Genomic DNA, 72089 nt, shown 5'->3' with positions numbered 1-72089 from the left:
TACTACGACATATGGGGTATTGTCATACTCGGGAGAGATTGCGTTACAAATTTAGGGTGACTTATTTTCCTTTATCCCTTCTGAAAATGAAAAAAATGTTGATATTCATTTTCACGGCCTAATTCCACTAAATTCTACAAAAAAACTGTGTGGTATAAATGCTCACTATACCCCTAGAAAAATTCCTTGAGAGGTGTAGTTTCCCAAATGGGGTAACTTTTGGGAGGTTTCCACTGTTTTGGTCCCTCCAGGGTGTTGCAAACACGACACGGCACCGAAAACCAATCCAGCTAAATCTGCTCTACAAAAAGTCCTGATGTGGGTCCAAACAGCAGTTTATTACCACATATGGGGTATTTTCGTAATTATAGTATAATGCCCCATACAGTATAGTGCCCACATAGTTTCTACATGCAGTATAATGCCCCCGTACAGTATAAAGCCCCCATAGCTGTCACATACCGTATAATGCCCCCATACAGTATAATGCCCCCATAGCTGCCACATACAGTATAGTGCCCCCATAGCTGTCCCTTACAGTATAATACCCCCATACAGTATAATACCCCCATACAGTACAATGCCCTTTATAACTTCCCCATACAGCATAATGCCCCATAGCAGTCCCATACAGTATAACACCCCAATAAAGTATAATGCCCCATATAGCTGTCCCATACAGTATAATGCCCCATTACAGTATAATGCCCCCTAGCTGTCCTATACAGTATAATGCCCCCATACAGTATAATTCACCCTTAGCATTATGCCCCATAGTTGCCCCCACACAATATAATGCCCCTCATAGCTGCCCACACACAGTATAATGCCCCCCATAGCTTCCCCAACACAGTATAATGCCCCCCATAGCTGCCCCCACAGTATATTGCCACCATAGCTGCCCCATACAGTATAAAGCCCCCATACAGTATAATGCACCCCATACAATATAATGCCCCCATACAATATAATGCCCCCCATAGCTGCCACATACACTATAATGTCCCATACAGTATAATGCCCTTCATAGCTGCCACATACACTATAATGCCCCATACAGTATAAAGCCCCCATAGCTGTCCCATACAGTATAATGCCACCATATAGTATAAATCCCCCCCATAGCTGTCCTATACAGTATAATGCCCCCCATACAGTATAATGCCCCTACACAGAATATTGACCCCATAGCTGCCCCATACAGTTAAATGCCCTCATACAGTATAGTGCCCCATAGTTGCCATACACAGTATAATGCCCCCATACATTATAAAGCCCCCATAGCTGTCACATACAGTATAATGCCCCCATACAGTATAATGCCCCCATAGCTGCCACATACAGTATAGTGCCCCCATAGCTGTACCAAACAGTATAATACCCCCATACAGTATAATGCCTCCTATAGCTGCCCCATACAGTATAATGCCCCCATAGCAGTCCCATACAGTATTATACCCCATACAGTATAATGCCCTCCACTAGCTGTCCCGTAAAGTATAATGCCCCCTATAGCTGTCCCATACAGTATAATGCCCCCATACAGTATAATGCCCCCCTTAGCATTATGCCCCATATCTGCCCCCACACAGTATAATGCCCCTCATAGCTGCCCCCACACAGTATAATGCCCGCCATAGCTGCCCCCACTGTATATTGCCACCCATAGCTGCCCCATACAGTATAAAGCCCCGATACAGTATAATGCACCCCATACAATATAATACCCCATACAATATAATGCCCCCCATAGCTGCCACATACACTATAATGTCCCATACATTATAATGCCCCCCATAAAGTATAAATCCCCATAGCTGTCCCATACAGTGTAATGTCCCACACAGTATAATGCCCCCATAGCTGACCCATACAGTATAATTCCCCCCATACAGTATAATGCCTCCATACAGTATAGCGCCCACCATAGCTACCCCATACAGTATAATGCCCACAATAGCTGCCCCATACAGTATAATGGCCCCCATAGCAGTCCCATACAGTATAATACCCACATACAATATAATGCCCCCTCTAGCTGTCGCATAAAGTATAATGCCCCCTATAGCTGTCCCATACAGTATAATGCCCCGAAACAGTATAATGCCCCACCTAGCTGTTCTATACAGTATAATGCTCCCCATACAGTATAATGCCCCCCTTAGCTATCCTATACAGTATAATGCCCCGAAACAGTATAATGCCCCACCTAGCTGTCCTATACAGTATAATGCCTCCTCAGCTGTCAGTGACTCGGCGGAGACAGGCGCGATGACACAGTGCCTGCGGCACAGTGAATGTTGGAGCAAGGCTCCAGCATTGAACCGAACTGTATTTGTGTCCTGAGGATGCAAATACAGTTGGAAGCGCGGTCAGCACTGTGTGACAACGGGGGCCCGGTCGCAGCTGTGACTGTTGCAACCCCTATAGCTACGCCACTGGGTACTTGGCTGGATTCAAGACCTCAGTGCCAATAACTTGCTTAGTGGTTTATTATTTAAACAAAAGCGGTAGAGGAACCAAACTATAGGGAGGTCGGAGATATGGTTGATCCAATCAGCAAGAATAGTCTATAACACGTACCAAGATAATTACCCTTAGCAGGGTCCAGCAGATCAAGGTTCGGTATTGGGAATGTAGCAAAGCTGGGTGCATAGCACAGAAGCAGTAGTCATGAGGGTAATCAGGCAATCCAAGGTTCGTTAACTGGGATATAGCAGAGCCGTGGTAGCGGTACAGGGGATAGTCCAAGAGAATAAATGACACAAGGCTTAGGTTAAAACAATGGACCTTTGTAGAGGAGCTGCTGATGTAATAGGAATAAAATCAAAGTAGAAGTGTCGTATCCAAAAGTCATAGATTAATTGAGGCTACGCGTTTCGACGCTGAACTAACATTTTCATCAGGTCAAGATAACAAGGATAAAAGCGGCCATGTAGAGAATGTAGCATTATGTAAAAGCATTAGAAAAACGCTAAACATGGGTCAAAGCTCACCTCTGATAACATGTAGGGTCAGAGTGATGCAAGAAAAGAGCTAGAGTCAGACTTACAATTGATAATAAAGTCAGTCATAATCAATGCATATTAATCAATAACTACAAAATACAGATAGCGATCAGGGTCTCAAGTATAAAAAGAACAGATAGTACATAAATATGTGACAAATCAATAATCGGGGGGAAAAAACAAAAACAGACACCAGAAAGACGGTAAATTGTCATCGGGACTAAAGGCCTTATTACAGCGAGCGCCGATCAACGAGACATGGATTGGCGCTTGTTTACTCCTGTCACATGGAGCTATGGATGGGGACGAGCGGTCGTTACTCCGATCGCTCGTCCCCATACTGTCACGTTGGGTATGTGGACCCACTGGGCTGTACCGCCTTGACGGTATGGCAGCTGGCCAACAGGACACAGGTCACAGTCTATAGTTCGTATAATGTACCTGTGGTAGCTCAGACAGTAGCAAGACAGCCTCGGCTGAGACTAGGCAGCAGGCAGGTGCCAGCCGTGGCACAGCAGGACAGGCGTGGTACACAGCACAGCACGATTTCAGCTCAACCCGGCACTTGACCAGGATAGCAGGATACAGGTTACTGGTAGCGGGAACAGGGACCACTGGGAACTGGGAAACACTTAGGAGACCATTTTCATAGACATACTACGATAATGACAACAAGGCTCAGCCATTGCAGGGAACGGCACAGCCCTTCTTATAGTGCAGAGTTCTCTGGGAGCAATACGCTCAATCTCCCACCTGTGTGCGACCTGGCTCCTCGTCTGGACTGAGCTCGCGAGCGCACCCTGGTGGTCACTGTGGAACAGGACGGCTGCATGTGCAGAGATCTCTGGAGAGAAGGGCGTTGACCGGATCGAAGGAGTTACATTATTATCATGTCAGTAGCGCGTCTTACTGTTTACACAGGGAGATGTGTTGCTGACAACGATAATATTTAACTTTTTTAAAACGATACCATCAGCAGATGATCCAGAGTTTGCTCGTTCATCTGCTGATCACTGCCCTGTTTACACAAGGCAATTATCGCCAATGCTCGTCTGCACGAAAAACATCCAGGGTAAAACCCCCTTAACTGGTATGAGTGTCTGAGAGGAGAAATAAAAGATATGTTGATGCAATAAACATAGATAAGATATAGAAGTGAGAGCTCATCCCGAGGTAGATAGGCTCCGTGGTAGAGAAAACTATCAGCAGGAAGATACGGGACTGGGAACACGGGCTGACTTACGGACATCGTTCCTGGTATCACCGCATCTATGCACAGACTTTGGAAGCCAAAGGGGGTCAATCGTGGGAAACATAGCAAGCGCTACAACATCAGAGGACCCGAAGTGGAGATGGTTACATTTTAACAAAACAGTTACTGGAGATTGGAGATTGTAACAATTATAAAAAAAATTGGAATATAGCACATCATCAAATTAAGATGTAATAAAGATCATTGATGTGTGTAGGTTACATGGGGAAAAAAGATTAATAAAAATATACATACATGAGTTAGGGAATTGGAACTCAATAAATAGGGCGATAGACAAAATAATACCTTAATGAATATGAATAAATACATATATGAAGAGAGAACAAAATCAGACGAAACGACAACAAAAACGGAACACCATTATAATATACTTTAGAATATAGAACATTTAGAATATGCAAACTGTATAGTTATGTAGGATAGGGGGGCAAGTGGAGGGACAGGTTTAGGTGGTTGGCATCTAATCGAAGTTAATGATAGTAAATACATGGTGAAAACAGTATAAAAGAAAGCGTTCTAATAGATATAAATGATGTAAAGCAAAACTTTGGAAGAAGCACATAAAAGACTATAAATGCATAGAAATGAGCACTACTATCTATAGGTATATAAATATATGAACAAAAAAATGATAGGCAATTAAACTCTAATCCAAGGACGTTCCAGTAATATCATTGAGTCCACCAGGATGTAAGCATGCTAATTTGTAAATCCTAAAGTTCTCTCGCTGTTTCAAAGTAGAGAATCTATTGGCAATGCCAATAGGGATTTGTTCTATTGGTGTGATTGTTATATTATCAAATTTACATTCATGCGCTTGTCCAAATTGACGCGATACACTCTGTTTCAGGAAAGAAACCATTAGTCACATTGGAATGATATTTAATATTTCCACAGCATAACAGTTGTGTAGTTCTGCCAATATACTGTAGATTATATGGGCATTTCAATAGATAAATGACATATTCGGTCCCACAGTTTAAAAGGGTTTTGATGTTAAAACACTCTAAGGTGACGACAGAAGTGTATGTTTTAGTTCTATGTGATATATTCACACAACAGAAGCATCAAGGGCAGGGGTCTCAAACTCGGCCAGGTAAGTGGACCGCATATAGAAAAAATGGGAAGTTGAAGGGCCGCATTACTTTCAAATTTGATACAATACAAAATTATTGTTAATCAATTAGTTATTTGAACTACTATAACACTACATTACTATAATAATACCACTAGGTTTAAAATTTGAGAGACTTCTCCACATGCTTATTTCAACAATCCAGTTTAAGTGTCGCTAAATGCAGTCCGGCGGCTCAGTTAGCAGCGTTTGGCAGACACACATGTCAAGATTGGGCAGCCCCTTTTAAGATAGTACCACAGTGCCCTCTGTGGATGCTGCCGCTGTGCCCTCCGTGGATGCTGCCGCTGTGCCCTCCGTGGATGCTGCCGCTGTGCCCTCCGTGGATGCTGCCGCAGTGCCCTCCGTGGATGCTGCCGCAGAGCCCCCCATAGATGCTGCCGCAGAGTCCCCCGTAGATGCTGCCGCAGAGTCCTCCGTAGATGCTGCCACAGAGTCCTCTGTAGATAATGCAACACACCCCTAGATAATGCCACAGTGTCCTCTGTACATACTGCCACAGTGCCCTCTGTAGATGCTGCCACAGTGCCCTCTGTAGATGCTGCCACAGTGCCCTCTGTAGATGCTGCCACAGTGCCCTTTGTAGATGCTGCCACAGTGCCCTCTGTAGATGCTGCCACAGTGCCCTCTGTAGATGCTGCCACAGTGCCCTCTGTTGATGCTGCCACAGTGCCCTCTGTAGATGCTGCCACAGTGCCCTCTGTAGATGCTGCCACAGTGCCCTTCGCAGATGCTGCCACAGTGATGTCAGGGGCTTGCCTAGGGCTGGAGTCCCGGAGCAGAGCCGCTTCTAGCAATCTGCCTGGCATTCCAGCTCTGCTCCTGACATCACTGTCCATATATGGACATGGATGTCAGGGGTAACCCCAGAGCTGGAGTCCCGGGCAGAGCACTAGTAGTCTCTTCCTGAGACTCCAGCTGTGCTCCTGACATCACTGGGGCTCCTGCTCTGGGAAAGCCCCTGACATCATTGTCGATGTATGGAAAGCGATGTCAGAGGCTTCCCCAGAGTCCCAGAGCAGAGCCTATACTAGCGCTCTGCTGGGGACTCCAGCTCTGGGGAAGCCCCAGACGTCGTGTGTCCAAACATGGATAGCGATGTCAGCGAATTCCACAGAGTCCCGGAGCAGAGCCTATACTAGTGCTCTGCCGGGGACTACAGCTCTGGGGAAGCCCCAGACGTCGTGTGTCCAAACATGGATAGCGATGTCAGCGAATTCCACAGAGTCCCGGAGCAGAGCCGATACTAGTGCTCTGCACGGGACTCTGGCTCTGGGGAAGCCCCAGACATCGCTGTTCATATGTGGACAGCGATGTCAGGGAATTCCAGAGTCCCGGAGCAGAGCCTGTACTAGCGCTCTGCCCGGGACTCCGCTCTGGGGAAGACCCTGACACACTGTCCATATATGGACAGCGATGTCAGGGAATTCCACCAAGTCCCGGAGCAGAGACGATACTAGCGCTCTGACCGGGACCGCTCTGGGGAAGACCCTGACACACTGTCCATATATGGACAGCGATGTCAGGGAATTCCACAGAGTCCCGGAGCAGAGCCTATACTAGTGCTTTGCCTGGGACTCCGCTTAGGGGAAGACCCTGACATACTGTCCATATATGGACAGCGATGTCAGGGAATTCCACAGAGACCCGGAGCAGAGCCTGTACTAGCGCTCTGCACGGGACTCCGCTCTGGGGAAGCCCCAGACATCACTGTTCATATGTGGACAGCGATGTCAGGGAATTCCAGAGTCTCGGAGCAGAGCCGATACTAGCGGCTCTGTGTGCGTGGGCCGCAGATGACAGCCCCAGGGGCCGCATGCGGCCCGCCGGCCGCGTGCTTGAGACCCCTGATCTAGGGTGTCCACGACGGAAGGATCCGCATATTCTAGGAAACATCCTAGTGAAACTGGATTTTTGTAATTTGCTGGGTGCGAAAATATTTCTCAGGGTCTGAGATCTTCTATAAGTAATCTTAAGGATATGAGGCAGGATGCCTTTCAAATTGGGATCATTTTTTTTAATTTGCCAATGTTTACGTAAGATAGATGTGATGAGCTTACTCCCAGTATTAAAAGTAGTGATAAATTATATTTGGAATTATCAGTACCATCCCTTTTGGCCACCGACAGTATACAATCATCCTGGGTCAACACCATTGCTTTCATATGTGTCCCTTCAATCAGACTTTTGGGGAAATTTTTCTCTTTAAAACGTCTTTTTAAAATTTTACATTCACATTTAAAATGTTTGGAATTTGAGCAATTCTTCCTAAATTCTTCTAAATTGGCCGAAGGGTATATTTCTAAACCAGAGGGGTAATACTCTCTTTTTAAATTGAGGTAGCTATTAACATCGGCTGTCATAGTATAGTCAGAATAGTAGGGACTGAAACAGGTCAAAACAATTAAGTACAAGTTCAAGATATAGCTAAACGAGGTTAGGAAACAAAAGTGAATAACTGGCACTGAGGCAAGCGGGCACTGATTTAAATAGAGTACCCAGCACTCTGACTAGTCGGGTTGGCCTTGGTCATACCACCGGTGGCTGGCAGGGAGAGACGGTGCTAGACTGCGGCGAGGTGAGTGCATTACTGTGGTAATAATAGACTTTCATAACACACAATGGTACACAACATCATTCTCATGGAAATTTTCATTGAAATGAATGGTCAAGCGGTGGAAATTTTGTCATTTTGAATTTCTTTAAAAACCCTTTTGAACTAATGTTGTTAATGTCGGTTTGTATTAGTTTGTACACGTATGTGAATATTGAAGCTATATTATATTCTATATGATTGATACTAAATGTTTAGAATTAAATTGTCCTTTCCAACTAAAAGAAATCTGATGTAGCATTTTTTATTTTTATTATTTTTCCAAGAAATAAAAATACTTTGCTCAATCTGAGCAAAAATATACAGAATAGTGCCCATTGAGCAGGTAACTGGAATGTAATGTTCAGCTTCCTGTGGAAATAGTGCTAAACTTCTCTTAAAACTGATTTGATTATGGTACATTACAGACAACAACAACAACAACAACCGAAAGTGCACCAAGTCTTCCTCCTGAGCCCCACATTTAAGGCATCTTGTTGACCCCCCCCCATTCTCATTAATGCTTGTCTCTTAAGCGAGAGGTAACTTCTATTCAATAATTTAACTTGCATCTCCATGTACATGGCCACTTTAAGTGGATGTTCACACGGCTGATTTTCAGGCGTATTTCGGAGCATAAAATGCTTGAAATATGAAATTAAATGTGCATTTTGTGCAATTTGAAATACACTGTGTAGTTCATATGAGGCATATTTTTACACTGCTGAATAAAAAAAACGCATTGTAAAAATGTGGCATCTCACTTCTTGAGGCGTTTTCGGAGCTGATTTGCCATTGAGGCTGGATTCACACGACCACATTACGTCCGTAATGGACGGAACGTATTTCGGCCGGAAGACCCGGACCGAACACAGTGCAGGGAGCTGGGCTCCTAGCATCATAGTTATGTACGATGCTAGGAGTCCCTGCCTCGCTGCAGGACAACTGTCCCGTACTGTATCATGTTTTCAGTACGAGACAGTTGTCCGGCAGCGAGGCAGGGACTCCTAGCATCGTACATAAGTATGATGCTAGGAGCCCGGCTCCCTGCAGTGTGTTCGGTCCGGGTCTTCCGGCCGAAATACGTTCCGTCCATTACGGACGTAACATGGTCGTGTGAATCCAGCCTGACACTACAAAAAAGGTTTAGAGAAATACGCCTCAAAATATGCCTGGAAACACCAAAAACGTTTTGAAAATCGGCTCCAAACACGCCTGGATTCAGAGGCTGTTTTGTCTTGAAATCAGCCTCATATTGTTCTGCCTCAAACATATGCCATGTGAAAATACCCTTAGAGTTTTTATTGTATTTTCAAATTCTCTAACCCAAGTTGCAATTCTACCACTGTGATCACCTCCCAACTTCTTCCTAAGATATTATATAATAGAGTGGTAGAATATTTGTGCACTGTAAAACCCCAAAATATTATAGTTCACTTTTTGAATTTTTGTAGACCTACATTATAATGTTTTGGAACAAAATAGATACGAAAAATACTCACATCTAGGACAACCCTCCATAAATATCAGAATAGAATCATCGGCAAAAATTTGGACAGCCAGATGGATCAAAATTATCTATTTTTATTATCTTTTTGTAAATTTTGTTTCTTAAACTGGACTCTCAGAATAGCTGATAGACAAGACAGCATTATGCAAAATGAACAATACCCTAAGAAATGTTACTATTTGTAGACATTTATTTTTTTTGCTGATGTAACAAAGGTTTTTGCTTAATTCCTCATATGATTCTAGCAAGTCTCCTCCATTCAAAGGAATCCTGGGTCTCGAATTTATACTAGACTTAAAAGGGTTTTCCGGTTTCAGCAAATCAATGTTATATTTTTTAGAATTAAAATTTTCAATTTTCCAATATACTTTCTGTATTCATTTCTCATGGTATTCAAGATCTCTTCTTGTTGTTATTCGGTAGGAACATTCATTGTTTACTTCCATTGGATCCATTTCTGTCCATGGTCCACCCAAGCCCATTAATCACCTTTCTGATAGATGGGCCTATTTTCTGAATTGTGTCACTGGTTAAGTAAAGAACTTAGACAGATTTACCAAGAAAAGCAGTGAGTGTTATTGATTGTGCAACATATATGTCATTCTGAATTTCCATTATACAAGTAATTACGGTTAGAAAAACACAGCGGAGTATGTCAAAAGCTTTTAGAAGCAATTCTGTAGGAGAATTCTCTAAACAAGTGAAATAAATAGAATACAAACAACTCCATTTTATACATGTGGAATGACATTATACATTGTAAATATTAAAATATGTTGCGTGTGTATGTGTGTATATATATATATATATATATATATATATATATATACTGCCGTGTTCAAAAAATTTGCAGTGGGTTTATAAAAGCAAATAAAGCGCAAAGTCATTATAACTTTTATTTGCTTATCCTATTTGTTAATCTTTTACAGAAAGTAAAGAAAAAGGAATATTAGGCTGTTCAAAAAAATATGGAGTCTTTAAGTCAGGAAATAAAACAAATACTTTATTTAGCAAAATCTAAAAAGTGAATACATGAACTATTTAAAAATGAAACACCACAGATGACAGACAAAAAGATCACCAAAACATGAGGCAATTACTCATAAGAGTTCACATAACCATTATATATCCACATATACATTGGTGTACAGTATCATAAATAAAGTGCATAGTGCAACATGATTACTCGGACCATAGGAGGAAGGGGTTAACTGGACAAAGATTCGTTCCAGCTGAGCAGCTGTCTAGGAGGAAGGGGTTAACTGGACACAGGTGGTATAAATTAGTCAGCAGACCTCATTTTGAGCTTGCTCTTTCTGAGCTTGGTGGTTTAAGTGGCTTGTGAACTAAGTGGAGTTCTAAAACCGGAGTTGACAAGAGGAGTTGAAGCCCCAGTAAGTACTCTTCTTTTACTTTGACAATTGTTCGCTGTTTTGGTGTAACTTGGATAATGGATAGCAAGATTGGAGGTTTTCTTCAGTGCACAGTTTGCCATATGTATACACGACTGGAGCCGGAGTTCCAGGGTGAATATCTCTGTGGCAGATGTGAGCATGTTGGTCACCTGGAAGCTCGTATTAGAGATCTGGAGGAGCAGAATGCAACACTAAGGAGGATAGACAATCTTGAGCTGAGCTTGCTGCTCACGGAGCATGCAGTTAGTGGGTTAGAACTGGAGGGTGAAGATATGGGTGAGCAGGATCAGGTAAGTAGCTGGGTTAATGTAGTTAGGGGCAGTAGAAAGGGGTCAAAGACAAGGAAGGCCGATCCGGTTTCTGGCATTCCAAGCAAAATTGCCAGGTTGGGTGATGATGCGAGGGTGTCAGTCTCAGAAAAGGCAGCCCTAGTGGATACTGATCTCCCTAACAGCCGGGAGAACAGCCCAGCTAGTAGTCGGCGGGATGGTAATGCAGGTAAGCCAAGACAATTGATAGTTGTAGGGGATTCTATAATCAGGAAGACGGATAGAATAATTTGTTGCCAAGACCGCCTCAACCGAATGGTTTGCTGTCTCCCTGGTGCCAGGGTTCGGCATGTGGTGGAACGGGTGGACAAATTGCTGGGAGGGGCTGGTGATGATCCAGCTGTTGTGGTCCATGTCGGTACCAACGACATAATAAATGGTAGGTGGAGGAGCCTTAAGAATAATTTTAAAGAACTAGGCTACAAGCTGAAGGGAAGGACCTCCAAGGTTGTAATCTCAGGAATACTGCCTGTGCCATGCGCATCACAGGAAAGACAGCGGGAGCTCAGGGAGTTAAATGCATGGCTGAAGTCTTGGTGTAGAGGAGAAGGATTTGGGTTCCTAGAGCACTGGGCTGACTTTTCATTGGGGTACAAACTGTATTCTGCAGATGATTTGCACCTAAATGGAAGGGGGTCCGCTGTGCTGGGGGAGAGAATTCTAGCTGGGGTGGCGGAGTGTTTAAACTAGGGCTGAGGAGGGAGGCCAATGTACGAAATAAAGGGGTAGTTAGGTTAGAGAGGTGTCAGACTATATTGGAGAAACAGACGGTGGGGAGAGGACTAGGCAACAAGATAAGGAGATCCTTTCGTTACAAAACAGCAGTGAAAATAAAAAGGCCCAAATGTCAAATAATCACATTTCTGATAGTGAAAGTGAAACATTTAAAGGCAAGTTAAAGTGTATGTTCACAAATGCCAGAAGTCTAGCAAGCAAAATGGGGGAGCTGGAGGCCTTAATACTGGAAGAAGATATAGATATAGTTGGTGTTGCTGAAACATGGCTAGACTCTTCACATGACTGGGCTGTAAATCTACAGGGTTTTACACTGTTTCGGAAAGACAGGGCAAATAGGAAAGGTGGTGGTGTATGTCTGTATGTGAGAAGCGATATGAAGGTGAGTGTAAATGAGACATTAGAGGGTGAAGACTGTGAGGAGGTTGAAACCTTGTGGGTGGAATTACAAAGGGAAGTAAACACTGAAAAAATTACTTTTGGTGTAATCTATAGACCCCCCAATATAACTGAAGATATAGAAGGTCAAATATATAAACAAATGGAGCGGGCTGCACAGGCGGGTACTGTTGTGATAATGGGAGATTTTAATTATCGGGATATTAATTGGTGTCATGGTTCAGCTTCAACTGCAAAGGGGAGACATTTCCTCAACCTGTTGCAGGAAAATTTTATGTGCCAGTTTGTGGAAGACCCGACTAGAGGTGAAGCTCTGTTGGATCTGGTCATTTCTAATAATGCAGAGCTTGTTGGGAATGTCAATGTTCGTGAAAACCTTGGTAACAGTGATCATAATATAGTTATATTTTATCTATACTGTAAAAAAACAAACGCAGGCTGGGAGGGCAAAAACATTTAATTTTAAGAAAGCCAATTTCCCCAGGATGAGGGCGGCAATTCAGGATATAGACTGGGAAGAACTAATGTCAAATAATGGGACAAATGATAAATGGGAGATTTTCAAATCTACTTTGAGTTATTATAGTGCAAAATGTATTCCTACAGGTAATAAGTATAAACGACTAAAATTAAACCCCACATGGCTTACACCTTCTGTGAAAGGGTCAATACATGACAAAAAAAGGGCATTTAAAAAATACAAATCTGAGGGTACAGCTGCAGCCTTTGTAAAATATAAAGAGCTTATTAAAATCTGTAAAAATGTAATAAAATCAGCAAAAATACAAAATGAAAGGCAGGTGGCCAAGGATAGTAAAACAAATCCTAAAAAATTCTTCAAGCATATAAATGCAAAAAAGCCCAGGTCTGAACATGTAGGACCCTTAGATAGTGGTAATGGGGAGTTGGTCACAGGGGATCAAGAGAAGGCAGAGTTACTAAATGGGTTCTTCCGCTCTGTATATACAACAGAAGAAGGAGCAGCTGATGTAGCCGGTGCCAGTGCTGTTAATATATCAGTTGATATACTGAATTGGATGAATGTAGATATGGTCCAAGCTAAATTAAATAAAATAAATGTACACAAGGCCCCGGGACCAGATGGGTTACACCCTAGAGTTCTTAAAGAGCTTAGTTCAGTTATTTCTGTCCCCCTCTTCATAATATTTAGAGAGTCTCTCATGAGTGGTATAGTGCCAAGGGACTGGCGCAGGGCAAATGTGGTGCCTATTTTCAAAAAGGGCTCTAGGTCTTCGCCGGGTAATTATAGACCAGTAAGCTTAACATCAATTGTGGGGAAAATGTTTGAGGGACAATTGAGGGACTATATACAGAATTATGTGACAATAAATAGTATTATAAGTGACAGCCAGCATGGTTTTACAAAGGACAGAAGCTGTCAAACCAACCTGATTTGTTTTTATGAAGAGGTAAGCAGAAGCCTAGACAGAGGGGCCGCTGTGGATATAGTGTTTTTGGACTTTGCAAAGGCATTTGACACTGTCCCTCATAGACATCTAATGGGTAAATTAAGGACTATAGGTTTAGAAAGTATAGTTTGTAATTGGATTGAGAATTGGCTCAAGGACCGTATCCAGAGAGTTGTGGTCAATGATTCCTACTCTGAATGGTCCCCGGTAATAAGTGGTGTACCCCAGGGTTCAGTGCTGGGACCACTATTATTCAACTTATTTATTAATGATATAGAGGATGGGATTAATAGCACTATTTCTATTTTTGAAGATGACACCAAGCTATGCAATATAGTTCAGACTATGGAAGATGTTTGTGAATTGCAGGCAGATTTAAACAAACTAAGTGTTTGGGCGTCCACTTGGCAGATGAAGTTTAATGTAGATAAATGTAAAGTTATGCATCTGGGTACTAAAAACCTGCAAGCATCATATGTCCTAGGGGGAGCTACACTGGGGGAGTCAATTGTTGAGAAGGATCTGGGTGTACTTGTAAATCATAAACTAAATTTCAGCATGCAGTGTCAATCAGCTGCTTCAAAGGCCAGCAAAATATTGTCGTGTATCAAAAGAGGCATGGACTCGCGGGACAGGGATGTAATATTACCACTTTACAAAGCATTAGTGAGGCCTCATCTAGAATATGCAGTCCAGTTCTGGGCTCCAGTTCATAGAAAGGATGCCCTGGAGTTGGAAAAAATACAAAGAAGAGCAACGAAGCTAATAAGGGGCATGGAGAATCTAAGTTATGAGGAAAGATTAAAAGAACTAAACCTATTTAGCCTTGAGAAAAGACGACTAAGGGGGGACATGATTAACTTATATAAATATATGAATGGCGCATACAAAAAATATGGTGAAATCCTGTTCCATGTAAAACCCCCTCAAAAAACAAGGGGGCACTCCCTCCGTCTGGAGAAAAAAAGGTTCAACCTGCAGAGGCGACAAGCCTTCTTTACTGTGAGAACTGTGAATCTATGGAATAGCCTACCGCAGGAGCTGGTCGCAGCAGGGACAGTAGACGGCTTTAAAAAAGGCTTAGATAATTTCCTAGAACAAAAAAATATTAACTGCTATGTGTAGAAATTTTTTACTTCCCCTTTCCCATCCCACTTCCCCTTTCCCATCCCTTGGTTGAACTTGATGGACATGTGTCTTTTTTCAACCGTACAAACTATGTAACTATCTAACTATGTAATTGGTATATCTATTTCTATGGGTATGGAAAATATACTGTTACCAGCCTCAATACAAGGGCCAATAGGGACCCCCCTGCCACTATTCCATATGGTAAAGTACTAAATGCAAACAGTGAATAACCTGGAAAGAGGTGGACTACTAACCCATGATGCTGTGTCTCAAGAAATGGCCAGTCTAAACTTTTTTATAAATTTAAAAAAGTGCATTTTTTTTTTTTCTCATTTGTGATTTTCCGACAGAACCGCAGCATTTCCGCAACAGAGGAGCAGCGATTCCACAGAATAAATTGACATGTGGCTTAAAAAGCCAAAAGCCACACTGCAGGTCCATTTTGTTTGCAGCGTGTGGATGAGATTTGTTCAAATCTCCTCCACTCTGCTGCGACTGTAATACGCTGCGGATTGTCCACAATAAAATGTGTTGCATAAAATCTGCAGTGTTCATGCCTAGTGTGTTCCTACCCTAAGGCCGAGTGTGTGCTTTTTGCGCGCGCAAAAAACATGGCGTTTTGCGCATGCAAAAGGTCCATAACAGCTCCGTGTGTCAGCAGCGTATGATGCGCGGCTGCGTGAGTTTCGCGCAGCCGCCATCATTATGATACTCTGTTTGTATGTTTGTAGCAGGTGGTGCTTTTTCTGCTTTCATTCATAGTTTATACTGCTGCGGAAGTGCTGGGCATGATTTTCACGCACCCATTGACTTCAATGGGTGCGTGATGCGCGAACAACGCACAAATATAGGACATGTCGTGAGTTTTACGCAGCGGACACACGCTGCGTGAAAATCACTGACAGTCTGCACGGCCCCATAGACTAACATAGGTCCGTGCGAGGCGCGTGAAAATCACTGACAGTCTGCACGGCCCCATAGAGTAACATAGGTCAAAACATGGTTTTGGTGAAAAGAACAGGCCCCATTGCAGGGGCCTGTTTTTTTCTACCAAAGGCAAGTCGCGGCAGTTGCCGAGCCCCCCTTTCAATTAAGTTTGGCCGGGCCCCATACAGTAGTACCCCTAATACCCCCCTGATGGAGGCCCTGGCTATATCCACACTCCTCCGGTGTCGGTACAGCACTGGGTTGCCCAAGGAGACCCATAGAATGTAGACAGCCTGGTGAACCTTGTGGAAAGATATACCACAGCGGAGAATCTCCTCTCTGGGGGTGAGAATGCAAAGTCCTCTCTGAAGAACTACAAGGTACACGCTGAACTCTGTCAGAGATTATTTAAACCTCGGGGAGACAAAAAGCAGTGGACAAGAAAAAGGATTTGGAAAACCGTTAAAAAACTCAGCCCCACCAAATAATCTGTTGGAGGTGTCATAACCCTGGGCACATAGCAGCACATTGTCCTTTGGGGTCAGAGCCCATGGAATGTGATGTGGCTCCACAATGCTCATTGTTTGCATACTCTGCAGTACGGTGCCATACCGAACAGGGGGTCCCCAGATGTGCCAGATGACTGTCAATGGCAATGTGGTGACTGCACTCCTGGACTCAGGAAGCCTGGTAACTCTTCTTAGGGATAAACCTTCCCATGTGTTATGTACGCCTGGAAAAAGCATGGCGGTGATGTGTGTACATGGGGATGTTAAAGAGGCTCTGTCACCACATTATAAGTGCGCTATCTCCTACATAATGAGATGGGTGCTATAATGTAGGGGACAGCTGTGCTTTTTATTTAGAAAAACTATCTATTTTTACCACGTTATTAGCGATGTTAGCTTTATGCTAATTGCTTACTTTCTTAATGCCCAACTGGGCGTGTTTTTACTTTAGACCAAGTGGGCGTTGTACAGAGGAGTGTATGACGCTGACCAATCAGCGTCATACACTTCTCTCCATTCATTTACTCCGCGCGTAGTGACACTGCGTTGTTCACTATGTGCTGTCTTATACTGACACATTAACGTTACTGAAGTGTTTAGACAGTGAATAGACATTCCTTCCAGCCAGGATGGGATGTCTATTCACAATCCCTGCACTTCGTTAACGTTTCTGTGGTACTTACAGCAGAGCACGCGTAATCTCGCGAGATCTGTAAATGACAGGTTACAGCGAGATTACAGTTTGCTCTGCTGTAAGTACCACAGAAACGTTAACGAAGAGCAAGGATTGTGAATAGACATCCCGTCCTGGCTGGAAGGAATGTCTATTCACTGTCTAAACACTTCAGTAACGTTAATGTGTCCGTATAAGACCGCACATAGTGAATAACGCAGTGTCACTATGCGCTGACTAAATAAATGGAGAGAAGTGCATGACGCTGATTGGTCAGCGTCATAAACTCCTCCGTACAACGCCCACTTGGTCTAAAGTAAAAACACGCCCAGTTGGGCATGAAGAAAGTAATTAGCATAAAGCTAAAATCGCTAATAACGTGGTAAAAATAGGTCGTTTTTCTAAATAAAAATCACTGCTGTCACCTACATTATAGCGCCGATCTCCTTATGTAGGAGATAGGGCACTTATAATGTGGTGACAGAGCCTCTTTAAAGACTATCCCATTGCTCAAGTGACTATAGAGACTGAATGTGGTAATGTCTCCCACAAAGTGGGCATGGTAAAAGACTTAATGCATTCAGTCATAATAGGGCGTGATTTTCCTTTTTTCTGGGAGCTGTGGGGTAAATCTCCCAATGTTGATAATATAATGCACACTGAAATGGTAAAGGAAATCACAGATGTACCAGATTTTCCCCTAGCCATTCTAGTAGGAGATGAAACTGAGACCACAGAGTCTGAACCAGCCTTGCCAGACCTTGAGGTGTCTCGGGTTAATTTTTGGACTGCTCAGTTGCAAGATCTCACACTAAAAAATGCCTTAGAAAATGTGAGTTTTCTAAATGGTGTTCCCCAAGAGCCGGGAGCTGACAATCGGTATCCTTTTTTTGAAATGAACAACAATCTATTATATCGGATGACCAAAGCTAACAATTAAGTTGTGGAACAATTAGTGGTCCCAGGGGCCTATAGAAAAAGGGTGTTAGACATGGCTCATTCTCATGTGTTGGGGGGGTCATCTAGCTACAGATAAGACTAGGGAGCGTGTCTTTCAGAGGTTCTATTGGCCAGTTTGCTATAAAGACATTGAAACCTACTGTAGATCTTGCCCTACCTGCCAGTTAAATGCTCCTGTCTCTCACTTCAGAAGCCCTTCGGTGCCTCTTCCTGTAATCTTGGTGCCGTTTGAGCAGATTGCCATGGATATAGTGGGACCATTAGTTAATTCTGCTAGGGGACATCAGTACATTTTGGTAGTTCTAGATTAAGCTACCAGATACCCAGAGGCGATTCCTTTGAGAAACACTTCGGCTAAGTGTATTGCTTGTGAGTTGTTTTATATATCCACTAGGATGGGTCTTCCCAAAGAAATCTTGACAGACCAAGGTACACCATTTATGTCCAAAGTGATGAAAGAATTATGTAAAATCCTTAAGATCAAACCGTTAAGATCTTCTGTGTACCATCCGCAAACGGAAGGGCTGGTAGAAAGGTTTAATAAGACCTTGAAAGCAATGTTAAAAAAAGATGGTAAAGATTGGGATTGTCTTTTTTCCATATTTGTTATTCTCAAACAGGGAAGTTCCGCAGGCCTCTACAGGGTTTTCCCTATTTGAGTTGCCATATTGTAGGCACCCTCGTGGTCTGCATGATGTAGCTAAGGAGACAAGGGAGTCTGAAGCCACCCCATATAAAAGTGTAATTGATCATATTGCACAAATGCAGGAAAGAATTTCTAAGGTGATGCCAATAGTGAAGGAACACCTACAGAGCGCGCAAGAAGTTCAACAAAGTATATACAATCGCTCTGCTAGAATTAGAGGTTTCAAGCCAGGTGACCGGGTCCAGGGCCGCACCTACCATGAAGCAAGTTGAGCCTCTGGCTTCAGGCGGCACACTGCAGAGTCTCAGAGGGGGGGCGGCATTACTTAGCTGCTGGCTCACGTTTCCACCACTTTTCAGCAGCTGCAAGATGTGCTGCCTCCTTAAGAGAATATTTCTCCTGTGCCACCTTAATAGCCCCCAACCCTGACTTCCCCCCTGCGCTCCACTCTTCTGTCCCTATTGTAACATGATCCTGCTCAGTATCCGGACGGAGAGGGTGGCGCGCAGTGTGTCTGCACTGCACTGCTGCCGGCATGTAGAGGCTGAGGGGCAGGGGCGTAACTAGGAAAGACTGGGCCCCATAGCAAACTTTTGACTAGGGCCCCCCCTCTGCTGGGTATCACGCAACCCCCCCCCCTTTGTAGATAGTGCCTCCCTATAGATTCCACCACACAGCGCCCCCCTATAGATAGCACCATACACAGCCCCCTGCAGATAACGCCATACAGCCCCCCTGTAGATAACGCCATACAGACCCCCTCTGTAGATAACGCCATACAGCCCCCCTGTAGATAACGCCATACAGTCCCCCCTATAGAGAATGCCATACAGCCCCCCCTTTAGAAAATGCCATACAGAACCCCTCTGTAGATAACGCAATGTACCCCCCCCTCCAAAAAAAACGGCCTATAGTTTGTCCTACAAAAGACATGCATCCCCTATCCACAGGATAGGGGATACATGTGTGATCGCTGGCAGCGATAAGGAGAATGGGGGACCGAAAGTCCCCCGAAGTTCTCCATGACTAACCTCGGACTTCCGGCGTCTGCGCAGTTCAATAAAAATGAAAGGAGCGCTAGTCACGCATGCGCACAAGCGCGACCGGCGCTCCATTCATTTCTACGGAGCTGCCGACACAGACCCCGGAAGTCCGAGGTTTGTCATGGAGAACTTAGGGGGGACTTTCGGTCCCCCGTTCTCCTCATCGCTGCCAGCGATCACACATGTATCCCCTATCCTGTGATTAGGGGATACATGTCTTATGTAGGAACAACCCCTTCAGTGGCGTCGTGCTGTAGCAGCCATAGCGGCTGCTAGCGGAGCCTGCTGCCATGGGAGGGGGCCGTGCCGGCGGGTGGCACGGGCCCCCTCATGCTGCAGGCCCTGTAGAAGTCGCTACGGCTGCTATAGCGGTAGTTACGCCACTGCGTATAGGTTTGTACGGCGTAAAACTACAGCTCCCAGCATGGCCTGAACAATGATAAGGATATGCTGGGAGATGCGGTTTCACAAAAAAAATCCTATCACCATCATCTCGCTGCAGATCATACAGTGACTACATTACTGATTAGAGGCAGAATAAACATTTACATTAAGTGACTCACCGGTGACGTCTCAGATTCTAGTTCTTTTCTTCTCCCTCCGGTTCAGACATCTATGATGGATTTCTACCGGCCATGACCCATTTCTGCAGTTTTCCGTTCAGATGTCTTCAGCTTCTCACTTTTAAAACATTTCTGCACCTGTAAACAAAGTTAAAATTCTCAACACATCTAAATATAACTGTCACACACACACACACCGTGCCCCCTGTAGATAGTGACCTACATAGAAGCCCCTATAGATAGTGCCCACATATGGACTCCAGAGCTGCAAGGCAATAGTGCTAACCACTGAGCCACGGTGCTGCCCTACATATAGCTTCCCCTATAGTTCTTGCTCCACGTATAGCCCACCTCTGTACATAGTGTCTCACATATAGCTCCCCCTGTATATAGTGTCCCACATATAGCCCACCCCTGTAGACTGTGCACTACATATAGCCACCCTGTTGCTAGTGCCCCACAGGTAACCCACCCCTGTATATAGTGGCCCACATATAGACCCCCCTGTATATAGTGGCCCACATATAGACCCCCCCCTGTATATAGTGGCCCACATATAGAGCCCCCTGTATATAATGGCTCACATATAGAGCCCCCTGTATATAGTGGCCAACATATAGACCCCCCCTGTATATAGTGGCCCACATATAGAGCCCCCTGTATATAGTGGCCCACACCCCCACATATAGACCCCCCCTGTAGCTACTGCCCCACATATAGACCCCCCCTGTAGCTACTGCCCCACATATAGACCCCCCTGTAGCTACTGCCCCACATATAGAACCCTATATATAATAGCCCACATAAAGATGACCCCCCCCCCCCCCACCACTATAGATAATGCCATTCACATTTTTATGAGGGGGAAAAAACAAAAACTTGACATACTCACATTCTCCGGTTCCCACGCTGTTCACTGGCGATGCAGACATGCTCTCTTCTGAGCATGTCTGCAGGAGCTGAACGAGCGTCCTCCAATGACGCTGATTGGCGGGGCAGAATGACTTGCCCCGCCAATCAGCACCTTCTAAGCATGGAAGCGGCGCGATGATGTCATCGCGCCGCTAGCCAATCAGTGTCATTGTAAGGCACTGGATGGTCAGGCACGGAACATGCCCGGCCATTCAGTGCTAATACATGTGTTTGGCTGCCGCTAGCACTGGGGCCCCCTCCGGTGCTAGCGACACCTACAGGCATGAGAGGGCCTGTGTAAGTCTCGGCGTCGCGGGCCCCACAGTAGCGACGCTACCGCTGTAGTAGCCATAACGGCTGCTAGCGGCGCCACCGGGCCCCCTCAAGCCCCGGGCCCCGTAGCAGCCGCTACTGCTGCTACCGCGGTAGTTACGCCACTGCTGAGGGGAAATCCTGCCATGAACTCACCGATCCATATAAGCAGCAGCCTGCACAAAAGGTAAATGGTATGTGTAGTGTGTACTGTATGTGTAATGTATGTGTATGTGTGTATATATATATATATATATATATATGAGGATGTAATGTATGTACTGTATGTTTATGTCATGTTTGGATGTATGTACAGTATGGCCTCACGTACACAACCGTTTTTTCGCAGCCGTAATTTATCCGTATATTTGCGGATTAATTGCGGATCCATTCATTTCTATGGCCCTATGCAAACGACCGTAGTCTACACTGATCCGTGTGGGGGCCGCAAATCCGGACCGCAAAAACTCAAAACTAGGAATTTCACGGTCCGGATTCGCGGATTAACCAATAATGGTGAATTGTTGTGAATCCTAATGATACACGAATGCACAACTAGCCAGTGCAGTCGTGTGCATGAGGCCATAGCGTGTGTAATGTGTGTGTGTGTGTGCATATATATATTTATACACACACACACACACACACACACACACACACACAGACACACACACACACACACACACACAAAAGGCGATAAGAAACTAAGCGGCACAGCGCTCACCCAAGCACTTCTGCTGTTTCATTTTAGCGATCAGGGGGTGCTAAGTGCGGCAGCCATCTTTATTAGCACCTGTGTATATGTTTCTGCATGACACATACACAGGTACTATATGGCGCACCCAGGGCATAGTGTCGGCTCCCATCCCTACTTTCCTATCTCCTGCTGGAGCCGTTCTAGCTTTGAACTGTGCATGCTCTGCAGCATGTACGGTTCACAGGGACCCACAGCGAACCTCGCTTCTAGGGGGAAGACGGGCGCCATTTTATCTAAGAGTGACAGCCACTGCAGTCATCGCAGGAGTTGTCTGTCAATTTAAATGAATTGCCAGGCCCTGCCTGCTGTGAATGCAGGAGCACCTGTCAATTCATTTGAACTGCCACCTCTTCCTGCCCCACACCCTTTAGGACTTATTCACACGACAGTGAAAAATGGCCATGTGACGGCAGTTTTTTAACAGCCCGTGAATAATGGCCGTCAAAAAATAGGACATGTCCTATTTTTGGCCGTTTTAACGAGCTGATAGCCCCCATAGAAGTCAATGGATCAGTTTTTAACGGCTGTCAATACATGTAACAACCGTTAAAAACGGATCTGTGACATGGGGATTTGCAAAAGAACTACTAGTTCCATTGTCGGCTATCGGCAACGCGATGACATACTCACAGATGCAGACACTCACCGATGCAGCGATGTCTTCTTCTGGTGTGGTCGCTAGTCTCACTGGTTCTGCGAAGGTGACGCATCGACGTCAACACGCCGCCTTCGCAGATCCCATGAGACTAGCCACCACACGAGAAGGAGACAGCGCTGCATTGGTGATTGGCATCGCGCTGCCTTCACAGATCCCGTGAAGACGAGAGACCTTACCTGAAGAGGACAGCGCAGCATCGGTGAGTATGTACGGCATTCATGTCAGGCTGTGTAGCATATACAGGGGGTCTGTGGGACATCATATACAGGGAGGGTGCGTGGCACCATATACAGGGAGGTGCGTGGCATCATATACAGGGAGGCTGTAAATAGTGTCTGGGTGAACATGTGACCTTCTTTTGGGTGTTTTCAGGTGGTTGGGACAAAAAAAGCTTGACCAATGAAATTCATTAATTTTTTTAACAGCCATGAAAAACTGATGCAAAACGGCCATTAGAAACGGACAGACGGACTGGAAATGGATGTAAATTTGGAGACACTGATGCAAAACAGCCATGAAAAACTGACAGTTGATCAGTTTTTAATGGACTTTTGTTTTTCACTGTCGTGTGAATATAGCCTTATCTAACACTTCAATGTGACTGCTAGTAACCTTGGTCACGTAGCTAATACAGGGACTCTTCTGTCACTTTAGGAGTCCATGCATTAGCATTTTCTGGTGCACAGGACCTCCCAGATGCGTCAGAATTATTAATAACGATTAATATTTCTGCCGGATCTCTAGTTCCTGTGTGCCACAATAGGCTCTACAGTTCATTGACCTCTAGTTTCTATTGCAGCGCAGAGGAGAAGAAAGAAGACAGAAGCCTGCAGTAGGTGGGTATAAGTATTTTTCATACTGGTTGTTTTGTTTTGCAGGTTCCGCTGGACCATTTGGACAACGTCGTAGATTCGTTGGATTACTTCGATGATCTACATTTTTTTTTAAATAAAATGGTCAGAGGTTTATGTGAGGGAGTTTTTATTTCAATTCAAAAAATATTTTTTTATGTCTTTTTTTTTTTATACTTTATTACCATCTTCGTAATAGCCGCTGTCTGACAGCATCCATTACTAAGGCTGGGGCTTAGTGTTAGCCAGTAAAAAGGCTAGCACCAACCTTCCATTGTTACCCCAGTACCCACCCCTATCAGGGGTAACAGGAAGAGCCAGGTACGATCCAGGACCCGACCATCTGAAGGGATGACAATGCCCGGCCGTCACTTCAGATGTTCATGTATTGGATTGTACACAGCTCTTCCCGGTACCCCTGGCGGCATTTGGTACCGGGGTAATAATGGGAGGTTTAAAAAAATAAATAAAAAAGCATAGATCGTGAAAGTAGTCCAAACGGTCCATTGGAACAAACCGGAAAAAATATTTTTTAGGAAAAATAAAAAATTATACACTTTCCTTCTCCCCTGCAATGCACTAGAAACTAGAGGTCAAAGAAAAATAATTTCCCATCATGTAAGTCTGCTACCTGTCAACTGAAAAGTCATTCGCCAGAGGGAAAAATGTTTCCACATGGCAGAGTACCAGGTCCCAGGCCCAGGTGAAGCTTTCTTTTAAGACTCCACCATTGGGAAACTTTTTTTCCTCTGGTGGAAGATTTTTCCATTGACATGTAGCAGTTCTATAGGGGTGGTGTTAGGGAGGGCAAACTCAGCAATTGCACAGTGCCCCCAAAATGGGCCGCTACTCTTAGGCAAGTGCTGTGTGCTTGCCTCCAGGCTAAAATTTGCAAGCCACTCTGGGTCGTTGGCTCCCTGCCCCATCGTTTTCTCTCTTATGCCTGCGGTCTACAAAAGTCCAAGAACACTCTATTGACGTCAGTGGCCTAGCGCAATTATGTCACTGCATCATGCCATCCGCGCTGGGCCGATGAACTCAGCAGAAAGTCAGAACATTCGGCTGGGGTTACTTGGATAGATTTGGGGGTGTGCCTTTGCATAGTTCGCCTCAGGCAGCAAAGGGGCTAGGTTCACCTCTGACCGGGTCTTAATACTAGTGCCTACCATTGAGAGCAAGTTCTTGCCTAAGTGTCAGGGACCTTTTGAGATCCTGGAAAAAGATGGAGATGTCAATTATAGAGTGAATCAGCCATGAAAAAGGAAACCAGTGCAAATCTATCATGTAAACTTGATAAAACCTGGGAGAGAAAGGGAGTCACTGCCAGCTTGCTCTTCCCCTGGTCCTGACCCAGAATTCCATAAGGTCAAAATTCCTGATACTTTGTCTTGTTCTCAAAAATAGGAGAGTAAGGAATTTTTGCAACACAATAAAGACGTGCTTGCCGGGTTGCACTAATGTTATTGAACATGAAATCATTACTGAGCTACAGGTAATCGTAGAAGGTAAAACCTTACAGAATTCCAGAAGCCTCTAGAGGGGCTATCTCACAAGAAATCCAGAGAATCTTAACGTTACGGGTAATTGAAAAATCCAAAAGTGAATGTTCTAGCCCCATTGTATTAGTCCCTAAACCAAATGGAAGCTGGCGCTTCTGTAATGATTTTCGGAAACTTAATGAGATGTCAAAAATGGATGCCTACCCTATGCCCCAGGTGGACGAACTAATTGAAAGGTTAGGACCGGCTAGATACATAACAACTCTAGACCTCACAAAAGGGTATTGGCAAATACCTTTGGCAAAAGAGGCTCGAGAAAATACAGCTTTTACTACTCCTGATGGGTGTTTTCAGTATATCAGGATGCCTTTTGGGTTGAAAGGAGCCCCTTCCACGTTTCAAAGGGCAATAGATTAAATATTAATTCCACACAAGGAATTTGCAGCGGCCTACTTGGATGACATTGTGATTTTTAGCCTAGATTGGAAAAGCCATTTAAGTAAGGTTCAGGCTGTGTTAGATTCACGAGGAAATGCGGGGTTTAATGCCAACCCAGAAAAGTGTGCCATTGGCATGGAACAGGCGAAGTACTTGGGCTATATTGTAGAGGTATGATTAAACCTCAAGTCAATTAGGTAGAGGCAATACAAGATTGGCCACGTCATCTTACAATAAAGCAAATGAGGGCTTTCTTACCGACGGTTTATGCCTAACTTCGCCAGTATGGCAGCTCCTTTGTTTGATATTACAAAAGGTAAAAAGTTGGTAATGATACAATGGTCTGTGAGGCAGAAAAAGCATTTAGAGAGTTGAAAATGGCATTATGTAGACAGCCAGTGTTGACAGCACCAGATTTTTCAAAAGAGTTTACAATACATACGGATGCATCAGAGGTTGGGTTAGGGGCTGTCATGTCTCAGGAAATTAATGGAGAAGAGCATCCAGTCATGTACATGAGCAGAAAACTCAACTCATGTGAGAAAAATTACTCTATTGTAGAAAGAGAGTGTCTGGCAATCAAGTGGGCACTAGACTCTTTAACATATAACTTGCTTGGCAGAAAGGTCAGGCTTGTCTCAGACCATGCACCATTGAAGAGGATGAGTCAAAATAAGGGAAATGTGAAGGATGGTGTATTTGCTTATATTCTCTGTATTAAATTACATTCTGAATGATCAAGCAGGATGCCAAATTACTAGGATATGTATTCTCCATTTTGTAATGACCTTTCCTCTATATAATTCTAGAGGAGTCTCAAAGAAATGTCTTATCTGCATTTGTTCATAAAATGGTCTTCATACATATCTGGCTAGCAGGTTGGCTGAACGCCCAGACATAAAATGCAATTATAATTTGTTATCGCAACAAATTTCCCCATGAGAAAGAACTACTAACAACATCCCATTGTATGTTTGTCTCCAGGTGTTACCTGATGTCAGCATTTTAATGAAGAATTATAATTATGTACTTGAAATATTCTTATGGTCTGCTATTGGCTGAATAAGAAATATTGTCACATTGCCTCTGATTGATTAACCTCAAGCCTACACCCCTCTCGAATGATATTACTGTAGTTGAGTTTGGCAATAAACCCCCCAGTTGTATATTATCCTGAAACTAAGGACATTTTAATTTCTACATTCCCTGCTAAAGCAAGCCTGTTTAAATTGCTGTTGTTGACTGTGCACAATAAACTCTGGACAACTGTACATCTAAATCTGCCAGTTTCTGCCTAATTGTTTGGCTACAAAACTGACTGGAAGGTCCTGTTTTACAATATATATATATATGAGTACACACAAACACACACACACACACACACACACACACACACACACACACACACACACACTGATTAGCCATTGACAGGTGAAGTAAATAACAAGTTCAGAGTGACTTTGACATGGACCAAATTGTGATGGCAAGTTGACTGGGTCAGAGAATCTCCAAAACGGCAATTCTTGTAGGGTGTTCCTGGTATGCAGTGGTTAGTGCCTACTGAAAGTGATCTAAGGAAGGACAACTGGTGAAACACCAACAGGGTCATGGGTGCCCAAGGCTCATTGATGCGGGTGAGGAGTGAAGGCTAACCCGTCTGATCCAATCCCACAGAAGAGCAGCTACAGTAGCACAAATTGCTAAAAAAACGTAATGCTATGATAGAAAGATCTCAGAACACACAGAACATTGCGGCTTACCAGAGAAATCTATCAAAAAGCCAAAGGAGAGAGGTGTGAAGTCTTTCTGTTGCTAACAAATTTGTTTTGGGGCTTATCCAGGGAGCAGAATCTAAGGCATTACCAGATTTTCACCCTTTAACCCCTATACAGAAACCTGGATTTCCCTAGATTGCTAACCTTGGAATAGTCTCCGTTAGCAACAGTGGATGAGTACAGAAAAGGGGACGCAGATACGTGGTAACAAGGCAGGCAGAGGTCAGGACAGGCGAAGTTCAGTCAATATGGAGAGACTGGCAAAAGGTCTGGGCAGACGGCAGACAATAAAACGTAATTAGGAAACAACCTGGGTCAATATCAGAAATAAAAAATAGAAGTACTCCAATGCAAATAACATTGAACAAATTAACCAAATTTGCTCTGGCTTAGAGTGAAGGGGAAAGGTGGGAAAGTCTAGTGAGCTGAAGCAATATAGCCCATGGACTATAAAGAAGTATAGCAGCGATTAAGGATGCCAGCACTATCAATTGGTGTTTTAATAGTGCTACCAAAAGCGTGCCTAGTGATCCGGCATGACTGCCACCAGAAACCAAGGGAATGGCGCTAGAGCATGGAGAGGTGAGAATCTGTGCAATTAGCGCTATTAGGACAATTCTATGGTGATCTAAGTTTAGCTCAGTAGACTCACGGGGTTCTGGCCTAAGAGGAAGACATACAGATATCATGTATTCTGAATTCTTTAATTATTATTACCATTAATCATTTATTAAACTTTATTTTATCCCACTGAGGAGCTGGACAAGGCATCAGCAACATAACTTGTTTTAATGTCAGCGGCTTTAATGCATTTATTACGAAGTCATTTTAAACAGGAAAGTGACTCGGAGCCTGTCTCCCACTCCTCCACCTATTCCCTGACAAAGAGAATGTCAGCTGTCACCTAAGGTGTACAAAACATACTTTCTGCTTTAATCAGTGCTTGATGGAGCTGTGAAACTCAGGCTGAACTTTTACTATGACATAATGAACACAATTTAATGTCCTTGTTTTTTCTTCAATAACAAAAGCCCTATTACCACTAAAGATGTAAATCAATGTACCCTGTACCCATGAAAGCACTATCAATATTTTCCTCCGAAACAAAACATTAATGTCCCATTGACCATAAGGCTACATGCACACGTTGCGGACTTTGATGTGAAAAATCAGCATCAAAACCCTAGGTAATATCTGCACTTAATATTGCATTTTTAAGTGTGGTATTCTACATTTTTATCAGTTTTTAGGTGCCGATTTTATGCTGTCGATTTTGGTGCGTTTTTGTGTAAACTTATCAGATACAATTTGGGGACGGAATTGCAAGATAAATTAGTATGCTGCAGATTTTTTTAAAGCCGCACCGCAGGTAAATTTTCTTGCAGTAGAATTCTGCAACGTTTAGAGATTACTTAAAATCTCATTTACTGTTACTGGTATTTTATTATGCTGCAGATTTTCTGCAGGAAAATTCACTGAGCAATTCCACACGTAAGAAGATATCGTTTGCATGTGGACTAAAAGCCATTAATAAAGGATCTTGCTGCTGAGCAGCCAAGCCCCTCTATACCAGGCAAGAGCTATCACTAAGGGAATGCTTTAATTATATCTTATGTCTCCTTAAGGCTACATTCACTCGAGTGTGACAGATTTACATACATAAAAACCGTGCGTAAATCTGGTCCGTGTTGTGTTATTGCATCTGCGCTTTGCCAGTGGCATGTGTTTTTTACACACTCACAAAGCACATTTTTGTTTTTTTAATGGATTTGATGCACAAATCACGCACAGCACATGGATGGGTATCCGTGTGCTTTGCATGGTTTTCACGTACCCATTGACTTCAATCGACGCGTAGGTGCGTGAAAACTCCTGCATGTGTGAACGGCCCAATTGAAATCAATGGGTCTGTGTGCTGTGCGTGATTTCCATGCACAGCACATGGACGAGATTCGTATTTGTGTCCATGGGCACTTACAGGGTGAACTTAAAGGGGTTGTCTGTTTCAGCAATTTTAACCCCCTCCCAACATCCGCTGTATATATACGGTCAAGGTTGGGTGGGGGAGTATGGAGCTGGCTCACAGGATGAGCCCGCTTCATCTAACAAGTGTGTTGGCTGTATCTTACAGCCAACACTTCACTTCAACGAGCGGGATCCCTGGGGTTCCTATTGAAGCTCCTCGGGTCTGCCACCTTTTGTAGACCTATTTATTTTTTTCCCATTCCACCACAATTTTTTTTCCGTTTCCAGTACTATAAATGGTGCCATGAAAAACTACAACTCGTCCCGCAGAAATCAATTCCTCATACGGCTTTATAGACGGAAAAATAAAAAAGTTATGACTTTTGGAACGTGGTTTATAAAATTATACAATTTTCCAATATACTTTTTATTTTTTGTTAGTTTTTGTTTTTGCATTTAACAACAAAGCAGTAATAAACATTGTACAGTATGGCAGTGAATGAAACACCAAAACATGGGAAATTAATGGCAAGACAAGTATGTTATAGTTGCCAGCCAGCACAACGCCTTTTGGTAAGCATAAGGCTGGATTCACACAAGCATGTTCGGTCCGTAAAGGACGGAACGTATTTCGGCTGCAAGTCCCGGACCGAACACACGATGCTAGGAGTCCCTGCCTCTCTGTGGAACTACTGTCCCGTACTGAAAACATGATTACAGTATGGGACAGTTGTCCCACAGAAAAAGACACAAAACCAGTATCAGCCAAGTAAAGTTGACCCAAAAACGTGATTCCCACCCCCACCCACATCCCCGCACCTGGTAGAGACTCTAAGCGGGATGAACACAAATTAGACAATATGGGTGTATGGAAAGGCAAAATTATCCCTAAGTACAATGTGTGCAATCTTCCAGACCCAGGGTACTGTTTGGAGCAGAAGAACTGCTGTGCAAGGAGGTTTATATCTTTATAATAAATAAATTAGTAAGTCTCTCATAGGAACTCATAAGAGCCCCTTCTAACGCAGAGACAGCATTACTCAGATCTACGTCAATTCACCAGAGCGCAACCACGGAGAGGCCAAATAGTAGAAATAGAGATTTAGGCACTGCCGTTCCACGCAAATGCCTAGGGGCCTATAAAAGACTAAGGCTAAATCTAGGAGTACCACCCTACCTAATGGAGCGCAAGACGCCATCTAGGTATCTAAAAAATTGTTTGGGGAATAGTATGAGGCATGCATGAAATTAAAGGAATTTAGGGAGGTAAATAATCTTAAACAATCCTGCCATACAGGGAGAGAGGAAGGGAACGCCATGAGTTTAGCTGTCTCTCAGTAGTTTCTATCAAGGGATCTAGATTAAGTGCAGGGTATTTCAGTAAATTAAGAGAAGCTACAATCCCAAGGTATTTAAATTGAGTGACCACCTGTAGGGAAGCGGGGAGCCTCTGCCGAGAGCGATAACAAAGAGAAAGGGGAAACAGGACCAATTTACACCAGTTCTCTAGTAGTCCCAAAAAAAGACCCAAATTCCTCAACCAGATTCAAAAGTGAAGCCAGGGAGCGACTGCCAGATACACTACTTTGTCATCACCATACAAGTACATCTTTTCAGTAATGAAACCTCTAGAGATTCCCTGTATATTGAAGGACTGGCGAATAGCTAGAGCAAGGGATTCTATAGCAAGGGCAAATAAAAGTGGGGATAACGGACATCCCTATCGAGTACCACATCTAAGGGGGAAGGAGTTAGAGATATCTCGATTTGTTCTCACTCTAAGGCCTTATTCACACGGACATGTCCGTTTTGCACGCGCAAAACTTCCGTGTGTCATCAACATATGGTGCGCGGCTGCGTGATTTTGGCGCAGCCGGCATCATGATGACACTCTGGTTTTATGTTTACAAACAGAAAAGCATGTGGTGCTTTTCTGTTTTCATTCATAGTTTTTACTACTGTAGCGCGCATCACCCGGAAGTGCTTTCGTGTGCCGAGCGCGATTTGCACGCACCCATTGACTTCAATGGGTGCGTGCAGCGCGAAACACGGGCAAATAGAGGACATGTCATGAGATTCACGCAGCGCACATACGCTGCGTGAAATTCACTGATAGTCTGAACGGCCCCATTCATTAACATAGGTCCGTGCAACGCGAGTGAAAATATTGCGCGTAGCACAGACGTATTATACGTTCGTGTGAATAAGGCCTAACACTGGGATCCTTGTATAGTATGCAAATAAGGGAGAGGAATCTAAGGCCAAAATTAGCTGAGAGAGAAGTATCCATACGTAATGCCACTCAATTGAGTCGAAGGCCTCACATGTATCAAGAGAAGAGTACAAATCCCGGAGAGGGGTCATGATGAGCACCAGTAATATTTAGAAATGTTTTTTCATTAATATCAGTGCCCTTTTTAGGCATAAAACCTGTCTAATTAGGGTGTATATGGGACAATATTACCCGATTTAATCTTTTAGCATGAATCTTCGCAACAATTTTAATGTCTGAATTAAGTAGGGAAATGGGGCGGTAGAAATCAGAAAGAGTGGAGTCCTTCCACAGCTTCAATAGGACCACAATAAGCACCTCACTCATAGAAGCAGGTAAAATACCTCGTTCAAGGGCGGCTGAATATATCTACTGAAGTCTAGGTACCAAATGCTTTAGGAAGGCTCTGTTGAGCTGAAATGTCGCATGGGTAAATGCATTTTGTTCCTTTAGATGTGCTGCCTGGATCTCTCTATTTCTACATTGGTGTCTGGGACGGTTGGATTCAGTCCTGTTGGGCTTTTTCACATCATTCTGGTGCTGTTATTCCTCTCTTTATAAGTACCAAAGTGTCACAACTAGTTTTATACCAATCTCCCCCCAATCCATCAAGACCCAGTATTTTACCAGATGGCAGTGATTGAATTACATTTTATAAGTCACTTTAACTCAGAGGGGCATCTAATTTAACAACTTGAGCAGCAGAAAGGCGCAACAGAGGGAGCCTATCCAAAAAATTCTCAATCTCTCGAGGGGTGACACTATGGAGTAGTATAGATAAGCCCAGCAGGGGATGTTACAGACAGAATGGAGGCACAGGGGCATTCAGAGCATGTTAGGTACGCTAGAAGCTTACCATTTTTGTCTCCAAATTCAAATATTGATCAGTAGTTAACATACACCTCTTAGTTTGTTCTGTAACTACAGTAAGAAGGTCTCGTTCAACTTGCATTCACTTACTTTTGGAAGTAGGTTGGGGTCTACAAGTTGTTTTTGCTCAGTTCTCCGCACCATGTCTACTAGAACATACTCTCTGTCCCTATGTATACATATTTGTTTCGCTACACCAGCCATAAATGCTCCCCTAATTGTGGCCTTGTAGGCGTCCCACTGAAACAGGGGAGCAGAGTTATTTACCCAATAGTAAGCATTAACCCCTTCCCGACATCCGCCGTATATATACGGCGCACGCCGGGTGGGGGAATATGGAGCGGGCTCACGGGCTGAGTCCGCTCCATAGAGCGAATCTGTCGGCTGTGTGTTACAGCCGACACTTCCGGGTTACGAGCAGGATCGCGCTTTAGCGCGATCCCGCTTGTTTAACCCGTTAAATGCCGCGTTCAATAGAGATCGCGGCATTTAAATTACTAAAAACAGGGGGGCGACCCCCTGTAACGTCTCAACGGCCCCCCTGCGGCGAGATCGGGGGGAGCCGTTGGTTCACACGGCTGCCTGGGGGTCTGACGAAGTCCCCCAGGTCCGCCATCTTGGTACTCCTAAGAAGCTCTGCCTCTGGCAGGGCTTCATAGGAGACTGTCAGAATCACGATATACTGCATTACATTAGTATTGCAGTATATCGTGCAAGCGATCTAATGATCGCTGGTTGAAGTCCCCTACGGGGACTAATAAAAAATGTAAAAATTAGTTAAATAAAGTTGTTTTTTTTTGTGTAAAAAAAATTTAAATATTAAAAGTTCAAAAAACCCCCCTTTTCCCATTTTCCACCTAGAGCATAGTAAAAAATTAAATAAATAAACATAATTGGTATCGCCGCGTCCGTAAAAGTCTGAACTATCACAATATATCATTATTTAACCCGCACGGTGAACGCCGTAAAAAAAAAAAATTGTAAACGCCAGAATCTCTATTTTTTGTTCACCTAATCTCCCACAAAAAATTAAATAAAAAGTGATCAAACCGTCACATTTACACCAAAATGGTATTATTAGAAACTACAGCTTATCCCACAAAAAATAAGCCCTTATACCACTTAATCGACGGAAAAATAAAGACGTTACGGCTCTCGGAATTTGGCGAAACAAAATAAATTTTCTTTTTTACACTTAGGTTTTTACTTGTAAAAGTAGTAAAATATAGAGAAACCTACACATATTTGGTATCGGCGTAATCGTATTGACCCATAGAATAAAATGAATATGTTGTTTTAATTGTACAGTGAATTCCGTAAAAATGGCGCGCAAAAAACCATGGCGGAATCACTGTTTTTTTCATTTTCTACCCCACAAATAATTTTTTCCCCGTTTCCTAGTACATTATACTGCAAAATAAATGGTGCTACGAAAAACTACAACTTGTCCCGCAAAAATCAAGCCCTCATAGTACTATATAGACGGAAGAATAAAGGCGTTATGGCCTTTGGAAGGTGGGGAGGGAAAAATGAAAATGAAAATCTGAAAAAGGGCTGCTGCGGGAAGGGGTTAAAGGTAGAAACTTCAGAGAAAACTTCAGAGAGACTTCTGACGTATACCCAGGTTTGAGGCATCCTATTGGTCCACAGTCTCCACAATGCCCGCCCTTTTGAATTATTTAATTACTCCTCAATGCCCACCCCATTTGCCTCTTATTAATAGAACTCCTCAGTGCTCGTGTGCTGCCCGGCCTGAAAAAAAAAATGTCCCTGGAAAACCCCTTCAAGTGTAGACAATGCTATGTGAGCTTAATACCTCAGCAGCAGCTGCACAAATCTTTCTGCTAGTTTTCTACAATGTATCAATCTGGAGTCCAGGCTATTTTGCTGGATTCACATTGCGTGTTTTTGTTGGGTATAAAAACACTGCCACAAAAACTTGTTGCGTTTTTACAAAGTGTTGCAGCTGTAAACCTATGACCATTTAATTCAAGGCCAGATTACAGCTGAAGCATTTAAAAAAACCTCATGTTCTTTATTCCTTAAACGTTGATAATTTGCATATGTATAGTCCTGTATTACATTACATTATACAGGCACTCAGTCTTTGTGTTTTTTAGATGTTTTTAACTTGTTTTGGTTTGAATAAAATGTGTATTTTTCTTCATTAAAATAAAAAGATAACCTCTTCAAGCGTGTTTAAGAGCCTGTTTTTTTTTGCCTGTTAAATGAGTCACTTGTAAACAGATGATATGCAGAGAATGTTTTTTACTAAAATTGAGAGCGAGAGCCGTCTTAAACTTAAAGATAAGCCCTCAAACATTCCAACTTAGAACTCTAACGTTTGCCATATTGCATCTAGAGTATATAAAGTAGCCGTATGACCAAAATCGACCAGAGCAGACGGAGGGGGAGGGGCAGGAGCGCATGCAGTCATACTCACACGCATCACAGATATAGTAAAAACAGTACAAAACAGAACTACCCAAGAAAACCCCATGTCAAGCACTAAGTTGTAATAGTGTAGACCTATACCCACTAACTAAATACAAAAAGAGAACAATGATCCCTGACTATGCCTACAGCTATTGTAGCGTCCATGGCCACGGGCCGTTGGGTTTGCTCACCTCCCAACGCCCGCATCCATGGATCTGTGAGCGCTGGTCCCCATCTCCTTCCTAGTAGACGCCAGTGCTCACTTCCGCTCCGTTCTACTGTGTCCCGTAGGGTGCGCGCCCACTCTCGTGCCCGGCCTTAAAGGGCCAGCGCGTGCATATCAGGAAATCATCATCATCAACGGCCCATGATTTCCTGGTCTTTAAGAAGGCCCCAGCCCTTCTGATCCTTGCCTGATCGTTGTTAGTTTTCCCAGTCTGTCTTGCAATGGTCCCTTAGGCCTCATGCACACAAACATATTTTTTCCCTCCCGTAAATACTGGCGTAAATATGGGTCCTTGGTCACACGTATTCGACCTGTATTGCACCAGTATTTACGGACCCGTGCCCGTAAATACGGGTCCGGTGTCACCAGTATTCCACTCGTATTTACGGGCACGTTTTCGCTGCAAAATTGCACTGCACTAATCGGCAGCCCCTTCTCTCTATCAGTGCAGGATAGAGAGAAGGGGCAGCCCTTTCCGAGGTAAAAGTAAAAGAAATTCATACTTACCCGGCCATTGCCTTGGTGACACGTCCCTCTCTTGACATCCAGCACGACCTCCCTGGATGACGCGGCAGTTCATGTGACCACTGCAGCCTGTGATTGGCCTGTGATTGGCTGCAGCGGTCACATGGGCTGAAACGTCATTCCGGGAGGCTGGACTGGAGGAAGAAGCAGGGACTTCTGGGTAAGTATGAACGTCTTTTTTTTTTTTTTACAGGTTGATCTATATTGTGATCGGTAGTTTCTGTCCAGGGTGCTGAAAGAGTTACTGCCGATCGTTTAACTCTTTCAGCACCCTGGACAGTGACTATTTACTGACGTCGCCTAGCAACGCTCCAGAAATTCTGGCTGCACACATGTATTCACCCGTAATTACGGGAGCTCCATAGACTTCTATGGGCAGGCCCGTGCCGTAATTACGGCCTGAAATAGGACGTTTCATATTTTTCAACGGCACGGGCATCTTCCCGTAAGCATACGGGGAGGTACCCATGGCCAATAGAAGTCCATGGGCCCGTAAAAAGTGCCATAATTACGGCCCGTAATTACGGGCATTTTTACGTTCGTGTGCATGGGGCCTTAGTGTTTCCCGTTGTTACCCGTGCCCTGTTACCTGTTCCTGTATCCCGTGCTGTTCTTGTTCCTGTGCCTATTAGTGTCGGAGTCGTGTCATGTCCTGTGTCATCGGCCACGTCCAGAGGAATTCACCATGTCTGGCGCAACCTGCGGCATCTGTGTCATCCGCCACGTCCTGTGTCTTCTGCCACGTCCAGAGGAATTCGCCACGTCTGGCGCAAACCTGCGGCACCTGTGACATCCGCCACGTTTGGCGATATCTGCTGCACCCATCTCCATCTGTGCCAGAGCTGCGGCCACTGTCTGGACTATCTATCCAGGTACCCTTGTGCGGGACTTTGTATTCTGGGGTTCCTGTTGTTTGGCCAGCTGCCTCCCTGCTACGGCGGTGTGGCCTATATAATAAGCGACTGGGCGGATATTGTAAATCCAAAATATCTGTCACCTCCGGACCACTACAGAATAATAAGAGAGAGCAGGTGTAATAGTCCTGTTGACCACAATACTACAGAGAAGTGCAGGCAAGGGTAGGAAAGGTGTGCAACACAAAGGACCTACCTCACGCCACACCGCACATGCCCTGGGTTGTAAGATGGCACCGCCGGCAAAAGTTGGGATCCCCCCAGAGAAGGTAACATACAGTGGGGCCTCTGCAGTCCATTCAATGGGTGACACAGCGGTCTCACAGGAAGGAGAGGGACTGGAGCGGTGGTGCGATGCTGCTTTAAGTTCAGGTGCCAGCTGGAAGTGTCTGTGGCCTACATGCCACACCGAAGGCCACAAAAGGTGACACAGACTAGGGAGACCAGGGATAGCCATCAAAAATGGGTGGGGGGAGAAAGGCAGGCAATCTCCGATGCTTTCTGAGGCACAAAAAAACAGGATGGTTGTGTTCCAATCAGGATGTTAAGTCAGGGTCATCTGCCACGTCCAGAGGAATTTGCCACGTCTGGTGCAACCTGCTGAAGTCATCCGCCACGTCCTGTGTCATCTGCCACGTCCAGAGAAATTTGCCACATCTGGCGCAACCTGCGGCACCTGTGACATCCGCCACGTTTGGTGATACCTGCTGTACACATCTCCATCTGTGCCAGAGCTGCGGCCACTGTCTGGACTATCCAGGTACCCATGTGCGGGACTTTGTATTCTGGGGTTCCTGTTGTTTGGCCAGCTGTCTCCCTGCTACGGCGGTACGGCCTAATGGGTCCACTAACCCGCTACGTGACACTGCGCTCAGGCCATGGACCCCGCTGGTCAAGCTGAGATCTTGACGACACAAGCCATGCTGGCTGAGATGGAGGATCTCCAGTCACGACAAGACCAACTCCTCCTGTCGGTGAACGACATAGCCCATTGGCTGCTTGTTCCAAATACGGTCGTCACTGCACCCATTCCTGCTGTTCCTCCTGCTACACTTCCTATCTGTACCAGTACCGATCCCCTGTGCTTCCTGCCGCTACCTCCACGCTATGACGGGGACCTGAGGACCTGCAGGGGATTTTTGAATTAGGGCCTGATCCACTTCAGACTACATGCCAGGTCCTTCTCTTCGGATGACGTCAGGATCGCCTTCATCATCTCTCTCCTTACTGGCAAAGCCCTGGCATGGGCAAATCCTCTGTGGGAACATCAGGGACCAGAGACCCGTGACTTGCAGTGCTTCTTACAGACCTTCCGCTCGATCTTTGAGGAACGTGGGAGAGTTTCTTCGGCTGCTGCATCCTTGCTGACCCTACACCAGGGAGATCTCTCCGTGGGCAAGTATGCCATTCAGTTCCGTATCCTGGGTGCTGAATTTACCTGGAACAACGAGGCTTTGGTGGCCACATTCTGGCAGGGACTGTCTTCAGGGATTAAGGATGAGCTGGCTGCTCGCGATCTGCCATCTACCCTGGACGATCTTATCCTACTCACCTCCCGGGTTGACATGAGGTTCCGGGAGCGTTCCCAAGAGGTTCTCCGGGCGAGAGAACTTACGAGGCTGGATTCTACTTTCCAGCAATCCTCCTCAGTCGTCCCACCAGAGGATTCGATGCAGAGTAACTATGTAAAATTGTCTACCCAGGAGAGAATACGCAGATGCCCTTCTGGACTTTGTTTGTATTGTGGCCTCGGAGGCCATATTGTGCGTCTGTGTCCTCAGAAGCCAGAGAGACCCCATTGCCTAGGATTGGTTGGAGAGACAACCCTAGGTGGAACGGTACCTAATAGAGCATTCTGTTCCAAACTGACTATTCCTGTGACCCTAGTATCCGGCGAGAGGACGCATCAAGTTTCTGCCTATCTTGACTCTGGCTCTGCTGCAAACTTCATCCAGAAAGTGCTGGTGGATCATCTTCAGTTGCCCACAGTTCCCCTAGAGACATTTTTGGCTGTTGCCTCAGTTAATGGACTGCCTCTGCCTGATCCCATCGTATCTAAAACCAAGCCGTTGAAGCTCCAGGTTGGAGTCCTTCATTTTGAACTGATTTCTTTCCTTGTTTTGCCCAAGGCCATCAATCCCGTTCTGCTGGGCCTGCCTTGGCTTCGACTGCATGTCCCAGTCCTGGACTGGAATTCTGGAGAGGTTCTCCAATGGGGCTCCAAGTGCCTTGGTCGTTGTCTGTTGCAGATCCATCCTGTCAAGCTTCCTCTGCCTCAGTCATTGGCGGGACTGCCCCCCCAGTTTGCTCAGTATGCAGATGTTTTCAGCAAAAGGGAGGCTGAGACGCTGCCTCCACATCGGACCTATGACTGCCCCATTGAACTGGTTCCTAATGCCTCTCTCCCCCGTGGACGGGTATATCCTCTTTCCTTGCCTGAGTCTCTATCCATGTCGGACTATATCAAGGAGAATCTGGAGAGGGGTTTCATACGAAAGTCTTCCTCCCCTGCCGGGGCTGGATTCTTCTTCGTTTAAAAGAGGGACGGATCCCTTCGACCCTGCATTGACTACCGTGGTTTCAACCAGATCACTGTCAAGAACAAATACCCATTGCCACTTATCTCCGAGCTGTTTGATCGCACACGCAAAGCCAAAAAAATTTCTAAACTAGACCTGCGGGGGGCTTATAATCTAGTCCGGATTCGCCGGGGTGACGAATGGAAGACTGCATTTAACACCCGGGACGGGCACTATGAATACCTAGTGATGCCCTTCGGACTGTGTAACGCTCCCGCTGTGTTTCAGCAGTTCGTTAATGATATCTTCTGAAATCTCCTCTATGTCTGTGTTGTTGTTTATCTCGATGATATTTTGATTTTCTTCCCAGATCCGACGACTCATCGGAGGCATGTCCGTCAGGTTCTACTACGATTAAGGGAGAATCGTTTATACGCCCAGCTGGAGAAGTGCGTCTTTGAGAGGAGTTCTCTGCCCTTCCTGGGCTACATGATCTCGGATCAAGGTGTCAAGATGGATCCTGAGAAAGTGAAAGCTGTCCTGGAGTAGCCACGCCCTCAAGGCTTAAGGGCCATACAGCGGTTCCTGGGATTCGCCAATTTCTACTGGCAGTTTATTCCAAACTTCTCATCTCTGACTGCTCCTATCTCTAGCCTTACCAAGAAGGGTGTGAACGCCAAGGTGTGGACTCCAGAGGCAGAGTCCGCATTTATTAGCCCCAAGAAAGCCTTCACTTCAGCTTCGATCCTCCATCACCCTGACGTATCTCGGCAGTTCTCACTGGAAGTGGACGCTTCCTCTGTTGTTGCTGGTGCCCTTCTGTTCCAGAGGAGCTCCAAAGGAAAGGCAGTAGTATGTGGTTACTATTCTAGACTTTTTTCTTCTGCTAAGCGCAATTACTCCATTGGAGATCGGGAGCTACTGGCCATCAAATTGGCTCTGGAGGAGTGGAGACATCTGCTGGAGGGCGCAGCTCACCTCATCCTGATCTTCACCGACCACAAGAAGCTTACCTACCTTCAGTCTGCTCAACGACTGAATCCCCATCAAGCCAGGTGGTCGCTGTTCTTCCCCCATTTCCAGTTTGTGCTCCACTACCGTCCCGCGGACAAGAATGTGAGGGCCGATGCCCTGTCCAGATCGTTTGAGACGGAAGACACGGTGGAGTCCCTTCAGACTATCATAGACCCATCCTGCAATTGTCACTGCTAATCCTCTGCAGGTTAGAGACATCCCTCCGGGGAGGACTTTTGTTCGGTTGGCAGACAGGAGAAGAATTATCCACTGGGGACTCAGTTCTAAACTGGCTGGGCACGCTGGTGTCCGTAAAACCCGAGACCTCATTCCTCGTCACTTCTGGTGGACCACGCTACCTAAAGATGTTCTGGACTTTGTCTCTTCTTGCACGGTGTGTGCTTCTAACAAAGTTACGCACTCCAAGCCTGCCGGCCTGCTTCAACCTCTGCCTGTACCCAATGCCCCCTGTCAGCACATTGCGATGGACTTTGTCACAGACCATCACCCCTCTGCAGGATGCAACACTGTCTGGGTGGTGGTGGACCGGTTCTCTAAGATGGCACATTTGATCCCGCTGACCGGCCTACCTTCTGCTCCTTGACTGGCGAGTCTCTACATTTAACACATCTTTCGCTTGCATGGCTTGCCTCTTCACATTGTGTCCGACCGGGGGGTTCAGTTTACTTCAAAGTTCTGGAGAGCCCTCTGTAAACTCCTGGATGTGAGATTGGACTTTTCCTCAGCTTATCACCCCCAGTCCAATGGGCAAGTTGAGAGGATCAACCACATCATGGAGAATTATCTCCGCCACTTCATCTTTTCACAGCACGATAACTGGGTACAACTTCTTCCATGGGCCGAGTTCTCATACAACAACCACACAAGTGAGTCTACCACTTCCACTCCATTTCACATTGTGTACAGTCAACATCCTAGAGTCCCTCTTCCAGTGTCGACCACATCTCAGGTACCCGCTGCTGACTCTGCATATGGGGACTTTCTGCAAATCTCGTATGAAGCGAAAAGCAGATACAAGGAAAGGAGAACCGCCTCAGTATCTTCCAGGTACCAAATTCTGTCTGTCCTCTCGGAACATTCGTTTGAAGGTGCCCTCATACAAGTTTGCTCCCAGGTTCCTTGGTCCTTTCGAAATTCTGCAACAAATAAACTCTGTCTCCTATAAGCTGCGGCTGCCTCCTACCCTCAGAATCCCCAACTCCTTTCATGTGTCCCTCCTGAAACCCATGGTCCTGAACCGCTACAGCAAGACTTCTTGTTCCACAGTTGCTCCCAGCGGTTCTTCTGATGTGTTCGCGTTGAGGCAGTTCCTGGACCAAAACGGTAGGAGGAAGGACTTTCTATTTGGTGGACAGGAGAGAGTTTGGTCCTGAGGAGAGGTCCTGGGTGCCAGAGGAGAACCTCAGTGCTCTTGCTCTTATTAAAAAATACCTCTCTTGCTCTGGCCACAAGAAGAGGGGTCGTAAGAGGGGGGATACTGTAGCGTCCATGACCACAGGCCGTCGGGTTTACTCACCTCCCGATGCCCGCAGCCATGGATCCATGAGCGGTGGTCCCCATCTCCTTCCTAGGAGACGCCAGCGCTCACTTCCGCTCCATTCTGCTGTGTCCCATAGGGTGCGCGCGCACGCTCGTGCCCGGCCTTAAAGGACCAGCGCGCACACATCTGGAAATCATTATCATCATCATCATCAACGGCCCATGATTTCCTGGTCTATAAGAAGGCCCCAGCCCTTCTGATCCTTGCCTGAGCATTGTTAGTTTTCTCAGTCTGTCTTGCAAATGGTCCCTTAGTGTTTCCCGTTCCAGTTGTTACCCGTGCCCTGTTACCTGTTCCTGTATCCCGTGCTGTTCTTGTTCCTGTGCCTATTAGTGTCGAAGTCGTGTCACGTCCTGTGTCATCTGCCACGTCCAGAGGAATTCACCATGTCTGGCGCAACCTGCGGCATCTGTGTCATCTGCCACGTCCTGTGTCTTCTGCCACATCCAGAGGAATTTGCCACGTCTGTCGCAACCTGCGGCACCTGTGACATCCGCCACGTTTGGCAATACCTGCTGCACCCATCTCCATCTGTGCCAGAGCTGCGGCCACTGTCTGGACTATCTTCCAGGTCCCCTTGTGCGGGACTTTGTATTCTGGGGTTCCTGTTGTTTCGCCAGCTGCCTCCCTGCTACGGCGGTGCAGCCTATATAATAAGCGACTGGGCGGATATTGTAAATCCAAAATGTCTGTCACCTCCGGACCACTACAGGCTAATAAGAGAGCAGGTGTAAGAGTCCTGTTGACCACAATACTACAGAGAAGTGCAGGCAAGGGTAGGAAAGGTGTGCAACACAAAGCACCTACCTCACACCACACCGCACATGCCCCGGGTTGCAAGATGGCACCGCCGGCAAAAGTTGGGATCCCCCCCAGAGCAGGCAACATACAGTGGGGCCTCTGCAGGAAGGAGAGGGACTGGAGCGGTAGTGCGATGCTGCTTTAAGTTCAGGTGCCAGCTGGAAGTGTCTGTGGCCTACATGCCACACCGAAGGCCACAAAAGGTGATGCAGACTAGGGAGACCAGGGATATCCATAAAAAATGGGTTGGGGGAGAAAGGCAGGCAATCTCCGATGCTTTCTGAGGGACAAAAAAACAGGATGGTTGTGTTCCAATCAGGATGTTAAGTCAGGGAGATCAGGATAAAGCACGTCTGGTCAGGCAGACATATGGCCAAGACCCCTCCAATATACTTTCTGTATTAATTCCTTGCCATTTTCAAGATCTCGGCTTGTTATTCAGTAGAAAAATTAATCGTTTACTTCCAGTGGATAAACTTCTGTCCAGGGTCATGTGATGGACACACAGATGCTGGGATCGTTACAAGACTCAGCTCTGACACACATACTGTAACTTTAATGAGCCGTGTACCTGTGTGTCCATCACATGACCATGGACAGAATTTGAAGTAAACAATGAATGTTCCGACTGAATAACAACAAGCAGAGATCTTGGAAACCGTGAGGAATTAATACATAAAGTATATTAGAAGATTGTATAAATTTTAATCATACAAAAAAAAACATTAATTTGCTGAAAACGGACAACCCCTTTAAGCAGAACTTAAAGTTACGGCTATTTAGAGGGTGGACCCAACTAAAAATTTCTAAGGGGTAACTATCATTTAAAACAAACCACTGACATTTCATAGATCTGCTGGGTTCCAGTTGCTGAGACCCCCTGACATCCCCTAGAACAAAAGGGGGCAGAACATTTGACTGAGCGCTGTTCCAGTTTGGCTTTGATTGTCATTTTGGATTAGTCATTTACGGGCTACAGACTTTCCATGAAGCGTGTGCAGCGTGTGCACCACTCTCTGATTTTTATGTCATCCTCAAGTTTTTGGTCCATAAAAAACAGCATTTCAAAGGACCATTTGGATCTCTGGAAGTTTTTTTAGAATGTGCTATCAGATTTCCAGTAACAGAAATCTATGGGCAGTACAAAAAAAAGGGGTCAATCTCTCTCTAGAGCCCTTTCAATGCCAGCTGTATTGTACTAATGGAGGCGTAGATATGGCAGGATAGGCTTTGTTTGCATCTCCCTGGTCTCTTTGGGAAGGGGATGTACTCCATCACTTCCTGGAGACTGTAATAGTCTGAAATATTTCTGAAAATTGACTGCCATTAATTTTACCTGCCATAAAGCACACACACCCTACTGCACTGTCTATACAGGAAGGAAGGAAGGTGTGTCTGCAATATGGCCACTACTAGGGAAGTTATTAAAAGTAAAAGAAAAGCTACAAAATTTAAAAAGCAGAAAAAACATATTATTCTATTATCTAGGTAATGAAATTACAATGAAATATTCCCTTTAAATCTACCTAAACTTATATCAGCCGTGAAGGAGCACACATTGTCCATCCTTCAGGTTTCTTTATCTGCTCAGTTTGCTTACGGATAATCCTTCCTGGAGCTTTCATTCCTATAAGTCGATGTTAATTATTTAGAAGGCAACAAGTCCTCCAAGACTCAAGCAGCTTTCTGACAGATTATTATACTCTTAGAATATAATGATACAATAATTTGTATCATAGGCCCCCAATGGCTTTATGCATTCTTTTCAATGTACGGCGTAATATTTAGGTATTGATATGTCTGTCACAGTTTTCATTTTAGAAATGAGTAGTTGCAGATAGCGAGGGTATATTTGATCTTCTATATCTCTTACCCCCACCCTATGTAGCAAAAATGAAAACTGGGCCCTTTTCTGGTACAGGGGGACTTAGTGCATTTGTCCCCATATCTTTTCTGTGATCCTTGAGTTAATTTCCCCTACCTTTGTTCATAGGATCTGTGTAGAGGGGATCACTGATCAGCTTCATACCACCCATTAAAATAAGGGATACAGCTTACCTAATTTGGGGCCAGATAGCTGCTGCACGGTCTGCTTCTGTGGTATTTACTACCTTTCCATTTGAGCTTTAAAAAAACCCAATTAAAAATAAATAAAATTTTGCAATTTCCTTACAACTAAAAATTAGAAAAATATGTAATGCACTGATTTATTCATAATCACATAAAAAAAAAAGAAAATCTATTTTGGTTTTGCCAAATGAGACCTCGATGTTACTGTCAAATCCAAAATGCATCATTTTTAGCATTGGCATAGGGGAGCTACCCATTGCCCAGTGAATTCAGTTCAAAATATTAACAATGACATATTAGGCTGTTCACAACCTGTCCTCTCCATATATCTCTGCCCTAATCTTTTATGTGATATTGCTTTCCATTGTGATTGTTAACTAAAAACCTCTCCTCCCCTAAATTGCAGGAAATCACATGTGAAATTTTGTAGCAATTTTACACATGGGACATTCTGCAATGCATTATTGCATAAAATCAAGCTGTACATATAGCATTTATGCGACTTGTGCAAAGAGAGGGCCGTGATTTTATTACGTACAGTTTATATTACAGAATATTTTACGATTAGAAATAAATGATTGTTAACCCTAAACTACCTGATCAGGTGAAGGTTTGCTACACATGTTCATAAGAATAATCAAAGATAACAAATTATTGGCTGTTAAAGAGAAAAGAAAACTGTCAGAATATCCCCCCATACCACAATTAAGCCTATGTCAAATGTGCTATGTAAAAATGTAAGAGTGGGCATTAAAGATGCAAGTTGCTATCTTTAGACTAAATGAGCAGCAATGGAAAATGTTCAGCATTTGAGTGATATATTGTCAATCATGAGTAATTGCCTTGGAGAAAAATGTAATTCTTACATTCACTTAAAGAATGTGAAATCCTCAATTTTTTTGTCATACAGACAATGCATTTGATTTTTCTGCAGAGCTACATGTGCCTCAAGTCATGTTTACAATAAACTCAATGGGGCAGATTTACTAATTCAGGTGTTTTATATGCCAGTCAGAGGCGTAAACGCCCGAAGATAGGGCATGTCCCTTCTTTTTCCCGCGGGCCGGTTTTTCCGCTCGCAGGAAAAAAAATGCCTCCGCCTCCCATTGAAATCAATGGGAGGCATTTTTGGCAATTTTTCGGCGCGTTTTCCGACGCGGCTTCCGCGTTGAAAAACGTGTAAAAAAAACAGCTTGAAATGGCCCTTAGTATGAAGCCCGCAGGAGTATGATGCGGCTAATTTATTAAAAGGCACACATGCCTATTAATAAATTTGTCACATCTTCTGCTGTAGAGAGGGAAATCTACGCTAGTTATGAACTGGTGTAGATTTCCCCTATAATTATACCAGTTTCTGGCGTAAACAATAGTAAAAGTGTCGGGCCACTGATGGCTCAGACCCTTCCGCTAAGCTCTGACTATTTTTTAAAAAAAAGAGTCATAAGCGGCATAAATGCATCAGCAGTCATTTGTTTTATTTTTGCTAATTGCAACTTTCAATGCGTCTTTGACTTTTGCAGAAAACTGGCCGTTTGGACGTTTTTAGAGCCATTTTCTCATAGACTCCAATGAGAATAACTCCAAAAACGGACGTGAAAAACGCGAGTTGCTCAAAAAACGTCTGAAAATCAGGGGCTGGTTTCCCTTGAAAGCAGCTCCGTATTTTCAGACGTAATTGCAGTTATCGTGTGCACATACCCATAGGGCTCTTTGGATCATTGTAATCAATCTCAGACACCTGTGATAATTAGTTTGCCAGGTGTGCCAGGTGTGCCTTAAGAAGGACATTCCACATTATTAAGCAGGCCACAGGTTTCAAGCAATATGGGAAAGAAAAAGGATCTCTCTGCTGCCGAAAAGCGTGAAATAGTGAAATACCTTGGACAAGGTATGAAAACATTGGATATTTCAAGAAAACTTAAGCGTGATCATCGTACTGTGAAAAGATTTGTGGCTGATTCAGAGCACAGATGGGTTCGTTCAGATAAAGGCATAATGAGGAAGGTTTCTGCCAGACAAATTAATAGGATTAGGAGAGCAGCTGCTAAAATGTCATTGCAAAGCAGCAAACCGGTATTTGAAGCCGCTGGTGCCTCTGGAGTCCCGCAAACCTCAAGGTGTAGGATCCTCCAGAGGTTTGCAAGTGTGCATAAAGCTATTATTCGGCGACCCCTAAACAATGCTCACAAGCAGAAACGGTTGCAGTGGGCTCAGAAATACATGAAGACTAATTTTCAAACCGTGTTGTTTACTGATGAGTGCCGTGCAACCCTGGATGGTCCAGATGGATGGAGTAGTGAATGGTTGGTGAATGGCCACCATGTCCCAACAAGGCTGCGACGTCAGCAAGGAGGTGGCGGAGTCATTTTTTGGGCTGGAATCATGGGGAGAGAGCTGGTAGGCCCCTTTAAGGTCCCTGACGGTGTGAAAATGACTTCTGCAAAGTACGTAGAGTTTATGACTGACCACTTTCTTCCGTGGTACAAAAAGAAGAACCGTGCCTTCTGTAGCAAAATTATCTTCATGCATGACAATGCACCATCTCATGCTGCAAAGAATACCTCTATGTCATTGGCTGCTATGGGCATAAAAGGAGAGAAACTCATGGTGTGGCCTCCATGTTCCCCTGACCTCAACCCTATTGAGAACCTTTGGAGCATCCTCAAGCAAAATATCTATGAGGGTGGGAGGCAGTTCACATCAAAACAGAAGCTCTGGGAGGCTATTCTGTCATCCTGCAAAGATATTCAAGCAGAATCTGTCCAAATACTCACAAATTCAATGGATGCAAGAATTGTGAAGGTGATATCAAAGAAGGGGTCCTATGTTAACATGTAACTTGGCCTGTTAAGCTTTTTTTGATTGAAAGAGCTTTTGATTTCTGTAAATATGACCTAATGATGCTGCAAATTCAACAAATTACCATTTGAGTTCTCTTTACAACCTTTAAAATGATTTGATCTCTGTTGTACATAATAATTTGAAACAGTGCATTTTAAGGTTTTTACTTCTAAAAAAAACTGTTATCATTAGGAGATTTGTTCAATAAAATTCGCATTATACTCCAACGGTTGATGGCTTGAAGATTATACTGACTGTCATTTGCATCGACTATTAAGGAAAATCAGCGAAAAATAACATTTGCATAATAGTTTGGAACGCGGTGTAATTGATTTCAATGGGAGGTCAGAGGCTAAAAGCCGCTTGGGAAAAATAACGCCTCCACCTCCTTTTGAAATCATTGGGAGCCGTTTTTTGGCGCTTATTCCAACGCTGTTTCCGCATCAAAATCAGCGCCAAAAACCTCTGTGTGAACTGGGCCTAAATTGAAAATCACTTTGTGGGCCAGTATTTGGGTCAATATTTTGCATCAGTATTTGTAAGCCAAAACCAGAAGTGGATCCCACACAGATAAAAAAGTATAATAGAAAGATTTGCACCTTTTAGACAAACACCGCTTAAATGGCATTCAGATACAATATAATTGCTAAACATAAGGCCTTATTCACACGACAGTGAAAAACTTCCATGTGATGGCCGTCCTTTTAACGGCTTTCACATGGCTGTTTTCAGAACAATGATATTCTATTGGTGCATTCACATGGCCGTTTTTTTAACGGCCCGTGAATAATGGCCGTCAAAAAATAGGACATGTCCTATTTTTGGCCGTTTTAACGGCCTGACGGCCCCCATAGAAGTCAATGGATCCGTTTTTAACGGCTGTCAATACATGTAACAACCGTTAAAAACGGATCTGTTACATGGGGATTGGCAAGGGAACTACTAGTTCCCTTGCTGGCTATCGTTGGCATACTCACGTTTGCGGCGCTTCTTCAGGTGTGGTCACTCGTCTGTGGTCACTCGGGTTTGAAGGTGCCTCGATGACGTCATCGCCCCGTCACGCTGCCTTGCCAGATCCCGTGCAGACGAGTGACCACAAGTGAAGAGGAGAGACGGCGCTGCTCTCGTGAGTATGTTGCATGATCTATAGGCAGGCTGGTGTGGCATCTACAGGGAGGCTGGTGTGGCATCTACAGGGAGGCTGGTGTGGCATCTACAGGGAGGCTGGTGTGGCATCTACAGGGAGGCTGGTGTGGCACGATCTACAGGGAGGCTGGTGTGGCACGATCTACAGGGAGGCTGGTGTGGCACGATCTACAGGGAGGCTGGTGTGGCACGATCTACAGGGAGGCTGGTGTGGCACGATCTACAGGGAGGCTGGTGTGGCACGATCTACAGGGAGGCTGGTGTGGCACGAGCTACAGGGAGGCTGGTGTGGCACGATCTACAGGGAGGCTGGTGTGGCACGATCTACAGGGAGGCTGGTGTGGCACGATCTACAGGGAGGCTAGTGTGGCATCATCTACAGGGAGGTGTGTGGCATATACAGGGAGGCGTGTGGCATCATCTACAGGGAGGCGTGTGGCATCATCTACAGGGAGGCGTGTGGCATCATCTACAGGGAGGTGTGTGGCATATACAGGGAGGTGTGTGGCATCATCTACAGGGAGGCGTGTGGCATCATCTACAGGGAGGCGTGTGGCATCATCTACAGGGAGGCGTGTGGCATCATCCACAGGGAGGCGTGTGGCATCATCTACAGGGAGGCATGTGGCATCATCTACAGGGAGGCGTGTGGCATCATCTACAGGGGGCGTGTGACATCATATGCAAGGGGCGTGTGGCATCATATACAGGGGGCGTGTGGCATCTACAGGGAGGCGTGTGGCATCATCTACAGGGGGGTGTGTGGCATATACAGGGAGGCGTGTGGCATCATCTACAGGGGAGGCGTGTGGCACGATCTACAGGGAGGCTGGTGTGGCACGATCTACAGGGAGGCTGGTGTGGCACGATCTACAGGGAGGCTAGTGTGGCATCATCTACAGGGAGGTGTGTGGCATCATCTACAGGGAGGCGTGTGGCATCATCTACAGGGAGGTGTGTGGCATATACAGGGAGGCGTGTGGCATCATCTACAGGGAGGCGTGTGGCATCATCTACAGGGAGGCGTGTGGCATCATCTACAGGGAGGCGTGTGGCATCATCCACAGGGAGGCGTGTGGCATCATCTACAGGGAGGCGTGTGGCATCATCTACAGGGAGGCGTGTGGCATCATCTACAGGGGGCGTGTGGCATCATATACAGGGGGCGTGTGGCATCATATACAGGGGGCGTGTGGCATCATCTACAGGGAGGCAGTAAATAGTGTCTAGGTGAACATGTGACCTTCCTTTTGTTGTTTTCAGGGGGTAGGGACAAAAAAAAGCCTGACCAATGAAATTCATCAGTTTTTTTAACGGCCATGAAAAACTGATGCAAAATGGATGTCAAACGGCCATTAAAAACGGACAGATGGACTTGAAACGGATGAAAATTTAGAGTCACACTGATGCAAAATGGCCATGAAAAACTGACAGTTGATCAGTTTTAAATGGACATTTATTTTCACTGTCGTGTGAATAAGGCCTTATTCACACGACAGTGAAAAAAAATGTCCATTTAAAACTGATCAACTGTCAGTTTTTCATGGCCATTTTGCATCAGTGTGTCTCTAAATTTTCATCCGTTTCAAGTCCATCTGTCCGTTTTTAATGGCCGTTTGACATCCATTTTGCATCAGTTTTTCATGGCCGTTAAAAAAACTGATGAATTTCATTGGTCAGGCTTTTTTTGTCCCAGCCCCCTGAAAACAACCAAAGGAATGTCACATGTTCACCTAGACAATATTTACAGCCTCCCTGTAGATGATGCCACACACCTCCCTGTATATGATGCCACACACCTCCCTGTATATGATGCCACACACCTCCCTGTATATGATGCCACACAGCCTTCTTGTATATGCCACACGCCTCCCTGTAGATGATGCCACACGCCTCCCTGTATATGATGCCACACCTGCCTCCCTGTAGATGATGCCACACCTGCCTCCCTGTAGATGATGCCACACCAGCCTCCCTGTAGATGATGCCACACCAGCCTCCCTGTAGATGATGCCACACCAGCCTCCCTGTAGATGATGCCACACCAGCCTCCCTGTACATGATGCCACACCAGCCTCCCTGTACATGATGCCACACCAGCCTCCCTGTAGATGCCACACCAGCCTGCCTGTAGATGCCACACCAGCCTCCCTGTAGATGCCACACCAGCCTCCCTGTAGATTGTGCCACATACTCACGAGAGCAGCGCCGTCTCTCCTCTTCTTCACTTGTGGTCACTCGTCTGCACGGGATCTGGCAAGGCAGCGCGACGGGGCGATGACGTCATCGAGGCGCCTTCAAACCCATGAAGACGAGTGACCACACGTGAAGAAGCGCCGCAAACGTGAGTATGCCAACGATAGCCAGCAAGGGAACTAGTAGTTCCCTTGCCAGTCCCCATGTAACAGATCCGTTTTTAACGGTTGTTACATGTATTGACAGCCGTTAAAAACTGATTCATTGACTTCTATGGGGGCCGTCAGGCCATTAAAACGGCCAAAAATAGGACATGTCCTATTTTTTGACGGCCATTATTCACGGGCCGTTAAAAAAACGGCCGTGTGAATGCACCCATAGAATATCATTGTTCTGAAAACGGCCATGTGAAAGCCGTTAAAAGGACGGCCATCACATGGCCGTTTTTCACTGTCGTGTGAATAAGGCCTAAGGCCTTAGGCTACATGACGTTGAAAAAAAATGGCCATTAAATACTAATCAACTGTCAGTTTTTCATGGCCGCTTTGCATCAGTGTGTCTCTAAATTTTCATCCATTTCCAGTCCGTCTATCCGTTTTGCATCCGTTTTTCATGGCCATTAAAAAAACGGATGAATTTCATTTGGCAGGCTTTTTTTGTCCCAACCCCCTGAAAACACCCAAAGGAAGGTCACATGTTCACCTAGACACTATTTACAGCCTCACTGGAGATGATGCCAAACAGCTCCCCTGTAGATGGTGCTACACAGCCCCCCTGTAGATGATGCCACACAGCCCCGATGTAGATGATTCCACACAGCCCCCTGTATATGATACCACACAGCCCCTCTTTATATGATGCCACACAGCACCCTATAGATGATGCCACACAGCCCCCCTGTAGATCTCCCACACAGCCCACCTGTATATGATGCCACACGGCCCCCTGTAGATTATGCCACACAGCCCCCTGTATATGATGCCACACTGCCCCCTGTATATGGTGCCACACAGCCCTGATGTAGAGGATGCCACACAGCCCCCCTGTATATGATGCCACACAGCCCCTCTGTATATAATGCCACACAGCCCCCCTGTAGATGATGCCACACAACCCCCCTGTAGATGATGCCACACAGCCCACCTGTATATGATGCTACACAGCCTCAATGTATATGATGCCACACAGCTTCCCTGTATATGATGCCACACAGCCCCCTGTATATTATGCCACAGAGCCTCCCTGTAGATGATGCCACACAGCCCCAATGTATATGATGCCACACAGCCCCCCTGTATATGATGCCACACAGCTCCCCTGTATATGAGGCCACATAGCCTCCCTGTATATGATGCCACACAACCTCCTTGTATATGATGCCACTTACACCTCTCCGGAGAAAGCACCACTTCCTGTAGTAATTTTCAGGGACTGTCGCTGTAAATTCTGGACAGTTTGGGAAAATTTGCTACAGTTGACAACTATGTACAATGCCCCTTGTACTAGCGCCACACTACCCTTGTAGGGAGCGCAATAATACCTGACATGTATTAATAAACTTCCAGGCTGAATGCCCTACACACTCACCGAATGCAGCGCCGTCTTCTTCAGGTATGGTCTCTAGTTTTCACGGGTTCTGCGAAGGCGGCACGATAACGTCATTGCGTCGCATTCGCAGAACCCATGAAGACTAGAGACCACACCTGAAGAAGGCAGTGCTGCATCAGTGACTATGTAGGGCATTCAGCTTCATCGCGCTGCCGATAGCGTGCAAGGGAACCAATAGTTCCCTTGCCTCTTGAATCCCCATGTCACAGATACGTTTTAAATGGTTGTTACATGGATTGACGGCCGTTAAAAACTGATCCAATTAACTGCACTGGGGGCCGTCTGACTGTGAAAACGGCCAAAAATAGGACATGTTCTATTTTTTGACGGCCAATATTCACGGGCTGTTTAAAAAAACGACTGTGTGAATACACCCATAGAAACATCATTGTTCTGAAAACGTCCGTGTGACATTTTAATTGTCGTGCGAATGTAGCCTAAGACTACACGAAAGTGAAAAAAAATGGCCATTAAATACTGATCAACTGTCAGTTTTTCATGGCTGTTTTGCATCAGTGTGTCTCCAGATTTTCATCTATTCCTAGTCCGTCTGTCTGTTTTTAATGCCCGTTTATCATCTGTTTGCCATCCGTTTTTCATGGCCTTAAAAAAACTAATGGACATAATTTGTCCAAACCTCCTGAAAACACCATAGTGCCCATGTAAATAGTGCCGCAATGCCCCTGTAGATAGTGTCACAGTTCCCACTGTAGATAGTGTAAACATAGTGCCAGTGCCCACACAGAGCCCACATATAAAGTACCACAGTGCCCACATATAAAGGGCCAATTCCCAAATAAATAGTGCCACAGCGCCACATTGTCCCCATATATTTCCACAGTGCCCATGCAGATAGTGCCACACCCCCATTGAATATAGCGCCACACCCCCTAGATTGTGCCATACAACCCCTCTGTAGATGCCTCCACACACCCCCTTGTAGATAGTGCCTCTCACCCCCTGTAGATAGCATCACACACACCCCACCCTGTGGATAGCCACCCACACCCCAAACTGTGGATAGCGCTAAAGCCACCCTCCCCTTTAGATAGCGCTAATGGGGATTCCTCTAACCGTGAAATCCCAAGCCAGAGCATTGCCGATGCTCTGGCCAGTGATTCCGCTCCTGGAGAAGCCCCTAGCCTCACCATCCATATATGGACAGTGACGTCAGGGGATCCACATTGAGCGAATTTCCCAGTCAGAGTGTTGCCGACTAACATGACTGGTCCTCCAAAGTGAGAGGAGCTCTTTGTATTCACACTGCTAGATAATAGGTGAAGAGCTTGTACTGGTGACTCCCCTCAATTAACTAAGAATTGAGAATTCTCTAAAATGTATTTAAAAATTATTTTTCAAAACCGGATTACCCATAAAAAGGTACTTGTATAATAGGGTAAAATAGTTTCATTCATTAAAATCTGTGGTAGTTATCAAATTAGTTTCATGCCAGTGCACCGACAAAGCAGGACACCAACCCCCTCTCCTCGTGGAGTCTCTGTACAGAAAACCCTAATCCACTGGAAAAAAAACATTTGGATTTCTTATGGACTTTGGCACTATGGGTGATGTTGAAATTGAAAATGTTATTTGCACATAAGTAATGTAAATTATTATTTTTTCTATAAAGTAACACAGTTTTTGCAAAGAAAATTGAAGTTGCAACGTGCTTTCTTTTATTGCATTGCCATTTACTGAGAATCGGAAACTTCTCATTTAGCACGTCCAAGCTCAAGTTGCCATTACTTACATCGGATCAAACTATCTATTGTACATTAGCACATACGTAGATGTAATGAGCGATGACATATGGGTTTGTTGAGTTGTTACAAGTGATAATTCCATACAGAACAATCGGTCTATAATAATTACACTAAAATGTTGGATGATTCATTATGTCTTATAAAAGATAGCTTGATTTAGCATATGTTACAGTACTACTCATATGACCATGTTCCAGCTGTAGGCTTGACCTCTCTCTTGCTCCCCATGACTGTTTCAGATTATTATAACCAGTACCTCTTGATGACATCATGTGTAGGTCTTGATTGAGCGTCACTGATTCTGATGTCTGCTTCAAGAATTCTTGTAATTCCAGTGTCCTGGTTCATATTTGTTTCTGGCATCATTGGGGTTCTGATTTGCAGTGGCATAGCTAGAGGGTGCCGCCATTATTGTGTCCTTAGTCCAGCTCATCTCTATTCCTAGTCTGTCACTCTCTGTTTCAGCTACAGTGAACCAAATCAGAGGGCCAATAAATGTGGTGTAGCCTAATCCAATACTGCTTGTTCAAGTCTATGTCCAATGTGCAATCAAGTATTTATATGAGTACTTTTGGGCTTTGGTATCCAAGTTCTTTTGGGCTAACAGTTGGGCTAATTGTATTTTTTACTTATTTTGATTTTCCATGTATTAAGACTAAGAGGTTCACTAAGCTTGGCTAATGTGTATTGGATGAGATTTGACGGTCATTCAGTCAATTGGAAATACTATTCTGTGTTTGTTTAATTTCTCCCATCTCATGTCCCATTTGGCTTAATTTGCATGTGTGTCTCTTTCTGGTGGGACATGTATCTTTCTATGTCTTGCCTTGTGGGTAAGGATTTTATATATTTCCTTAGGTCCCAGGTGGTGTCCTTTTTGTGTTTTCTTTAACTCTGATTCATCTATCTCTGGGATGAAAGAAAGTGATGCAGCGAATCTGGTGGTGCGGGAGAGTAAGGCATAAGGTCCTCTTGTTTCCATTTTGGAGAGTCTGTTCACAACTTACTTGTAGGCTGGAGTGCATGGAAACATCTGGATGTTGCCGGTTTCAATCTTTGTTGAAGTAGAGAGCTAGCCCGCCTTCTTTTCCTGCCAAAGCGCTAGAAAATGTCTCATTCTCAATTGGACAAAGAGGTGTAAGGCACCAAAACGTGAAGGAGCTTAGCCAGTGCCACGTTCAAACCACATCGACACGTGTATTATATTATTTATGATTAGTGTAATATGTTTAAAAGTGGTAAAATTCTATAATAATATCTACAATAGGAAAATTATTATCTCGTCTCATATTTATCTACGGAAGTAACTAAAATAGTCGGAAACAGGTGCACCATATCAAATTGTCATAAGCAATTGCTCATTAGACTGCTAAGAGTGCATCAAAATAAATGTCCAGCAGTGCTCAGATTGGCGCCACAGCAGCGTAATGAGTCAGCCGCAAAAGCCCCCCTCTGTTACTTTGAAGGTTACTGCATGTCCATAGCATAGAAAGCAAGGCTTATTTATCCCATGAGTTTTGCCTAAGCAGTCATTGAAGCTAAGAAATAGACATATCCAACTTCCCATCAAGAATTGCATGCTTTAGCAAAATCCACTTACATTCTTAACAATCCTCTCTGTGGGCAAACCATCTGAAAACGGCTTGCATTGCTTCTACTTGGGCTGATTCAGCTCTCATGAGATATGTTGCTCTAGTGGTCACACCATAGGCAAGCAGGGGATAGGAATTGTTAGCATCTGTGTCTTCCAATCATGGTCCCAAGGGCAGTCCCTACAGCTTTAACCCATGCATAAGACGAGTTGTGAAAATAACTATGTTTGCCTGCCTCCAAATAAGAATTTCCTATTTTTATAGTGTATGAATATGGAAGCATAATTTTCTGAAACATCAAATATAAATTATAATAAAGAAGAAACAATTCTCTTAGAAAGGTAAATCACCAATAGACATATGTGGAGCATGCTTGTCAATGCTTTTCATTATGGTATCATAGTGTAACGTCCATGGCTGCGGACCGTCGTTCAGACTTACCATCTGACGGCTCCGGCCATGGACATCTGTGTTCTCGGCGGCATTTCCCTCCAGAGAGATGCCGGCACTCACTTCCAGGTTCTGTGACTGTGTCCCGCAGGGCGCGCGCTCCCGGCCTTAAAGAGCCAGTACGCGTCCAGTTGTTTATAATCAGTATTTAGCCCAGAATGCTGCTGGACTATAAAAAGAGCTCTGCCCACTTGTTCCTTGCCTGAGCGTTGTTGTATACCTAAAGTTTGTCTTGCAAATGGTCTCCCAGTGTTTTCCAGTTCCCAGTGTTACCCGTTCCTGCTGCCTGTACCCTGTATCCCGTGCTGCCGTGCCTCTGTGCCATCTACAGCGAAAGTCAAGTCGTGTCTTCCTCTGCATCTCTGTGCCATCTACAGTGGAAGTCAAGTCGTGTCTTCCGCTGCATCTACTGAGCGATCTACAGTGAAAGTCAAGTCGTGTCTTCTGCTGCATCTACTGTGTCATCTATGGTTAAAGTCAAGTTGTGTCTCCGCCACTGTCTAAATTGCCGCAGGTACCCTTTCTGGACTATAGACATTGTTTTGTACCTAGTTGGCCAGCTGCTATCCCGCTACGCGGTACGGCCCAGTGGGTCCACAACCCGCATCGTGACACATAGTATCCTTGTTTGTAAGGCTGAAAAAAGACATATGTCCACCCAGTTCAGAATATGATTCTGAAATGTTGTTCCAGAGGAAGACAAAACCCTCATGAGGCAAAAGCCAATTTTCCTAATCTCAGGGAAAAAATCCTTCTTGACTCCAAATTTTTCTGCAAAAATCTGTGCACCAGAATTAGCATTTTCCCCAGCAACTACAGTCGTGTCAACACCTTAGCCTTCTTTCACATCTGCGCTAAGGTTTACCGTTCTTCTATTCCATCATAGGTATAGAACAATTTAAAAACTGAAAGTGCTGCAACCATTGCATGAAACACACAACTGGTTTCCGACGGAGCGATGGGTTCCGTCAGGTTTCCCTCATGGTGTCTGTCAAGAAATAGCACTTTTTCTTCCGCCATTTTTTATTGAATATGTGACGGTGGCTCCTGACAATGCACATGTAAGCTTCCAACGCAGATGTGAACACAACCTTAACCCCTTAGTGACCAGCCCATTTTAGGCCCTAATGACCAAGCTATTTTATTCGTTTTTCTATAGTCGCATTCAAAGAGCTATAACGTTTTTATTTTTTTGTCTACATAGCTGTATGAGGACTTGTTTTTTGCGGGATTAGTTGTGCTTTTTAATAGCACCATTTTTGGGTACATATAATTTTTATATGAACTTTTATTAACCTTTTTGGGGGGGAATATAAAAAAAAACTGAAATTCCGCCATTGTTCTATGCGTTTTTAAATTGACGCCGTTCACTATGCGACGTAAATAACATGTTACCTTTATTCTATGGGTCGGTACGATTACGGCGATACCCCATATGTAGAGGTTTTTTTATGTTTTACGACTTTTGCACAATAAAAACACTTTTGAACTAAAATTATTTGTTTTTGCATTGTCTCTTTCCAAGAGCTGTAATTTTTTTATTTTTCCATCAATGTAGTGATTTTTTGGGCTTGTTTTCTGCGGGACAAGACGTAGTTTTGATTGGTACTGTTTTGGGGTGCATGGGACTTATTGATTCATTTTTATTATGACTTTTTTGGGGGGCAATGGAAAAAAATTGCAATTTCGCCATGGTTTTTTGCGTTTTTTTTTTTACGGTGTTCACTTTGCGGTTTAAATTACATATTAACTTTATTAATGGAGTCATTACGGTCGCGGTGATACCACATATGTGTATTTATTTTTTTACTGTACTTTTTATTAATAATCTTTATTTCACTTTGATGACTTATTTTATTAGTCCCACTAGGGGACTTTACTGTGCGATGTTCCGATCGCTGCTATAATGCTCTGGTATACTTCGTATACCAGAGCATTATTGCCTGTCAGTGTAAATCTGACAGGCAATCTGTTAGGACGTGCCTCCGGCGCGTCCTAACAGGAATATGTCCAGGGCAGACCTGGGGGCTTTTATCAAGCCCCCGGCTGCCATGACACCCCATCGGAGACCCGCGATTTCATTCGCGGGCCGCCGATGGGTGACAGAGGGAGCGCACTCCCTCTGTAAACAAAGTTAAATGCCGCGGTCGCTATTGACGGCGGCATTTAACGGGTTAAACGGCCGCGATCGAAGTAAACTTCGATCGCGGGCGTTGGAGCAGGAGCTCAGCTGTCATCAGACAGCAGAGCCCCGGCTCCTGCCTGCACGGGAGACCTGTGCAGGACTTAGACTAGGCTGACGTGAAAAGGCGTCAGCCTAGCCTAAAGCCCATTAGTGACCGACGTAAAAAGGCGTATTAGTGGTCACTAAGGGGTTAATAAATGAGAGCCAAAGTTTGTTACCCCATACCTTCATCCTCAAGAACATAGAGCAGTATTTCAGGTAGCCATAAACAGCTTTATCTTGAGGCATCCTGACGAAGCTGTGGTAACAGTGAAATGCGCGTTAAGGAGGCTTATGTGGCTAGATTTATGGCAGTCATGTCCAGGAGTAAACTAGTATACTGACCTTGTTTGTATACACTGTATCTGTACTTTCACAACTACTTTTGTGCTGCAACATTGTTTTGATCATCATTTGTGTTGAGTATATTGGTGTTTTACATATGAATGAGAGGTATTAGACTTGAGTAATCGTAAGTGTATTTTTATACAGTATATATACTTTTATACCTGTATTGGTCCAGAGAGAGTGGGGATTGGTCAGTAGTAGAGTTTGTGACATTTTATTATATATAGAAACCATCATTTTATATATTTTCACTTTTATAGATACATTTTCTATGTCCATGTGTTTTCTCTTATAGCTGTTCAGTATTTCACTAATACTTCTGTTTCTACTAGGTATTTAAGAAGCGGTTGCTCTGTTACAACTATTGGAGCCTGATACTTTTTTATATTGATTGATATAATTTTTGTAGTGATTTATCTTCTAATAAAATGTATTACTTTTTTTCTATTCTGTTGAATAATTTAAAGCTTGAGTTGCTGGTGATGAAAAAATGACGAGCTAGATTGTCTAAAATTAAGGCCTCATGCACACGACCGTAAATGTTATCCTTAATTACGGATCCGTAATTGCGGATAAAAATACTGGTCCATTTATTTCTGGGCCACGGACACATTCCCGTATATTTACCGGTATGTTTCTGGGCCGTAGAAATGACCCACAAAAAATAGGACGTCCTATTTTTTTTCATTTACGGACTGTGCTCCTATATTTTATAATGTGAGCACAGCCGCAAACACCTGCAAATGCCGATGACAGTCCGCGGCCCGCCCGGGGCCTGTCCGTGGAGTAGTACACCTGGTGGCGGTGGGTACCGGGGTAGTCATGGGAGTTAGTGTTAGCCTCTGCACCGGCTAACACTAAGCCCCACCTTAGTAATGGACACTGTCAATCAGTCAGTATATCCAGTGACTCACAGGTGATGTTTTCTCTGATTATCATTCACTTTCCTTTTTCTTCTCCATCCAGCCCAGACCACTGTGACGACGTAATACAGACACAACTGGTCTCTGCAGAATTTGACACACTGACATGTTGGTTTCTTGTTTTCCCAGCGCCCTCCACACCTATAACTCGTAATCAACAGTGCCCCAGATGGTAATAATGATCCCTCAGTGCTCGACACAATAAAAGTGCCCCATCATTAACCGTGCCCTCTTTTTGCCCCCACAGTAATAATTCCCCGTTTGTGTCCCTGTATATAGCGCCACACACAGCCCCTTGTAGATAGCACTCCACACAGCCCCCTGTAGATAGCGCCACACACAGCACCCTGTAGATAGCGCCACACAGCTCTTGTATATAGTGCCATACAGACCCCCCTAGGAGATAGTGCCACACATCTCCCCCTTAGTAGATAGCCCAACATAGTTCCCCTTGTATTTAGTGCCACACAGCCCCCTTTGTAAATAGTGCCACACAGCCCTCCCTTGTATATAGTGCCACACAGCCCCCCTTATATATAGTGCCACACAGCCCCCCTTGTATATAGTACTACAGAGCCCCCTCCCTTGTATAATGTGCCACACAGCCCCCCTTGTATATATTGCAACACAACCCCCTCCATTTTATATAGTGCCACGCAGCCCCTCCTCCCTTGTATATAGTGCCACACAGCCCCCCTTGTATATAGTGCCACACAGCCCCCTTGTATATAGTGGCGCACAGCTCAACTCTCCCCTTGTATATAGTGCCACAACGCTCCCCCTCCCCTTGTATATAGTGCCACATAGCTCCCCCTCCTCTTGTATATAGTGCCTCCAAAAAATATATACAGCCTCCCAAAAAAGATAAATATTGTACTTACCTAGCCCTGTTCCCGCGATGCACAAAGCGCTTCACAGCCTCAGGGCAGGACCCTTGCACAGGCCAGCGTGATGCAGTGATGTCATCACGTCGACTTGTGCAGGGTTTCTTCCCAACGCCTTATAGGCTGCAGGCTTAATGTGGCCTGCAGCCTATAGTATTAAAATTGAATGTGGCTGTTGCTAGCACTGCCCCCCCCCCGGTGCTAGCGATGACACCAGGCATGAGGGGTCCATGCCCCCTTGGGACCCGTAGCAGCCGCTGTGGCAATTGCCCAGTTTGCCACCCACTAATGCCGGTCCTGTAGACGTGGTGCTGGGGGCCACCGCCCCCTGGCTTCCGTGCCCGGTCGAAATTGCGACCTCTGCGAACCCTATAGCTACGCCACTGCAGGCCTAAAACTGTATGTTGCCTGAGAATCATTCAAAAGTGATGACCTATTATATCTTGATAAGTCGAATATTTTGGCCTCATGCACACGACCGTAAAAACTCCCGTTATTACGGGTCGTAATTACGACCCGTAATAACGGGCTCATAGACTTCTATTGGCGACGGGTGCCTTCCCGTTTTCTCACGGGAAGGTGCCCGTGCCGTTGAAAAAGATAGAACATGTCCTATTTCAGGCTGTAATAACGGCACGGACAGTCCATAGAAGTCTATGGAGCTCTCGTAATGACGTGTGGCTACATGTGTGCACCCGTCATTACGGCAGCGTTGCTAAGCGACGTCAGTAAATAGTCACTGTCCAGGGAGCTGAAAGAGTTAACTGATCGGCAGTAACTCTTTCAGCACCCTGGACAGTGACTACCGATCAGAATAAACCTGTAAAAAATAAAAGACGTTCATACTTACCGAGAACTTCCTGCTTCCTCCAGTCCGGTCTCCCGCCCGTTGCCTTGGTGACGCGTCCCTCTCGACATCCGGCCCGACGTCCTGGATGACGTTTCACTCCATGTGACCGCTGCAGCCAATCACAGGTCAATCACAGGCTGCAGCGGTCACATGGACTTCCGCGTCATCCAGGGATGTCGGGCTGGATGTGAAGAGAGGGACGCGTCACCAAGACAACGGCCGGGTAAGTATGAATTTCTTTAACTTTTATTACAGAAAGGGCTGTCCCTTCTCTCTATCCTGCACTGATAGAGAGAAGGGGCTGCCGATTAGTGCAGTGCTATTTTGCCGCCAAAAACGTGCCCGTAAATACGGGTGGAATACGGGTGACACCGGACCCATATTTACGGGCACGGGTTCGTAAATACTGGTGCAAAACGGGTCGAATACGTGTGACACCGGACCCGTATTTACGCCAGTATTTACGGGTGGGAAAAAATACGGTCGTGTGCATGAGGCCTAGACTGTTATAAACAATACTTAAGATTGGTAGAATCTTTTATATAACACTCCAGTGAATCTCAGACCAGGTAGCAGCATTAAATCAGATTAAATGAGACACAGGGGACTTTACATTAAACCATACCATACAAGTTAATATATGTAAAATAAACAGAAAGGGAAAAAAAACAACTTGACATTAAAGGGGCTCTATAGCTTTGTATGGTTAGTTGTGGAGAATAAAAGCTCCTGCATTGTAATATATCTTCTGCCCTATTCCATGTAGCATTCCTCATCGAATATAAACAAATACAGCATCAGCATCTCTAGCCATGGTCCCCAAAATACTCTAAGGGTCCAAATTATTGCAGAAGAGGTATGGCCACATATATTTCTTAAGCCTCATTCACCACTATATTATGAATCTATAATACGGCAACAAACTATACTTCCATGTGCCTCTGATTTTATATGGAGGCACACAGAGTTTTTTTCTGGATTCAAACAGAATCTGTGGTAAAAAGAATCTTAGCATGTTCCATCGCATGGTATATTAGGCCCCATGCATACGACCGTAAAAATCATCCGTAATTGCGGTCCGCAATTACAGACCCATTCACTCCTATTGACCGTAGACCCGTATATTTATGGGAAGGTGTCCGGGCTGTAGAAGTGTACCGCAAAAGATAGGACATGTCCGTTCTTTTGCTTTTTACGGCCGTGCTCCCATTGTACGGGAGCACAACCCGGGTGGCTGTCCGCGGCCGTGTGCATGAGGCCTTACCAAGGTATCCTCCACTAGAAGCATTGGTTAAGTGGGAGAATAAAACGCCTCATAGAGGTACTATATGGTGGCACACGGAGTGCCTACAGCTCTGTAGTACAGAACGATAGCGACTACATACTTCTGTTTCATTTCAGCTTATACACGTTTCTCCTTACATCAGTCGTAAGAATGATTGAAATGTCTTTTCTTACTTGTCACTTTTGTGTATTTAAATATTTAATCTCTGCCATAACATAGTATATTTCACTTTAATTAAAGCCTGCATTCATTTTACCAATATACATTCCTCAATTAACTTTTCCCCAGAGCAATGAACCATATAGAAAATTGTCTGCTCTTACATAGCCCATTTTCTGCACGCTTCTTAGGAAGCTGTTAGACCTAATTAGAATGAATCTGACTTGTATTATCATAAGCCATACACTAATGTGAATATGTAAATATTTATTGGACCTATTATTTCTAGTAAACGGCAAGTGCTTTCCATAATCTTCATCATGCCCTGTGGCATTAGTACTTGCAAATGGATTACAGGTAGTTTTAAAGTTTTCAATTATTATTAACGTGATTACAGTAAGCAAGAAAATAACCTCAGCAGGGAGCCCTGAATATCTTCACATTTCTTGCATTTTTATTCTTTGTCAGTTGGGAGTCATCTCTATAATTTTAGATGACCAAATCCTAGATAAAGTTGGACTAAATGTTAAATTGTAAATATGATGCATTCATTCCTGGAGGCTTCAAACAACTTTTACCATATGTCTGAATTTTGTGCTATATCAAGTTTATAATATTTACTCTTAGGCCCCATGCACACGAACGTAAAAACGCCCGTAATCACGTAATTACGGGCCCATAGACTTCTATTGGCCACGGGTACTTCCCCGTATGGTTACGGGAAGGTGCTTGTGCCGTTGAAAAATATAGAACATGTCCTATTTTAGGCCGTAATTACGGCACGGGCAGGCCCATAGAAGTCTATGGGGCTCCCGTAATTACGGGTGACTACGTGTGTGCACCCGTAATTACGGGAGCGTTGCTAGGCGATGTCAGTGTATGGTCACTGTCCAGGGTGCTGAAAGAGTTAAACGATCGGCAGTAACTCTTTCAACACCCTGGACAGTGGCTACCGATCACAATATAGATAAAGCTGTAAAAAAAAACAACTTTCATACTTACCCAGAACTCCCTGCTTCTTCCTCCAGTCCGACCTCGTGGGAGGACGTTACAGCCCATGTGACCGCTGCAGCCAATCACAGGCCAATCACTGGCTGCAGCGGTCACATGGACTGCCGCGTCATCGAGGGAGGTCGGACTGGATGTCAAGAGAGGGACGCGTCACCAAGACACCAAGACAAGGCCGGTTAAGTATGAATTTCTTTTACTTTAAATACGGGTGGAATACTGGTGACACCGGACCTGTATTTACGGGCACGGGTCCGTAAATACTGGTGCAATACGGGTCGAATATGTGTGACCAAGGACCCGTATTTAAGGCAGTATTTACGGGAGGACAAAAATACGTTCGTGTGCATGAGGCCTTAACTTGGAGATAGAGGAGTGAGTAAAATGCCGGGTTTCCACTCTTTAATGTTTATTAATGATATCGTCATGGTGAAGACCATGCGTGATTGCACTCAGATGCCCTATAATTGCAAACTTCCGTTTGTGCAAGGCCCTGATGCCTAATGTGCTATGGCATTAAAGTGTATTTTCACAACCTTTCATGCATCTTAGAAAATTCACAAACAGTGTATGACTTACTGAAGTTAATTTTCCATCGATATATTTCCTGACTAAAGAGCTTTTTGACGGGAAGTTACATGTGAAAATAGAATAAATTATACTTCTTGACGTCAAATCTTTCAGGTTCTTAAAGTCAAGAAACATAGTACTAGTAATACAATACAGCAGCACAAAACTCCATTGGCTCAACATTTTCAAGGCCAAAATTCAATGGCATATAAAATTGGTGATTAGTCATGGTTAACCTCTACACAGGTCACAAAGCATGCCTAGAAAACTTTCCCATAGAAGTCAATAAACATCTCCAGTCCACAGGTTCCCATGGTCCATGTGGGGGCTGTAAAGCATATTTCTAAATGCAATTAACAGCAGCTAAGGCAAGATGGCTGCCCCATGTACTTGTACAGAAAATAGAATACACAAATCTACAATAATAAAATAAAAATAGACTAGAAAAAAAATGTTTCACTATATAGTTTAAACAAGTAAAAAAAAAATGTGGTTACAAATTCCTTTTAAATGAAGTCAGAAACACATCTCCACCTACTGTATATGAGAGTATACACAGTTTTCCTTTGGAAATGATTGAGAACATGTTAGCAGTGCCATGGAATGGCCCTCCAAGACAATTCCCAAAAACATGTGCAATACTTTCTGTTTTTTAGGCATTGGTGATCACTCCAACTTTAGAGCTGTATAGCATTGCTGGAACTCTCTGTGGATTGCTAAAGATGGCTGACTTGGACTTCCAGTTTCTCAATGCGATAGCAAGTTGTACAACCCTGCAGAAAAATATCGTCTAAATTTCTGGTGTACACTGATGCCTGTTGAATATTACAGACCAGGGCTGCAGAATGAGGTATGCAGGTCATACAAACATAATTTTATAAGAGAATTTTACCCCAAAGCATAGAAGCTCAGACGGAGTGTGTCATGTTGGCTCAGAGGCTGAATCCTGTAATGATTTAATTATTTTTATAGCTAGTGAAGGAATCAACCGAACAGCACATTTTCACCCTCTTCCCATGACTTCGGTTAGAGTTTGTGGTATTAGGCTGCCTCCTTGACTTAGGTGTATCTTTCAGGAGTGTGCTCAGGGAGTCAAGAAGTCGGGAACAGGGGTGAGGCAGAGTTAGGTATGCAAAGTCGAGACAAAGGTCAGTTAAAGGGCATGTCCGAAGGCCCAAAAAGAAAACCCCCAAAATACTTTTAAATTGGTTCCCTCATGGTTACATAATTTCCTGAAAGAAAATATTATTTTAGTGTTGCTTACTGTCCCCCTATATCACAGTACAATTGCTCATCCATTCCCGGTTCTGAGGCTGGACTTAGATTACGTGATGCACTGATGATCTACATATCCCAGCATGCTCTTCTTTCTACTGTGCAGACTATTCCCCCAACCACCCCATGCCTCTTTATGTAAATCTTCCCCATAGTTTCTCCTCCTACAACCACACAGTCCAGCACCTTGCAATCACCTGATTGATATTGCGCTGAACGGGAGGGGAGGCTGCCAAAAGTCACATGGGGCTATGTCTGCCCATCATCAAGAAGGAGGAAACGACAAAGCTTTCTGCATCATATGACCGTGTTTTCAATCAGCAACTCTGAACATGAAAGTATTTGAATAAGTGACCTGCATTCATATGCTAAGCTAAATTGTCAGGAGTTTTAGGTCTCCGGATAACCCCTTTAACAGAGATCAGACAAAGTTAGGTATGCAGTACTGTAGGAGAAGTAGAGGAGAGTAGTCGTATGAGTCAAGGTTCCAGTAACGGTGATCAAGCAGATTCGGGTATGTGGTAACATTGTAGTGGTAATATAGGTCAGAAGTCAGCTCACAACTGTTGTTCAAGTAAACACACCCCAAACTACGGAAAATCCACCTATAATGGGCACTGTGGCTAGTGAATGGCGGTCTTAAATATGACGTCTCTCATCTGATTGGCTATTGGCTGAAGGGACGATGAGACAAAATTGGAATGCTGCACATCGTCACTCATTACATCGCACATCGACATTCATTAATGAGTATGTGTAGTTGTCTGTAATGGAACTTTCTGCCATTTGGTAAATGAAGTGCAACACATCCCCTTCTTCCACTATTACCCATATTTATTTTATAATACATTGAGAAATATACAGTCCAAAAATATACAGATAGGGTATTGAGATTGTGAGCCCCTCCGGGGACCGTGAGAACAACTTCTGTACAGCGCTGCAGAATATGTTGGCACTAGGTATGTAAGTAGTAGAAATACATTTTTTTTTAAAAAGCAGTTTCAGGGTACAGGAACCCTTTTTTTTATTGTGGCAGATGCTTGACTGCCAAAGAGGGCATTCTAAAAACAACCTTTTCGGGAGGATAATTGCCCCAGCTGTCAGTGACCGCCAGAAAGTGTGTGTATATGCAAATTTCTGTGTCTATATCTGTTTTCTTTTGTATCTCTAGTAATACAAGAGGAGTGGACAATGGAGTTATTATAACTGGTTCCAACAGCATGTTGATATAAGACTGTTTTCACACAGCGTTTAGCAGCATATTTTTGCCTTTTCTGTGAGTTAAAATGCTGCAACCAGATGTTTGTTGGAAGTTTATAACAAAATATGAAAATGTCTACATACACAGTGTTTGGTTTGTGGATATTTTGTGGTCAGCAATGTTTTAATTAAAATGTTCTCCAAAATATCTAATATTTAGATATTTATCTTTTATTGCTTATATAGTGACATACTCCGCAGTGCTGTACAGAGATGTGTCCAATGCGGCATGCAAACTAATATACCGGTTTCAGACACACACACAAGAGTTAATTTTATAGGAAGCCAATTGAGCATCAGTATCAAAATCAGGATGTTTCTTGGAGTGCGGAAGGAAAGTGAAGTAGCTGGAGGAAACCCATGCAAACACAGCGAGATCATACAAACTCCATGCAGGGATGATGACTGGACTACCCATCATCCCTGTATATAAGAACCATCATCCCTGTATATAACATCCATCATCCCTGTATATAAATCCCATCGTCCCTGTATATATCAGCCAGGCTGCCCCTGCTGTATAGGTTTGTACGGCGTAAAACTACTGCTCCCAGCATGACCCAAACAATGGTAAGGATATGCTGGGAGTTGCTGTTTCACAAAAAATGAAATCATACCACCCATCATCTCGCTGCAGATCATACAGTGACTACAGTGCTGATTAGAGGCAGAATTAACATTTACATTGAGTGACTTACCGGTGACGTCTTTTCAGATTCTAGTTGTCCTTTTTCTCTTTTCTTCTCCATCCGGTCTAGGCATCTATGACGACTTCTCCCGGCCACAGCCAATTTCTGCAGATTGCCACTCAGATGTCTTCAGCTTCTCACTTTTCAAACATTTCTCCATCTATAAACAAAATTAAATTCTCATGGTGCCACACACTACGCACCTAAATATAATAGTGCCATACACTGCACCTCTAATTTTAATAGCACCATACACTGTGTCCCTAATTATAAAAGCACCATACACTGTGTCCAGGATTCTAATAGCACCATACACTGTGTCCCCAATTATAAGAGCATTATATACTGTGTCCCTTATTATAATAGCACCATACACTGTGTCCCTGATTATAATAGCACCAAATAACTGTGTCCCACACACACAGTGCTCCCTGTAGATAGTGCCCCCATAGATCCCCCTGTAGACAGTACCCACACACAGCCCCCTGTAGATAGTGCCCCACATATAGCCCCCTTTAGTTAACGCTCTACATATAGTCCCCCTGTGGATCATGCCCTACATATAGCCCCCTGTAGCCCCCAGTCTGCCCTGTGTGGTGTGGCCATGGTGGGAGTGGCGGCCATGGCCGGGGCGGTCACGGTGGGCCCCACCATCCCAGTGGGACCGGAGCCACCGCCCCCCTGCCACCACTGCTAGCTACTCTACTGGTACTTCTAAATGTGAGCTTAGGGGTTCTTAAAATAGGATAGCCATTTGAGATTAAGTGGGCAATCCCTTGCTGCTAAATTGTGAATGATTTTTATCAATTTTTTATCCGGTCTTTTTTTATATTGGATATTGATATTAATTGCAAATTGATGGCATGGTGAACGGTTAACTATAATAAAGCTTTGCTGCTTGTACATTTATTATTTTATCTTCTCCTCAGTTCCAAAAGCCAAAAGCAACACAGAATTTTATAAATAATCAATGGGAAAAATTATATTGTACTATTGCAATTATTATTTATTTTATAGTGCCATTAACTTCCAGAGGCTGTACATATGAGATACAAAGGGGTTTACATTATTTTGAGCTTACTGAGAAACAGACAGGTTCAGGAGGAGATTGTGTATTTAACAGAGCCCAATGCAGTATGTCTTTGGTATAATAACTATGGTGTCCCGCTTTTTTCGGTGCTGTAAAAACACTATGTGGAATGTTTTTGTACGTACTGTATGATAGCTCACTACTACACATACTGAGTATAGGTTCAAAGGCACCAATGTCATAAAGCAGCCACTTCATAGAAAGCCCCCAGCTTCGTGCCCTATTTGATGTAATACAAAAGAAAAAGTTCTGTCAGCAACAGAGAACTTTGTGCATGGAAGATTTTTGAAGTTGCTTATCCACACTCTTCTGGCATCACAGCCTTAACCACAGCCACGCTCTCAGATATAATTTTGTTGTACATCTAAAGAGATCAGTAAGTTGTAACTTTTTGCTCACATACTGTACGCATGCTCCCATGAACTAAATTATGCTGCAAGTTATGAATACATGACATCATGATATACAGCATGATGACCCTTACATTGTGCTCTGGTGCTAAATCTATGATGGAAAGGGACATTACCTATGCTAATATATCAAATTAAAGGGGTTCTCTGGGAATATCCTTAGAATAGGCCTTCAATGAGTCATCGGTGGGATTCCGACCTCCAGGACGAGCATCACATCCCCTCCATTATTTGCACTGTCCTATGGATAAGCCATCAATGTTAAGGTCCCGGAGAACCCCTTAAATGAAAATCTATTTCTTGCAAGTGCCCCAATACATGAGTAACCTTATATTAGAAACAAATAGTAGTGGTCCCATTTCAGTGACCGTCACAGTGCTGTCTCTCTGGTCTCTTCCACTGCTAGGAACTGACATGTGAGTGACTTCTATTCATGTGCTGATCAGCAATCATTGCTTAAAAAAGACGTTATTGGTCTGACTGGGCTTTTGTGAGGCAAAACAGTAAACAAATACACCCTTCTTATCTTTGATATGTAGCGTACACCCATGTATTGACTGCTATATATAACTTCAGAATACATGACTATTGCCCATAAGAAGACAATACCCTTATTCACCTGGTTTTCCAGCCACATAAAAATTCAACAAAAACAAACGTCTTAGAGGTGGGCAACATTTTAAATACTTGTGTACCTATATAGGAACAAATCCTAGTTTCTATAAGGAAGAAATTGTGTAGTTGCCAATGTGATCAAGGATCCTTGTTCACAGGGGCGTAACCATTCATTCTGGGCCTTGTGCCACCCCTTCCCCACACATCAGCCCCTGCCAGAAAAAAAAAATCCCTTACTCACTACTCCTTTGTGTCTTTTGTCTGCAGGGGTCCCACCGGGTCCCCTAAGGCTGCCACATCACGCACAGTCTGTGCTGCTGCGCAGACAAAGTCCTGACACCAGGCAGCATCAGGACATTGTATGCATCGGAAATAACATCCTGATGGTCGCCGACTCCAGGACCTTGTATACAGCACATCACAGACTGCCTGGTGTGGCAGCCTTAGGGCCATCCAGAGCAGGGCCCCTGCAGGCTCTTTCCCCCCTTTGGGGTGGATTGCGTTTGCACCCCCTTTGACCGGGATTGTTACGCCACTGCTTGTTCAGGTAAACACACATACGCTTGGTGGAGCAAAAAATTGTTCTTGGTGCACATTGAACGGAGAAAACATGTTATCACAAAGACAATGAAATAAAAGTTATTCATATTTCACTGTCAGATTAAGGCAGAATATATATATATATATATATATATATATATATATATATATATATATATATATATATATATACATATATATATATATATAAAAACGAGAAACATGTCTACAACCATCAGTCAAGCTCGAGTTACATTGACTTGACATTGTTCTTCCTCCTTTCTTAAATAATTTACAGGAGTCAGATAATTGTATTTCTGTGTTATGTTATATCTGGCCATTAGCTTTGACAGGTAATTAGCTGAGAGTATTCAACCAGTCAGACAAGGCGTAGACACACTTTTACTCACTCAGCTGCTACATGGGCAGTAGAATACCCAGTCTACCTTTACCTCCCTCACAGTAGAAATAAAAGATGTGATTAGTGAAGTTCCATTAGTTAGGAATTATCTTCGTTTACAACTACAGAAGCTTCTAGGATGGTGATACAGAATAAACAAGTTGAAATTTTAGATTTTGTAATTATTCTTCTGGTAGTATGTTAAAGAGGATGTCCAAAATAAAAAAAATATAATTTACTTTTCATAAACAGCGCCATGCTTGTCCATGGTTTGTGTCTGGTATTGCAGCTCTGCCCTATTCTCTTGAATCACCTATTACACTGTACGTCTGTCTAATTCATCATTACTGTTTGCCTGCTGCATGCTGCCGGGGTTATGCTTTCTTATCAGGTCTAGCTCTTTCTATGAGTAATTTGGTGGACGTTCCATACCATTGAAGAAATGTTGGTGTGGGCTTGACATTGCTGATTTGCGTATTTGCTCACCATTTAACTATTGGAAAGGGACTATTGTTGGTTCTTATTCAGCTTTCAATGAACCAGATTATTACTTCTTAGTCGGTGATAGATTGTCCCTTTCTACAAGTATTTTGAGGAGTGAGGAAGACTGGAGACTGTTAACCTTGAAATTCCCAATCCCTTTGAAATATTTCATTTTATATATTTCCCTTTAAGCAAAGTCTACTTTTTATTGTGTGCAGCGTAAGTGAATATTTTTAGTCTAGCACAGTCTTTTCCACATTAATATCCAGTAGATTTGGTGTCCCTTAACAGTTTTAAACTACAAGATATTTTACATGCAAAGTCTTTTATTTTGTACATTCTTGAGGCCAGTGTGAATTTATATCACTTAATAGACTCTTCATCAGTAATCTTTCATTGGTGATGTTTTATTGAAAGCCTTATATAATTTGTATGAATCATGTATTTCCAGACAGACCACTGAGTGAATTGCAATGAACATTTCCAGCACTTACAAGATGATGTTAAAACTTTCTACAAGATTGAAGTTACCTGGATACATTTTAGGATTACTATTATGTATGGTATGGAGATCAAAACCATAGAGCTAAGCGGAAAGAATACTTCATACTTCAGTCATGAAATTTTTTTTGTTTGTGCTCTTTCCAGTGCAACTTATTTGTGAACCTCCAGGACACTGTCAGGACATAAATCCACTTTTTTTCTCACCAAATCATAACCATCAACTAACAAGGAGCCCCATGGCAAAGCTTGGGTTGTCCCCTACAACAGGCCTACAGAATAGGGCTAATATAGGTGATGAGAGGTCATGAGGTCAAGTATGGCT

Source organism: Rhinoderma darwinii, chromosome 1 (assembly GCF_050947455.1).
Source record: "Rhinoderma darwinii isolate aRhiDar2 chromosome 1, aRhiDar2.hap1, whole genome shotgun sequence".
Taxonomy (NCBI): domain Eukaryota; kingdom Metazoa; phylum Chordata; class Amphibia; order Anura; family Rhinodermatidae; genus Rhinoderma; species Rhinoderma darwinii.
Note: the sequence above shows the minus strand (reverse complement) of the source record.